The 72,089-nt window shown below is 42.2% G+C and overlaps 2 protein-coding genes and 2 long non-coding RNA genes across 4 annotated transcripts in view; 1 reads left to right on the forward strand and 3 right to left on the reverse strand.

Moving 5' to 3' along the window:
* Window positions 1-11,264: 11,264 nt before the first annotated feature.
* LOC119743545 lies at window positions 11,265-13,676 on the reverse strand. Its single transcript, XR_005273050.1, has 6 exons — window positions 13,583-13,676; window positions 13,143-13,314; window positions 12,490-12,587; window positions 12,244-12,380; window positions 11,869-11,981; window positions 11,265-11,478 (listed from the first exon to the last, which is right to left on the reverse strand). It is a non-coding gene; the product is annotated as an uncharacterized LOC119743545 (long non-coding RNA).
* Window positions 13,677-27,237: 13,561 nt separating this feature from the next.
* On the reverse strand, window positions 27,238-42,124 carry LOC119743238 (alpha-actinin-like). Its single transcript, XM_038219643.1, has 10 exons — window positions 41,954-42,124; window positions 38,458-38,577; window positions 37,777-37,854; window positions 37,112-37,267; window positions 33,511-33,587; window positions 33,249-33,378; window positions 29,854-29,945; window positions 29,171-29,279; window positions 28,454-28,594; window positions 27,238-27,447 (listed from the first exon to the last, which is right to left on the reverse strand). The coding sequence occupies exons 1-10, from the start codon at window positions 42,122-42,124 to the stop codon at window positions 27,238-27,240; spliced, it is 1,284 nt and encodes a 427-aa protein (XP_038075571.1).
* Window positions 42,125-66,584: 24,460 nt separating this feature from the next.
* On the forward strand, window positions 66,585-68,813 carry LOC119743239. Its single transcript, XM_038219644.1, has one exon. The coding sequence runs from the start codon at window positions 66,585-66,587 to the stop codon at window positions 68,811-68,813; it is 2,229 nt and encodes a 742-aa protein (XP_038075572.1).
* Window positions 68,814-70,588: 1,775 nt separating this feature from the next.
* Window positions 70,589-72,089, reverse strand: part of LOC119743618 — a 1,782-nt gene continuing 281 nt past the window's right edge. The window contains exons 1-2 of the long non-coding RNA XR_005273075.1: window positions 71,930-72,089; window positions 70,589-70,697 (exon numbers count right to left, since the gene is read on the reverse strand). The exon at window positions 71,930-72,089 is cut by the window's right edge and continues 281 nt beyond it. This is a non-coding gene — a long non-coding RNA (uncharacterized LOC119743618). The remainder of the gene's footprint in view (window positions 70,698-71,929) is intronic.

Below are 72,089 nucleotides of genomic sequence, written 5' to 3' on the forward strand. Positions count from 1 at the left end.
TTAATCTAAGAGATTGATGTATAGAATTGCCTTTTGTAATCAAGTTTATTTCCATTAAAATTAATATAGTTGATGAAGTAAGATAAATTGTAAGAATTTGTGAGTTTTTTGAATGCAATTTTCATTCCAGAAATTTGGGTTGATATTTAGCATGGGAGCAAATGTAAATTTGATCATAAGTCGGTAGGCACTCTAATTTTCACTGTGAATTATGTTTAACCATTTTCCAAAGGGCTTTTTCCCTGTGGGGAACTTCATGAGGTCAAGGTCAGAGGTCCTTAGTGGACAACTGAGTTCAAGACCCCTGTGTGGATTTGACTCCCGATTGACAAATCGATTCCTTTGTGGGGCGAGTCGGCTAGAGTCGACTAACCGATTCCTGTGTGGACTGTCGGTGCAGTAGATGCTTACCTACCTACCTGCTGACAAGGTGATCTGACCCTGTAGCAGCCGGGCTGACCTGATCCCATCGACTTCCAAGTACATGTGGGATTGGTGAGACACGGAGCCAAGAACAGACCAACGGTTGGAACTGATCTTCTGTGGACAATTACACGCGACCACAGCTAAGTAGTCAATGCATTGACACGTACCTTTTGAACACCTGGTGTGGTACTTCTGAGGTACAGGACACACTACTTCAAAAGCAGTCACCTTACCGGTATTTGGAGGTTTAAAAGATCACTTTCGTGATTTCAAGATTAAGTATAACTTTTTTTTGTAAATATTTTTTTTCATTAAGTAGGTTGTTATTAACTTATTGGGGTAACTGTTGGCTTAGAATAAATCAAATATTAATTATTATTTTGATCATACAAATTCTGCCGTCCTGCGTTTTCTTTTCTGTGCTGCTGTTTTGTCAAGTACATCCACTGTTGTCCTCCTTGAGACTCATGGTGTGACAAATGGGAATCGAATGCATGGTGCTTGTCCGGGAATCGAATGCAAATTTTGACGTAGTGGATGTGTTGACTGAAATTAGTAGACAGTAAAGTTTAACCAGGGAAATACACTAGTTGTCGCCCCTTTGCTTCCTTTACACAGTGTGATTGCGCTAAATTGTTGATCTATTCAACCAAAGGGGACAATTGTTCCTATTGACAGAAGTGATTAGATTGTTTGTGGCTTGTAGACATTCTCACTCGAAATTGTTGATCGGTGCAGAGTTGCGTTGGTGATCATTGCGATAGGGTCGAATCGCGGACGTTGCGCAAATACGGAAAGTGTCACGCAGGCGAAGTATAGAGTGTTCAATGTCCCATATGCATAACTTGTGTAGTTCTGTACTGTTGATCACTCTGTTGCTAATTTACATGGAGTTTGAGAGTTTTATCAAGATAGGACAGGAGATAGGTCTTGAAGGAATGGAGCTGGTCAAGTTTGCTCGTGAGCGAGAGCAATTACAGGAAAAGAAACAGCGGGAACACTACGAGAGGGAAGAACGCAGAATTGAACGGGAGGAGAAGCAACAGGTAAGAGAACATGAACGTGAAATGAAGGCATACGAATTGCGAATAGTGCAGGAACATGCCCCTGTTAGTTCCGACCCTGGAGCTTCAAGTACATTTAGGTACACTCGAAGCTCTGCGAAAACCCCAAACTTCCTTGTTTTAATGATCAAACAGATGACATGGATGCCTACCTCCGACGATTTGAACAGTTTGCGGAACTGAACAGTTGGCCTGAAGAAGAGTGGGGCCTGTCACTTAGTGCCCTTCTCAAAGGTAAAGTTTTGGGGGTGTTTTCAAGGTTACCAGTAGAAAAGGCTAAGGATTTTCTCAGAGATTAAAACTGCTCTTTTGAATCGTTTCAGACTAACAGAGGAAGGATTTAGGCTGAAGTTTAGAACATCAAAGCGGCAAACTGGTGAGCGATATGCTCAGTTTGCTGACCGGTTAAGAGGATGTGTTGAAAGGTGGGTAGAGTTAGGGAAAACAGAGAAATATTACGATAAGGTTGTAGAACTTTTTGTTTCTGAACAGATCCTGGAAGAGGCAGACAAGGACCTCGCACTCTACGTGAAAGAACGGAAGCCAAAGAACCTTGCCGAACTGACGGACATCGCTGACCACTACATGGAGGCTCATGATTGGTTGAAGAAGAAACCAGATGTGGTGAGACCAAAAACACACCCACCTAGGTACCAATCCCAGACCGCAGGTAAGAGTAACAGTCACAAAAGTCCACCCAGTCTAAATGAAAATTCACATGCAAACAGACGATGTTACAAATGTGGTAAAACTGGCCATATTGCTCAGTACTGTAGAACCAATCCAGCTAATGCCCAACCGTCCAGTAAGTCCAAAAAGTTGCAGGTTTGAACGTGGAAACTGAAAGTAAGGAACCATCCCAGCAAGCATAGAGGTCAAGCTATGTCAAGCATAGAGGTCTGTTGTACAGAGAGTTTCAGTCCCCTAAAGTCGACAGAGGTAGAATCATAAAGCAGCTGGTAGTTCCTCAGAAGTATCTGGGTAAGGTGTTGAAGCTTGCTCATGACCCCCCTCTAGCTGGTCATCTAGGTATCAAGAAGATGACTGATAAATTGTGTTTGAGTTTTTTACTGGCCAGGAGTTTCTGGTGATGTGCAGAGGTACTGCAGATCATGCGACATCTGCCAGCGGACAGTGTCAAAAGGACGAGTTGGAAAGGTGTCACTGGGAGAGATGCCACTGATTGATACCCCCTTCAAGCGTATAGCCGTTGATCTGGTGGGACCCATACATCCAATAACCGACCGAGGTAACAGGTATATTTTGGTGGTAGTGGATTATGCAACGCGGTACCCCGAGGCTATAGCTCTTCCTCGAATAGAGTCTGAGAGAGTGGCGGAAGCCTTGCTGGAGGTATATTCAATGTTGGGGATTTCGCAAGAGGTAGGGCCTACTGACAGATATGGGAACCCAGTTTACATCTGAGGTCATGAGGGAAGTGGGAAGACTACTGACGATCAAGCAGCTCACTACGACCCCCTATCATCCCATTTGCAATGGCTTAGTTGAGCGATTTAACGCTACCTTGAAGAAAATGCTGCGACGGATGTGTGCAGAAAGGCCAAAGGATTGGGACAGGTTTCTTCCGGCTTTGTTGTTTGCGTGCCGAGAGGCTCCACAAGAAAGCTTAGGATTTTCTCCCTTTGAGCTGATGTACGGCAGATCGGTGAAGGGACCTCTCTCCATCCTACAGGATATATGGTCAGAGGACACGGTAGATGAAGACATCAAAACTACCTACCAGTATGTTGTTGATCTGCGTGAGAGATTGCAGTCTACCTGTGAGCTGGCAAGAGACGAATTGGCGAAGGCGTCAAAACGGTACCGGAGGTACTACAATGTCAAGGCCCGTGATAGGCGATTTAGAGCAGGAGACAGGGTTCTTATTTTGAGACCAACTGATCACAACAAGCTGTTAATGCAGTGGACAGGTCCATACCCGGTAGTGAGACAAGTTGCGAAGCATGACTACGTGATTCAGGTAAGAGACAAAGAACGGACCTACCATGCCAACCTCTTAAAGCTGTACGTGGAACGAGGTCAGTCTGATGAAGTCACCCAGGTTGAGGTTTTGGCTATGGCAGGAGTTGGGTTTGTTGTGGAGGATCCAGATGAGGAAGATGGGTTGGATGAAGTTGTTCTCCCGCCGGTAGAGGCAAAGGAAGACAGGAGTGATGTTCATCTTGGGGACAACTTGGACGATGCTCAAAGAGCCGATGTTGATGAAATTCTGCAGCGGTACCCACCGGTTCTCACTGATTTGCCAGGTAAGACTCACATTATTGAACATACAGTTCATCTTACCACAGATGTTCCCATAAGGTCAAAACCCTACCCCACACCCCAAGCTACGCGTGAAGTCATCAAGAAAGAGATCGACTCAATGCTGAAATTAGGAGTCATTGAACATTCGGAGTCACCTTACGCTTCTCCCATAGTTTTGGTAAGAAAACCCGATGGCTCTAATCGTTTTTGCATTGATTACAGGAAGATAAACAACATCACTTTTTTTGATCCGGAGCCCATCCCGAATGCAGATGATCTGATGGCAAGGCTTGAGACAGGAAAGTTCTTTTCCAAATTAGATTTATCTAAAGGGTATTGGCAGGTGCCGATTGCAGAAGAGGACAAGAAGAAGACAGCATTTGTGACAGCTGAAGGGTTTTACCAGTTTAGAGTGTGGCCATTTGGCATGGTGAACGCTCCAGCGCTCTTCTCTAGGATGATGAGAAAGCTCTTACAATAATAATAATAAGAATAATCGGCATTTAAGAACGCTCTTATTAGTAAACTAAATCACAGCGCTTACAGTATTATTACCCCTGATCATTGGGCCAATTAAACAGCCCAAATACCATCTCAGCTCCCTGGGGAGTATACAGCTCGATGCTGCCTGTTAGGCGTAAGCAAGCTTATTCAATCACAATAACCATCTCTGCCCTCACAGGTACCCATTTACTCTTGGGTGGAGAGAAGCAATGAGTGACGAAGTGCCTTGCTCAAGGGCACACGCACCATGACCCCGCCAGGACTCGAACCCACAACCTGCAGCTTTACCCACAGACCATGAATCAGTGCCCTTAACCACGAGGTCACAGCACTCCACGGACAAGAACATGTCATTAATTATATTGATGATGTTTTGATTTATACAGATACATGGGTTAGACATCTACAGGTACTGAAGGAAGTTCTGCAAAGATTGCAAACAGCAGGGTTGACGGCACGACCTTCAAAGTGTTACATTGGTTGCAAATCTCTTGAATTTCTAGGTCATATCGTTGGAAATGGAGTGCTGAGACCAAGACCAGGCAAGGTGGAACAGATAGTTCATGCTGTGAGACCGGTGAGTAAGATCATTCATATGACTGCTGAGTTACTACCGGAAATTTGTGCCTAATTTTGCCGCCATTGCTGCCCCGTTGACTGACCTGACCAGAAAAGGTGCACCAAATAGTGTGCAATGGGGAGCATCACAAGAGCAATCATTCAGAACTCTGAAATCCCGTCTAGAATCAGAGCCTATTCTGAGTCTCCCAATTCCTGATTAGCCCTATATTCTTGCGGCAGATGCCTCTGATGTAGGAATAGGCGCAGTTCTGATGCAAGAGCGCGATGGTACAAAGCACCCAGTAAGCTATGCGAGTAGGAAGCTGCTGCCGTGTGAACGCGCGTACTCGACAATTGAACGAGAATGTCTGGCGCTTGTTTGGGCGATCTCCAAATTTCACATATATTTGTATGGCAGAGAGTTTGTATATATTGGAGACAGACCATCACCCATTGTCATACTTAACCAAAGCCAAGGTTAACAACAATCGAGTGATGAGGTCGCACCTCAGCCTGCAACCATATAGGTTCATCATTAGATCGATTAAAGGTTCACAAAATGTAGGACCAGACTTCCTCAGTAGATGTACGATGCAAATACATGTAGACACTAGTATGTGACAAGTTCTGTAAATTACTGATTTCCAGAGATGATGATAAATGGTGTGTATCATCTTAAGTGGGGGGCTGATGTCACAACAAAGTGTGATTTATATTTTTAAATAATGTTTCAATTTTTGTATTCATCATTGTTTTTATTCAAGTAATTATTTATGGGATTTTCACTTATACATTTATTTTAGCACAAGTTAATTTAATTCTCCCCCATCCAGAATTGAGGCTACCCAGAGTGTACAGCAGAGTTCAATCTTTCTTATGCAAATGACAGTATGCAAATTAAGGCTTTGGTTGAGTAATTTTGTTAGGTCTTAGATGCCATGTGCATTCCCCAGGGCACTGCTATTCTAGACTTCACTGTGTGCAGTCCTGTGGAAGATGTATATACAGTGGTACTGTGTGTACCAGGGCGTGGCCCATGATTTAAAAGCCAGTTTATCCTGAAAACTGTAAGTTTTTTTTCATCCTGCTTTATACACTATAATTCAGTAATAGAAGTACATAATACAGAAATTATGAATATTTTGGGAGAATAGTGATAGTCCAGAAATGGTGCATTTTGAAGTTAATCTTAGAGATTGATGTATAGAATTGCCTTTTGTAATCAAGTTTATTTTCATTAAAATTAATACAGTTGATGAATTAAGATAAATTGTAAGAATTTTTGAGATTTTTTAATGCAATTTTCATTCCAGAAATTTGGGTTGAGCTTGAGCATGGAGCGAATGTAAATTTGATCAAAAGTCGGTGGGCACTCTAATTTTCACTGTGAATTATGTTTAACCATTTTCCAAAGGGCTTTTTCCCTGTGGGGAACTTCATGAGGTCAAGGTCAGAGGTCCTTAGTGGACAACTGAGTTCAAGAATCCTGTGTGGATTGGACTCAGGATTGACGAATCGATTCCTTTGTGGGGCGAGTCGGCTAGAGTCGACTAACCGATTCCTGTGTGGACTGTCGGTGCAGTAGATGCTTACCTACCTACCTGCTGACAAGGTGATCTGACCCTGTAGCAGCCGGGCTGACCTGATCCCATCGACTTCCAAGTACATGTGGGATTGGTGAGACACGGACCCAAGAACAGACCAACTGTTGGAACTGATCTTCTGTGGACAATTACACGCGACCACAGCTAAGTAGTCAATGCATTGACACGTACCTTTTGAACACCTGGTGTGGTACTTCTGAGGTACAGGACATACTACTTCAAAAGCAGTCACCTTACCGGTATTTGGAGGTTTAAAAGATCAGTCTCGTGATCTCAAGATTAAGTATAATTTTGTTTTTGTAAATATTTTTTTTCATTAAGTAGGTAGTTATTAACTTATTGGGGTAACTGTTGGCTTAGAATAAATCAAATATTAATTATTATTTTGATCATACAAATTCTGCCGTCCTGCGTTTTCTTTTCTGTGCTGCTGTTTTGTCAAGTACATCCACTGTTGTCCTCCTTGAGAAAAACAGACTCATGGTGTGACACTGACCAGTGTGCATCTGATAATATGTCATGAATGTACATGTACTTATACTGTGTTAATTATGCAAGCAACAGATATTGTTCTAGGATGTAATGTCAATGTTTTGGAAGGTAGTGCGTATTAAAAAATCTTAACTTTAACTCGAGGTGGTGTTCTTTTAATACCAGAAGTTAAAATATATGCATTTTTTCTATTTCGTCAATTCAAGTTGACATTGAACGCCAGACTGACTATGATCTGTTTGAGCTCTGATACAAACGTCTGATACATCCTTGCATGCACATTTTATGTGACCAGCGCGCCAGCAAATTGGAGCCAACGTTTTGAAACTAGGACGCCATCGTAGACCACTGGTTTAATGCAGAATAAGTATTAGTGATCAGCTGCTTGAGCCTGTTAATGTCAAGGATGGTATGTCATGTTTACATCACTTACATCTTCAGTTTACAGAAGGCAAGATAATAGAAGCTCATTGAACAGTCCTAGTCTGCAGGTCATGAGGCAGTTGTATTACGGAATCAATCACTAAATCTGCACAAATGACAGATGTTTCCAGGGCGTGCGTACATTCATAGACTAATCAAGTGCAAGTATGTCGTACATATTTCATGTTTCATTAAAAAAAAACTAGTCTAAATATTTTGTGAACGACTTACATCCCTCTCGATCCTCTGGAGACTTGCAAGATGTTCTTCCAGTGCGCCGCGCTCCATGTGCAGATTGTTCACTTTCACGGTCTGCCCTTCGATCCATGGCCCGACCACGTTGGCCTTCTTGGCAAACTGGTAGCGTAGACGTTCGTTGGCTGTTTTAACAAGTGCTCAGGAAAAGAAGTGCAATGCGGGAACGTTGTTTTAAAATTGGCGGTTCTCACTCTCATGCAAAATAAGACTATGACAATTATCACCGTTTGACGTCATCATCACATTGGTTATTTGTTTTAATCAAATCCGAAGACTCCCTTCAAAAGGGTTGCCTATAGGTCATCAAATTCCAACTCAAAAATGCAAAAACTGACTACAGAAATACCTTCCCAAAGATATACATCTGTGTCAACATCTCCAAAATGCAAGGTTATCCAAGATGCTCCATCCAAAGGTCAGTGGGTCAGAGTGGTCTCCTACCACTATGCTATTCAGTCAATGTGTCTTTAAAGGATACATTCCTGTTTCAGAAGTTCAGACTGCAGGGCCTGGTCTCTCTCTGGAACTAGTTTCAGTACTTCTTGCCATTTGGAGACGATATCCTGAAAAAACAAGTTGCGAAACTTGAAGACGAAAAGAAGAAAACAAAAGAAAAGCATCCTGCTACTTCTATTCAACATCATAATTGTCCTTGTTAGTTGAAATTAAAACTGAAACCACCAAAAATCAAATTAGTATTTAGATTAAGTACAAAGGATTCACATGTACAATCTACTGCAGCCTTCAAACTTGGTGATTTCAGTCACGCTTTTCAGCAATAAAGAAGACAATTTGAAACACAAATATCTCACCCAAGAGGTTGGAATTAATACAGTGTAATGCCAGACATTTTACGACCACTTGCCAGATTTGACAGAGCAAAAACGGATGTTCTCGGTCTAATTTTGCAATGTATGGTGTACTATAAAGGACATCTATCTGTTATCGTCGTGCGTGTGGGGAGCTCCGTTGTGCCTGTGAGCAGGTCCGTCGTGTTCGTGAGCAGAGCGTCGTGCGTGTGGGGAGCTCCGTCGTGCCTGTGAGCAGGTCCGTCGTGTTTGTGAGCAGACCGTCGTGCGTGTGAGTAAAACCGTCGTGCCTGTGAGCAGGTCCGTCGTGTTTGTTATGGTGTTCTATAGACGCCAAATCTGCGTCGCGTCGTGCTCTCGCGTCGTGCCGTCGCGTCGTACCGTCGCGTCGTGCCGTCGTCCGTCGCGTCGTGCCGTCGCCCGTTGCGTCGTGGCGTCGCGTCGTGCCGCCGCCCGTCGCGTCGTGCTGTCGCCTCTTAAATTACCGTTTCTAAGCACGTACACTGCATGAGGAAGCGACGCACCTTCACACGTCGCGTCGTGCCGTCGTACGTCGCGTCGTGCCGTCGCCCGTCGCGTGACTGTATCTTTCTTGGCAATAGGTGGCGCCTTCATTCTTCATGTACTTTTGTTTAATAGGAAGGGGCGTAATCATACATGTCGCCACTACATTTTAAGTTAAATGAAATGGAGTTTGGCCGCCACCATGCATTAAAGTTTTTATCAGACTTGTGTTTTCTTAAAAAGAAGTGGTTTTCTGGCTAGGAAAATAGCAAGGAAGAACCGGTTTTGTGCGAGCAAAATTCAGGGAACAATCTGTTGATACTAATAACTTGTTGGAAAGTTCCAAAGTCATTCCAAGAAAGTTGCCGCCGTGAATAAGGGTTTAAAACAAGGGAGGAGGATGGGATTTGCTATCAGCATCAGCAGGGCCGTTCCTCATTCTTTTCTTTTTATGGGATGTATGATTAAATTGGGGTACGAGGGGCACTGCGAGCTGATGAATTTTTTTGAAAACATTGTATTTGTAAAGAATTCTTGACACAGCATATAACTGGATAAGTGCACAGATAAAAGTTTTATCTCATATTATTGGCCTTTATTTCTTTTGTTTCCATGACTGAATATGTTATCCTTTTTATACATTTTCTGAAAAGTAGTTTAGAAGGACCATTTTGTAAATCAAAAAACGACATTTTTAAACATGCTTTTCTTGCCACACAAATTTAAATTAGAAGGTAACTGTTCAATACAGGGGATGCTTTGAGGAAATTCAGCTTTGGAACGATGCAAAACAAAATCAACAACACTTGGTGGGATCTGAAAAATTACAAGTTACTTACTCATGCAAAAGTAATTGCAAAATTTTGAAAACCAGTCTGTATTCATAATTTCAATTACAAACATTGCAGGGCATTCAGGAGATTGACTACATTAATGGCTATAACATAAAAAATGACAGAGGATGCATGAAAAATCAACGGTTTCATGACTTTGCCAAGATGTAACTTTAACTTTTACATTTTTTACAACCGTCATGAGAACACACGTTCAGGAACACGTTTGGGACATAATGATGATTTATTGAATAAAAGCATTGGCACAAAATTGCTTGTTGCATTTATTTAAAAAGTGTCTTGTTGTGGGGAATAAATGTAAGGTGCGGGAAGATTTTCCACTGTTGGCACAGAACAAAAAGATAGGAAAATTTAGAGAACTTGGCACTAACAGATTTACAATGTGGTTGGCATTGAGAAGACTTTGCCCATCACACATGTATAATGGGCCCTGTGCAGCTGTGGGGTCACGTGACCAGACTGGAGAGTAAACATGTCTTCTAACAGTCCATTAGAGGTCGAGCATCAAGGAACTTGACCTCTACTTGAATGTTTGCTAGCCAGCGTGGTCAACTTGAAGTAACCCCAAGCTAGCTGCAAAAGGCCTATATATTGTTACTGGTCAAACTTTCAAGAATAACTGTAACACCTAGGAGCCACCGCTGTAATCCAATAAATTCTGAGGCAGGCAATATAATCACAGGAGTTGCCCCAACAACCACTGAAATAGGTCAACTCCCTCTTGGAGAGAAGATGGCAGTACTCTGTTGTGGATTCTCAGGAGCTCCTGGCACGATTCTCCAAATTCAATGGAGCATCCACTTGGTCGAGGTGTTACAGTGAATGCATGTTTTATAGTGACAATTTCTTCAGATGGAACATAGATCTGGAAGTCGTATGCGCCTGTAAAAAAATATACAAGATTGGAAAAAGTAGTTAATACCTAATATAAGCTTTAAGTATAAAATGTGTAGAATATCTTGGAAACAATGCCACAAAGGATTCAGATGAAAGTGATCATCAATGGGTAGGACCTTCAATCTGCTTTACTTACATTTTGACAGAGTTATGCCAGCTAATTGGATATGGGCTTATATTTCCAAAGATGTGTTTGCGTCGGGGAAATGTTAAATTTTAGGTTTTTGCCCTTCCCGACGTATATAATAAACACTGAAAGCTCCGTGTGTTCACCCGAAAGCTCGTGAAAAAAAGAACAAGCTTGACTCGGATGGGACTCAAACCCATGACCTCCTGCTTTCTAGTGCAGACGTCTTAACCACTCGACCACCGAACTTGCCGGGGTTGGCTGGATGGTTCGAGTTTCAGTGTTTATAATATACGTCGGAAAGGGCAAAAACCTAAAATTCAACATTTCCCCGACGCAAACACATCTTTGGAAATAATTGTTCGCGGTACCCGCTGATACTCAAACCAGCCAGCCCACCCCGGCAAGTTCGGTGGTCAAGTGGTTAAGACGTCTGCACTAGAAAGCAGGAGGTCGTGGGTTCGAGTCCCACCCGAGTCAAGCTTGGATATGGGCTTATGAAGCTTTTAAATATAAAACATAAAGGTTCTTGCATACCAAACAAATACGGCACATAATACATGAGATCAGGCTTCCAGTGGAAGAGCAACTGCATTGGAAATGAACCGTGTTTTGTGTTGATTATACTCCACTCTGATTTCATCAAGTTCGGACTGCAGCAATCTCATGAAGCAAAATCTAATGCATTCCCTAAAAATGTTCCAAAAAGGGAGAAAGACAAGTGCAAAGAAAGAGTGCATCTGCCTTGTTAATTTTTTTCGGACTTGATGTCACTAATGGAAATACTGCTTCCATTCTTAAAGGACAATGAATGGATTACACATAAATGAAAAATAAAAGTGTCAATGAAAGTACCCCATCACTAAATCCGACTGACAAGTAATAGCAGAGTAGGATCTATGTAATAAGCTTAACATATAGACAATTTATTCATACACAATATCAAACATGTATGTATGATGATTCAGATCATTTAACAGAAGGCAGTCATTGATGTTTATGGCATTCATAAATTTGTTAGTACATTTGTTATATTGAACAACTAATGAATAAGTGTGTCTCATCAACACAAATTCTTACCGGTGTAGCACGGACGTGCAATCCAAAGTACCAGTCTGTACCATGTCCTTAAAATTATCGACCCAAAATCCAACCATCATTTCAAACAGGGTTCGCAAGAAACGTTCTATTCTCTGTCGTAAGAAAAGTAACACTCTATTACATATGTAGGGCCTACTAAAGTTAAGGTTATGGTTACCACTGATGAGGAAACTTAAATTAAATACACAAGGAAACAAGGTGTTACTTAAAAATAAAAAATAAAAAGTGGCCACTTACTGATTAGTGCTTTACTCACAAAATCTATTTCAGTTCAGAAAATTCTATCGAAGTGAGAATTACAAAAGAAAATAGGAAGAAGTATCGTTGTAAAAATTTGCAACATAACAACCTTACCTGGTTGTGGGGAGAAGCTGAATGTATGATACAAGGACTATGCTGCTGTTCTGAGTAAATGTCATGCAAGGCGATTTGGATATTTTCAGTCATCACATTTTCTGTTCCCCTGTCCATTTGAATGCAACGTGGGGTGCCTGCAAAAAGGCCAAGAAAGTATTTGTAAAGGGAGGGCGTCATTCAGTGTGACATTTTGCCTTGACCAATGGAGCAAATTCAAATGTGACTAGTAGCGACAATTTTTACCTTGAATTTCTTCGAGAAAATCCATGAAATATGATGCCACAACTGCTGGGTCTCGATTAGTGTTTGCTACCCTTAGCCACAATAACCGTCGAGAAAAGCTGGAAAAAAATTGGGAAACTCACTCACACACGTACAACAACATTAAAAATTCTGGAGTCTCGACCACAGATATGGAACAATTTACCATGATTTATTTCAGGTTTATGCTCATAAAATTGTTGTAAAAGCTGAAAGACAACCTATATGTGATTCCAGGTTTTTATGTAATTTCATCTTGCATGGTGCTTTTGTGTCATTAAAACTTCAAGCATTAATTTCTGGTTTTGAATATTTTCTGACAAACGTTTCATTCTTGTAAAACAGTCTCTGTCGTTTGTTACCATCACCTAATGGAAAAGTTTTTGAAATTAAATAAAAGCTTGTTCCCGAAAAAAACAAACATCAAGAAATCGACAAAAGAACGTCACTATATACAGTTAGGATCATGTACGAAGATTCAAAAGTAATTTTTTTTTTAAAAATTCAGGAGAGCTGAATTGTGTTCAAGTTGTACCCCAACAATTTTCAGGAAGAGTCAGTACAAATTAGGAATGACTTTTGTAAACAGTGCAATCAAATTCAGCAATTATGATGAAATGTTTTAATAATCCTACCCGTCAATGGCGCCATGAATGCAGAATCCATACTGTCGCAGGTTATCATACTGGTCAATGTGGAATGCGTAATTTGGACCGGGATTGTTGTACAGACGTCGCACAAGTCGTTGTCTTCTTCGACTATTCTAGCCATCCGGATCAAGTAATCTCTGTCCCTCAAGGACCACGTCTGTAAATGAATTACATATACACCCATGTATCAAAGAAAGAATTTGGGGACTAAACCTCAAACTAACGGCAGAAATTTGAAGTAAAACCCCACAGATTGGACAACAGTCATTAGGCAATCCAAAATAATACACTGAAATATTGATTCAGTGAGTTGCAGAGCCCGTATTTGGGTTTTAGTGATGGCTCGCTACAAAAAGCCAGTATGTCTACACAGCATTAATGTCCATGCTACACAAAATTCATTCATTCATTCATTCTTTCAATACCTGGGAAGGTTAAGTCCATAGCGTGTCAACATTCTTCTACACATTGGCCGACACCCTAGATTACTGCCACTACCAGCAAGTTCAAGCTGCATCCAAGAAAAAATAACTTTGGATTAAAAAAAAACATGAAATTATTTTAAAAAAAAAACAGCTTGGAGGATATCAAGCTCGTAGATCACACACGTGAGAGAAGGAGGGGTGGTGGTACTGCTCTCCTTCTACGGGACTCGTTGGAGGTTAAAAAGATTGCCGCCGCAGAACAGACGTCCTTTGAATTTTCGGAATGGCTTGTGGGATCTGGATCTCAGCAGCTACGCGTTGTTGTCATTTACAGACCACCCTATTCAACTAACCATCCAGTTACAATGACTACATTTCTACAGGAATTTTCCGATTACCTGGAATCAGTTCTGCTGACTAGCGCACCACTGATAATTACTGGGGACTTTAACATTCATGTGGATGATGCTGACAACTATGAAGCAATACGGTTTTCTGAGCTACTGGAATCATTGAACCTTACACAGCATATTGAACAATCAACTCATGTTCTAGGACATACATTGGATTTGATCATTACCCGTAAATCAGAGACAATAATTGAACGTATGCCTGTTGTTGATTATATATTCTCAGATCATTATTCCATTTTGTGTAAACTTATTTTAAACAAACCTGATTTATCTGTAAAAGAGGTATCTTATAGGAAGATTAGCTCTGTAGATATGGATATGTTTAAGAATGAAATCTCTGAATCTGATTTGTGTAATAAGGACTCAAGCCAAGGTAAATCTGATGATCTTGACCATTTGGCCATTTCATATAATACCATCCTTAGTGACATTGTTGATCATCATGCTCCTGTTGTTAAAAAAAAACGATTATTGCTCAGCCCAGTGTACCATGGTTTAATGAGGAAATCAGAATTGCTAAGAAAATGCGTAGAAAAGCTGAAAGGAGATGGAGAACAACTGGGCTTCAGCGTGATTTTGATTTGTTTAAGTTGAACAGAAATAAGGTCATTTTCTTGATGAACAATGCTCGTCAGGATTACTATTCCAACTTGATTAATGAAAATAGTAGTGATCAACGGAAATTGTTTCAGGTTAGCAGGTCTCTGCTCAATCTTAACAAAAGCTCTCTTGTGCCACCGCACACTGATGATTCGATTCTTGCGAATGAGATGGGTAATTTCTTTGTTCAAAAGATTTCCAATATCAGGTTGAGATTGAGTAATGAGACCAGCTCACCTCAGTTATCTTCCTCCACACCCTCATCACCTAGGTCTGGGGGAACATTGACCGATTTTGTGCAACTTTCTGAAGATGGTGTTCGTAAGCTCATTTTAGGTTCTAGTAAGAAGTGTTGTATCCTTGACCCTATTCCAATGAAGTTACTTATGAGTTCTTTAGATCTGTTATTGCCTGTTATAACCAGAATGATCAATTCCTCTTTATGTACTGGTCATTTCCCAGCAGCCTGGAAATCAGCAGTGGTTTTACCATTGCTTAAAAAGCCTAGTCTAGACTTAAAGATGGAACATTTTAGGCCTGTTAGTAATCTTCAATTCATATCTAAGTTGGTGGAAAAGGCAGTTGCATTCCAACTACAATCTCATTTAACATTGAACGGTTTATATCCAATTACTCAGTCGGCCTACCGTAGTCACCATAGTACTGAGACGGCTTTATTGAAAGCTAAAAACGATTTACTAATGGCTATGGACAAACAACATGTTTCTTTATTAGTCTTACTTGATTTAAGTTCTGCTTTCGATACTTTAGATCATACGATTTTGTTGAACAGGCTCCAGTCCAAGTTTGGTATTGATGGGACTGTTCTCCTCTGGTTTAAATCTTATTTGTCTGACAGATCTCAACGGGTCTCTGTTCATGGTAAACTTTCTCAGAAATTTGACCTTGAGTGGGGTGTACCCCAAGGATCCTGTTTAAGTCCTTTGTTGTTTATTTTATATACTAGTAGTTTGTTCGAAATTATTGAGACTCAACTTCCAGATGTGCATTGTTATGCTGACGATACGCAACTTTATCTTTCCTTTTGCCCAGATGATGCATCGAGCCAGGCTTCTGCTCTTTCTGCAATGGAGGGTTGTATACATGTTGTGCGTAAATGGATGCTCAGTAATGGGTTGATGTTAAATGATGATAAAACTGAATTTATTATCATGGGTACTCGCCAACAATTGGCTAAGGTTAACATTGACAGCATCAATGTTGGGGAGTCCAGACTTTCCCCTGTCTCCGTTGTGAAGAGTCTGGGTGCCTGGTTCGATGCAAACTTGACAATGTCTACTCATATCACAAAAACGTGTGGTACGGCTTTTTATTATTTACATAATATTAGACGTATCAGAAAGTATCTGACCAGGGAATGTACTGAAACATTAATTCACTCTTTTATTTCCAGTCGGTTGGATTATTGCAATAGCCTCCTCTATGGATTGCCTGACGTTCAAATATCACAGCTTCAACGTGTGCAAAATTTCTGCGCCAGACTAGTCTGTAACGCTTACAAGTACTGTCATATCACCCCACTGTTTTTTGATTTACATTGGCTTCCGGTGAGATTCAGGATTGAGTTTAAAATTCTGTTAATAACTTATGAAATTCTTTATGGTCTAGCTCCCTTATATTTATGCCATATAATCCAAAAACGATCTTCATCCAATTACAATCTCAGATCTTCCAATGACAAAACACTCCTCAGTTACTCAGCAAGTCGAACCAAGGTCATCCTTGGTGATCGTGCATTTGAGTGTGCTGCACCTAAGTTATGGAATGCACTGCCATTAAATATCCGAGAAGCAAGTAGCCTGGATGTTTTTAAACAATTACTTAAAACTCATCTTTTTATGAGAGCTTTTTATTGATTTTTTGTACCCTGTATCAGTGTTCATTGTATTGTGGAATTTTGCGTATACGTCGGTTTATTTTTATTTTTTATGACTGTAATGCGCATTTGAACATATTTTAAATGGAATTTGCGCACTATAAATTAATAAATTATTATTATTATTATTATATCCAAACATGAAATATACACTTAAACCGGTTTGTTAGAGGTCCTTTTAGCTTTCTTATCACCAAAAAAAAATAATAATAATAATAAATAAAACACAAAATAAGTACATAAAGTACATATAGATGCCTGAACAATACCAAGGATTGAAAAAGCTCAAAAAGAAAAAAAAACATAAATGTTAGCACACTTGCCTCTAAACAGGTTAGAAACATCCCGAGAGTAGCATCGTTGGGACCGTTACGGCGAAAATTTAACCGGTGAAGAATTCTTTGCAGGTTTCTTGAGCTGCAGTAAAATAAATTTGTAATTTACGTAGAGATATAGAAAAAAAAATAACAATGATCTCTCAGATCAACATTGCACCAATTTGTACATACCAAAAAAACTGAACATACTTTATTGCTACAGGATAAAAACAATTATTCTCCACAGACACGCAAAATTTGGGCAATGAAAGCTTGGACATTTAATCTGCTGATTGTGCCGATATAGGGTTTTAAATAGAAAACACTGTGTAAGTTACACCTAGCCACACCCACCCTCTAATTATGTTCCATCCCCTAGTACGTACTGTGGGTCAGTTACCACAGGGGGCTGTATGCAATGTAACAAAACATTGGTATGTGTGACCATGGACATGGTTGCTGCAAAAACAGCAACTTTTGAAATTTGGTTAAAAGACATCCAATCATTATGGACTAATACAAACATGCTGTTTGCTTTCATGCAAAACTTTTACAATCTTAATGAGGCTTAATCTAGGCCAACAAGGTTAACATTATTGGAATTTTGTTTATCACCAATAATGGTTGTCAAAAAAGAATATTGTTCGTTTTAATAAACGGGAAGTAAGACGTTTTACAGAACAAAATACCTGCAGGTGATGCCATGACGAACTGCTAGAATACCACATATTTCAGCATAGGTGTATCCTGCCTGAAAGTAATGTTGAATGAGGTCATCTCTTTCTTTGACATGTTAAGTTTCATAAATCAATATGCCTACATCATGTCAACACATTACTAACACTGGCATGACTGGCATCGGTCACCACACACCTTACTACACAACACTGTCACTTTCAGAAAACATTATTGATAAAAAATACAAGTAATCGATTCAGTAGAAGGATATTTTGCAGATAACACGGCAATAACGGATTCATCAAACTATGCGACATAGCAATTTGCAACAGTTTCACCGCACGGCATTCATGTCATAAATACAGTACAGGTACATGAAGAATGAAGGCGCCACCTTTTGCCAAGAAAGATACAGTCACGCGACGGGCGACGGCACGACGCGACGGGCGATGGTACGACGCGACGGCACGACGCGACGGGCGACGGCACGACGCGACGGGCAATGTGTGCGTTGCCTCAACTTAGAAGCGCCGAGGTAACAGGCGACGGCACGACGCGACGGGCGACGGCACGACGCGACGGACGACGCGACGTACGACGGCACGACGCGACGTGTGAAAGTGCGTCGCTTCCTCATGCAGTGTACGTGCTTAGAAAGGGTAATTTAAGAGGCGACGGCATGACGCGACGGGCGACGGCACGACGCGACGCCACGACGCAACGGGCGACGGCACGACGCGACGGACGACGGCACGACGCGACGGTACGACGCAACGGCACGACGTGAAAGCACGACGCGACGCAGATTTGGCGTCTATAGAAAACCATAGTTTGTGAGCAGAGCGTCGTGCGTGTGAGTAAAACCGTCGTGCCTGTGAGCAGGTCCGTCGTGTTTGTGAGCAGAGCGTCGTGCGTGTGAGTAAAACCGTCGTGCCTGTGAGCAGGTCCGTCGTGTTTGTGAGCAGACCGTCGTGCGTGTGAGTAAAACCGTCGTGCCTGTGAGCAGGTCCGTCGTGTTTGTGAGCAGACCGTCGTGCGTGTGAGTAAAACCGTCGTGCCTGTGAGCAGGTCCGTCGTGTTTGTGAGCAGACCGTCGTGCGTGTGAGTAAAACCGTCGTGCCTGTGACGGGCGACGGCACGACGCGACGCCACGACGCAACGGGCGACGGCACGACGCGACGGACGACGGCACGACGCGACGGTACGACGCAACGGCACGACGTGAAAGCACGACGCGACGCAGATTTGGCGTCTATAGAAAACCATAGTTTGTGAGCAGAGCGTCGTGCGTGTGAGTAAAACCGTCGTGCCTGTGAGCAGGTCCGTCGTGTTTGTGAGCAGAGCGTCGTGCGTGTGAGTAAAACCGTCGTGCCTGTGAGCAGGTCCGTCGTGTTTGTGAGCAGACCGTCGTGCGTGTGAGTAAAACCGTCGTGCCTGTGAGCAGGTCCGTCGTGTTTGTGAGCAGACCGTCGTGCGTGTGAGTAAAACCGTCGTGCCTGTGAGCAGGTCCGTCGTGTTTGTGAGCAGACCGTCGTGCGTGTGAGTAAAACCGTCGTGCCTGTGAGCAGGTCCGTCGTGCCTGTGAGTAAAGCCGTCGTGTTTGTGAGTAAAACCGTCGTGCGTGTGAGTAAAACCGTCGTGTTTGTGAGTAAAACCGTCGTGCCTGAGAGTAAAACTGTCGTGCGTGTGAGTAAAACCGTCATGTTTGTGAGTAAAACCGTCGTGCGTTTGAGTAAAGCCGTCGTGCCTATGAGGCGCCATGTGTATATAAATTATTTAGCAAAATTATTTATATATAATTCATTATTTATTATATAATTCAGTTTTCCGGACAATTATATGTAAATAATTGTTTGGCAGTTTGCATTATATGTAAATAAATTTATTTGCCACTGCAATATTTATATATATAATTTTGTTTGCAACCTAATTATTTACATATAATTTCTGGCAAACTAGAATTATTTATATATAATTTATTTGCAAACTTATTATTTATATAACATTTGTGCACACTTTTTTTATTTATTTATAATTTATTTGCAACCTTTTTATTTATATATAATTTTTGTTTATTTAGTTATATATAATAATAGCCCCACCAGTACTAGAGGGTGCTAGGCGTAGTGTTTTTAAAGATTAAAACGAACTTGTGAAAATTGGTCAAAATTCAAAATCTTACTTAAGAACTATTTATTTCTTTTGAATTGAGGCACTGCCCGTCGTACCCAGTAACTTCTCGCCCTTAATTAGTTTCTTAATGTTGGAGGCGAAGGGGAGGTGGTGGGTTTATTTTCCATGTAAAGCGGCTTCGAAAAGCTAAGCCGAAGTGAACTTTCTGGGCCTAATTAATGAACTTGACTTAATTCACTGTATCAATATTGCTTCTTTTACCCCATTGGGCGCGCGATCCATATCATTTTAGCGATATGAACAATTTCTCTGGCCTCAATATGTCACGTCCGCAAATGAGTGGAGCGGCTAGGTGTTCCCCGGCCGCGCCCACCGAGTAGGCTACCGTTTACCGCGCACACGTACCCCATGGCAACAACCAGCAGCTGATTGAAGAAAATTACGTGACTGATCAACAGTGTGTGTCTGTGCCGAATGATGCATTTTATCTTGTAGTGATAAAATAAAATAATGCATTATATAATAAATAATGCATTATATAATAAATAATGAATTATATCATAAATAATGAATTATATCATAAATAATGCATTATATATAAATAAATAAAGGGTGAAAAAAAATATTTAATAAAATATTTATAGAAATAAATTTGTTAAGTAATTTATTTACACATGGCGCCTCATAGGCACGACGGCTTTACTCACACGCACGACGGTTTTACTCACAAACACGACGGTTTTACTCACAGGCACGACGGTTTTACTCACAGGCACGACGGTTTTACTCACAAACACGACGGTTTTACTCACACGCACTATAGGCCGTCAGCTGGACTGGAAAATTTGTTGTTTCGCTCCAGCAATCGCGGGTCTAAATTTTTTTAACAGTTGTACCGAAATACACTACCAAAGAATGATACTACAAAAGTTCTCCACATTTCGTCCAGCAGTTTTTTGATAATTTGACTCGGAAAAAGCAAACTATTTGTCCAATGTGAACGTTCAAAATTGTACCGCGTCTACGTTAAAAAATCCGCCGCGTATGACGCATCGTACCACGTGACGTGAACTGTCCAATTAGACACCAGATATGAGGTCGCAGGTCATGATATTTAAGAAACATGGCGGCGTCCATTGGCAAAAGTGCGTCAACGTAAACATCGACCGGTGCAAAAAAAAGTGTTTGCACACATAATCTGCCACGTTTGAGGGGGGAAATGCGAAGGAGCTGATGTCCGGTGATAGTAAGTTCATTTCCTGTGCCAAAGAGTGGCTGAATTTCACAATGGCATCGCCGAATATACCCACGGTGTGTGGGCAGTGGATCTGCTATGTCTGTACAGTCAGTACTACATCATTCATTACCTGCGCATGTAAACAAGGCAGTCCGGCAGGCCGATCTCACCCGTGGCGGTTTTTATAGATAGTAAACGTCTCGGTGCTGCAAGAAAACGCAAACTAGACACTTTAGCTAAAACCCAGATTTCTTCACCGAAAAAGCTCCGGGCAAAGTTCAAGTTTCTTTTAATTGCCTATCTACATAACTGTGTCATGCTGCACACAAACTCAACCAGGATTTTGATTTCGATGAAAACCTCAATTCAACGACAAGCTGCAACAGTACAACAAGCAGAACTTCCGTTGGAGGTAGGCCTACATGTCATTAAAATGAAGGCGATTGTGTATTTATGTGCCCAAAAAAGAACCAACAAATCCATGTTTGGGTTTAATTGTCAAGGGTAAGGTTAGGTTTTAATTTCTAAATTGAGGGAAACTGGGGTGACACAACAATAAAAACGCGTTGCGAAAACAAAGCTGGTGGTCACCACGATGCACCGTGAATGCACAGAACCGCATCGATTTGGATGGCGTCAACTGAAAATGCAAAGGAAAATTTTATTTTCTTGCAAAAGATTCCATTCAAAATGATAACAGATTCCTCGTTATAAAAAACACCTTTTCTGTCTCTACGGCATTGGACTGTTGGGGACGTCACTTGTTTACCGAATGGTTCTTGGACTTTACTTTCCTTTTAGAAAAATTCTCTTAAGTCAATGAAGAAAAATGTCTTCAATGACAAATATATCTTATTTGAAAAAACCAGTAAAAAAGGGTGTTTTTTTTTTTTAGTTCCATGATTCAAACCGAGTACCTCTGGCACTGAAAATAAATGTCTAACATTAAGATGCTAAAGTACAACGGGTACTGCACAAAATCCCATAATAAAATGTTGTGCAGTCTCTTTCTCCATTGTTGAAGGATACTTTTATGGAGGTGTGAGGGTAGTCTTTCCCTTTGTATAAAATAGCAAAATAGCTTTTTATAGAATTTACTATTTGATTCTATATATATAAAGGAAAAGGGAGATGTTCTGTGACTGACTGTTCAACCCCGATGAACAACTTAGATTCAAGAGAATGTCCCAGCTTGCTGAACTGTTGGAATCATGAAATGATTTAGAAGCAGAAGGAACTGGCCTTGGATCTTTATATCGGTAAGATGTTTTGATTGTTATTCAGAGTGCAAACAGAAATAAACTTTAATAGAATATTCAAAATGAAAACTTCTTGATATTGCTTTGGAAGCTGAAAAGGTTGGTTCTCAATAGCTACCAATGTTTACATATTTACAGTGGAAGGCAAAACGATCGGGCACATGATCTTTCAAGTAATTTAACTCTACATTGAACAAGTTGTTTTCTTTCTTCTAAAGCACATCCACAGTAATCATTGTTTTTGATCATCAGATACTAAACCTGTCTATATTTTACTATTTTTTTTTTTACAGAACTGATAGGTTGACATATCGGCTTAGAAGAGAATATCCACAGGTCTCTTTCCTTGATATATGCGACATCATCTACACCGCTACTTTATCTGCTGGAGGTGTGGTTGAATCTCTGGCGACTTCAGAGGAGGATTCAAAACTGAAACTTTGGCTTAGAAAGCAAGACATACGTTCCATCCTGTTGTTATGCCGTTACTGCACAAGATTTGATGAGAACTTTGATGTAGTGATAACATTTACTTGAAGTTGTATCAGCATGACTAGTTAGCATTTGACATTATAATGAAAATTATGAGTAACTCTAGATTTCAAAACTACCTAACTGTATCCTTCTGTTCATTAGTGTTGGTTTTATTCATTTTAATTTTTTTCAATTAATAAAAAATAGTTCCAGTAGAAAGGAAATTCTGTGAATTTTAACAGTGAGACTAGCCACATATGACAAGCCAAATCACTTTCTTTAATGTGTAAGCATGCAAAATAGCATGAGTTATGGTTTTGTTTTCTTTTTATTGATATACCTGCAAACATTTTTCGGTGCTAATCAATGTATCAATAAATAAAAAGCTGAAATTTTCTTTGACAAAAGACTGATCTTAAGGCTTTTCTCTAAACCAAGATGGTTGTTTTGATTAGATAGCAAATAAATGTACAATGGTTGATGTTTGAAATTATTAAACCTGACTCTGACTTCTGATGGTCCTTTGATTTATAATTGTATTTAAAGCCTGTTAGATTTCCCAAAAAAGTAGAAGGTTCTTTAAGTGACGTACCTGGTTCACCACAGCAGATTCAGAGGGTTTGGGGGGCATAGCACCCATTTTTTTATTTTTTTTGTTATATGCGTTAGTTTGCTTTGTTTAAAGGGACATGTCTTGTCTGCTTTCCTGTTTCTTCTGCTGGTTACATGTCCAGGTATTTATTTACTCCAAAGACACCCCCATTTTGGGCACCCCCTCACTTTCATTAATGATGAGCTGGTTCCACCACTGCATTATAAACCTTCAAAATTATTGCATTGTTGTATGCTGCCAAATAAGTTAGATTACAGTGAACTATTTTTGGAAGAGGGACTGTGGTGATGTCTACCAGATGACCAGATGAGAAAACAAAGGGTCATGTTCTGTGTGACCCAATTGCCAATGTACATAAAAGATATTTTTTTAACTCTAAAATCTCCTGGGTCAGATTAACCCAGAATCTGAATCCAAATTTGCTTAGTCCTTTTCTGGGTAAAAAAAAGACACATTTCAGTCAAAATGACCGAGAAACATGTCTTTTTTTCTACTCCAACATGTCCAAAGGGGTCATTTATGACTCCAAAAGGGGTAAATTTTTGACCCGGAAAAGGACTGAGCAGACTGAGTCTGACCCAGGAGTTTCTAGAGTGTAGGATGTGACAAGCTATAGTGCTGTACGTGCGTAGTTTTGACTTTGGAAGTGCCAACGCAAGGCCTCAAACCGGAAAATGTGGGTTTTTAGCATACATACATGTACATAACATTGGCAAACTTTGATGAAGTGTAAAAAAAAACTGCTGCATATTTGCTGGAGAACTTTTGACATAGTGTTTGTGATGTACTGAACCCCACATATGTGCATTAAAAAAGTAGACCCAGTGTTGCTGGAACGAAACTCATTTTACAGCCGGTTTTGAGTTTCAGCTGACGGCCTACTACGGTTTTACTCACAGGCATGACGATTTTACTCACAGGCACGACGGATTTACTCACACGCACGACGGACCTGCTCACAGGCACGACGGTTTTACTCACACGTACGACGATAACAGAGGTGTCCTTTATAGTACACCATAGCAATGTGATTTCATTTAAGTTCGTGAAAGAAATGTGCACTGTGTAAGACAAGTTGAGGAAAAAGTTCCGTACTCAATCGCCACTTTTTTTCAATTAATTTTCTAGCGCCAAAAGTTACATCCTTTATGGTTATTCCTCCACTTTCCCTCCTCTACTCTCACCCTCTCCTTTCCTTAATTTCTATTTATTAATCAGTCAGTTACTTCATCGAGATTCGAACCTCTGACGCTTGCTTGATACACAAGACTCTTAACCGCTAGGCCGCGCACGATCGCTGTTGCAGTAATCAATCTTTGGACGTATTTGAAGTATCCATTGAAATAAACTAAATATTCATGAGAAAATAAATATTCATAATGACGTATTGCATTATCATTGGCAGGCTTATGCGACGTCATGGTTGTTGATGTCATGCGTATACCGCTGTCTTTCAGCGCTCAGCCACTACAATCAGTTTTGACCGGCTGCTTCAAGTTAGTTCTGCACGACGTATGCATCCAAAATGTGCTCTAAAACACATTTTGAGTAATTTTTTTTCACCTTTACACAGCTTCCTGGATTTCTCTTGGTTCATATGACAAGGTGAGGTGACGATTAATATGTTTGGCAGCAGATAAATTGACGATCGAGTACGGAACTTTTCCCAGTTGGAACATCCCAAAAACACATTCAATATTTACCGATTTCTAAGTTAACCCTCCGGGATCCAGGACAGTATAGTTTTTCAGTACCTCACCAGAGCGCAGGTATTCACTAAGGGCACATGCACGTAATACACTGTGTATGGAAAGCCCAGTGTGATCAGCCGAGCCGAGCGTAGCCAGGAACAATGCGCCCACGTACCGGTACATGTACGGTTAACAAAAGCCTGTGAACTGTGCTTGGAAAAACCTATTCAACCAAGAACAATAAGTGGTTTGGCTGAATATGTTTTGCCTTTAATGACTAAGAAAGGTTCACTGAACTTTCCCTTCTAGAAAAACGCACCATTCCATGCAAATTTTGTAGCAAACGCAAGTGTATGATGAATGAAATGTGTACGTGCAGGAATGCGGCTCTAGCTGCTTCCCAGCACACAGCCTTTCCTATTCTAGGGGCTAGACGTTGTTCTTGTTTGCTACACCGATAACCGGCCACCGCTATAACCGGCCACCGCGAGAGGGCGCTATCACGACCAACCAATATCACCCACGAACCTGTCAGATCAGAACAACGTCTAGGGTACTTGCTATTGGTTGCATAATGCGCGCGCATCTGTTTTGCCTAATGTATGTAGCGCGCATTATATTTGTTGCATAATTACCCCAAATACATGCTTATTATAGTCTAGTTCCCTGACGTACCATACCGCGCCGTATCCCGCGGATTGAATCATGATGTACAATATGTGCGTATACATGTTACGGTGCATGTACCAAGGTGACCGTTTTAGCCCATTTTCGGCTAACTTTGTCGGCTAACTTTGTCAGAGTTTGACAGAAAATTTGACAGAATCGATTTTTTTTGGGAAGATTTCTGGCAGAATTCTGCAAAAATGGTTGTAAATTTAATTTGCTGAGAACAGCAAATTTGAACAAAAAATGAACAAATCTGAACAACAAATTTCAACAAAAAATGATACATATTTGTTTAAAAATCTTCAATCCTTTAAAACAAACCCTGGCATAATGGGACAAGTTGGCTGGTTTAGGCAGAGTTGTAATGACTCGAGTCAATTACTCGACTCGAGTCCAACTCAAGTCACAATTTTAGGTGACTCGACTCGACTCGAGTCCCTAAGCTTTTGGATTTGAACGCTCGCTAAAGTTATGGCCTCCTTTTATAAATTTTGGTATACATAGTGTTCAAATAATCGTGACTCGAATTGACTCGAGCTAAATATTTGTCTCGAATCGAACTTTTGACCTAATGACTCGACTCGATTCGGGTCACTTCTTTAAAATGACTCGACTAGACTCGAGTCACAAAAATCAGTGACTCGTTACAACTCTGGGTCTAGGTGCTGAAGTTCACTGGGAAACGTCGTCGTGGCCGAATCTGCGTTTTGCCCGAAATTTACGGGATAATTTCATAACATCTTTATGTGACTATAGAATGCTTATAATGTAAGTTGAACCTTAATTATGGGTAATACTACCAATCTACATGTGATTTTAAGTGTTTATAGTGTATTTAGAGTTATTCTGGGGAATTTGGCAGATTTTTGATAAATCTGACAGATTTTGTATGTGCATTAAGCAGAATTTAGCTATGACCTTAAGGTCACACTGATGTGTTCGTGTGCTCTTGTATTGTATTATGCTCGTAGACAGACAACAAAAGGAGCACAAAGGAGCCTTTGACCCTCGGACGACGGTGCCTATTTGTTAAAACCGGTCCTCGATCGTACGGTTATGTGCTTAGTCTATGGGAAAGTGTTATATTAGAGGGACAAAGGAAAACACAAAAGTTGACCTCAGGCGTATAGTAAAAAAAGACTGGGTGTGGGTGTACGTGTACGCCGCTATACTTTGGTGTAACATACTGCGCTAAGTTGGAAATGGCAACTTCTCCGCCATTTCTCCGTCGTATTTTACGAACCAAACAGCGTGAGCGTACTGCAATGCTACCCCGTGCGGGCCCGGCGCCTTACACGGCCGGATGGCAACCCGCAGCTCGGCCGACAGCAGACAATTATCCACTGTATGTCTGAAACGTCCAGCATAGTATAGCGAGCTACCAGACTATTGTGCAGTTTTGTGGCAGATCTGTTTCGTGAGTGCGCGTGCGTGAAGAGGAAATTACATACAAAATTGGCGCACGCGCAATAATTTCCCCCTTTTTTTGGGGGGGGGGGAATTTAAGCAAGTACCCTAGACGTTGTTCTGACAGGTTCGTGGGTGATATTGGTTGGTCGTGATAGCGCCCTCTCGCGGTGGCCGGTTATCGGCGTAGCAAACAAGAACAACGTCTAGCCATAGACTTAGCCTTTCCTCAAGCTGTCGCTATAGCCGTCAGCCAGCGAGGAGGGGTTAACCAAAACAAACTCCCACAAAACCAAATTCCTTGGCAGCTACACTAACCTGTACAGTGAGTGTAGTGTAAGGGTTAGACTTGTCAATATCCAGGTTGTGTTCAGCAAACAGATTCTTAATCTTGTTGCCAATCTCCACAAGCTCATCAAAGGCACTCTGGGCATCGTTCAGGGTGGCCTTGAATTCTTCATGCGGTTGGATCAGACGCTGAGAAATTAAACAAACAAATCAAATAAATGGGCTTCACAGCTTCTAAGTTCATCAAGATATTGGCTCATACATGTATCAGTTTACCTAATGGATTTCTTGTGACCAAAATTTAGAATAAACTTGAGTATGACAAAACAAGTCAGAGTAATCTATTACTTTATATCACAATGTAGATCTCTTCCACTAGAGGGATTAACCTTACTTTGAATGTACCAATGTATACTGATGTGTCTGACATGCAATAGAATGCAGCAATCTGAATTTCTTATCTACATGTGAATTCTCTAAGATCGCAACGACACGATATCTCTACAAGGCATGAAGACTTTGCGCATGAAGTACTTCTCCCTACATCGTTCAAAAGCCACCAAATGCGAGAGAATTTGCAAGATTGAGGAAGGCACAGGCTTGCCACTTCTGGTTTGCAAAGGACCAGTTTTTTTTTTTCAACCATTACAGAACTCAATTTTTCTGCATAGTGGCAGATTCTGAAGGAGTAAGGAAAATTCCTTGGAAAAATGTCTAGAAATAGGAGAACGAGTTAAGCACCATACATGTTTTATTCTTTGAAGGGAGAAAACCAAAGGTTTAAAGTTTTCCGTGCTATAATTTGGGTTTCACGTGAAAAAAAAATATTTTTTTCAGTTGCTTTATCCTAGCAGTATGAAGTTATTCACTTTTTAATGAGACATCTAACCCCAAAAAACCATGTTTAATTACTGAGTTATTGCTTCCCGAAAAATCAAATTATTGGTTGCCTGACAGTATTTCAGCCTTTGTCGGGGGGTTCTTTAGTGCAAAAATAAAAGCTATTTTTAAAGGGTTGCAAGATGCTCAAAATCAGATAAAAGTAGTTTTTTTTTTATTAAAACAAACATACGCATTGAAAATTTGTTAGGGGGAAAACAACAAAATTCCATTTTCTGAAGAGCGCGGGGCATGCAATTTTTAAAGCCCATTCGTTGAAAGTTAAGCCAACTCTGATGTTACAATATTAACTCACTCTGATCTCATCCACAGTATGCACACTGAAGACATCCACCAAGTCTTCGCTGGCTCCTTCCATCCAGTTGTTGAACGGCGCAGCTTTCTTGGCAAAATCTAGGAACAGGCTGTCTACTCTCTGCAAAAGATCTTGTATAGTCTGGAGAAATAAAAGACAAAAAAAAATGTTTGCATTTTCACTGACGTCCATCGGTAATGATGGGCCATTGACAAAAAGAAGAAAATTATGCATCAAATTGTTCAAAGTATTACCAAAGTATTAATCTGTATGAAATAATCAGAAGAAAATTACAGTCAAAATTTAGACAATTTTGTTTGACACAGAACAGATTACAATTTTGAAAACAAAATAAAACCGAATCCCCTCCAAAAGACCCCCCCAAAAAAAAAAAAACCAACATCTTTTATCGGTCGATCCTCACTTTCAATCTCTGCCAGGAACCATACATGTAGCAAGATATGTGACAGAGGGTAACACCCCCCCCCCCCTTTTGTGTTGGTCAATGTGTTACCAGAATCTCAGGAATTCTTGCGATATATCTAGGGGGATGTGTATTAGGTAACAATAGTCCAGGGCGTGTACAGGGTATAGGGAGCTGTGGGGGGGGGGGGGGTAACCCTCTGTCACATAGCGTGCTGGTATACCCAGTTTTAACAGATCACATAAACTGCACATCATATACGCACAAAAGGTAAGACGCAAGCAACAGCTTACTTCCAATGTCTGTCGGCAGGCTGAGGTGAGATTACCGAGTCGGACCCAATGATCACAGATAGACTGGCATCGTGAGTTGATGGGTCCTATGTCATGGTACTCCAGGAGACTGAGGATAAGCAATGATGAAAGTCAACTCAACTATGTACTTTATAAATACAGGCCTGTAAGTACCGCAGTTATTATACAAATATACCAAGGCTTGTGGGTTGACAGTCGATACTAGCTCCACGAGGTCCACGAGGTATTGGAAATTGACAAACTAGTTCCCGAGGCAAAGCCTTGAAAAAAAACCCCGATGTTATCGTATCTAACCGAAATATTTACACCATATTATGTTTCTTTGTTTCCACCTTATACATATTCACCATAATTTTGAGTTATGCATCAGTTATCCCGACTAAATGTTGCTGTACGCGTGCCATCATTTTTTTTCATGCAGCAAGGGAGATGTTTGCACATGTGCACTACCACCCGTGAAATAGTTCCAGGATTGCTTGAAAAAAAAAACCCAAAACACATGTGTAGTATTAAAGACTATTGCCGGGGCAATCCATGCGATAGTCAATTCACATGCGTATTTAACCTTTGCGTGATTCCTTGCATGTACGATAACAAAACTAGCAGTTGACACTGTATTTGATTTGATCAATTTTGCTATGTTCACAAGTGACGAGGCTTACTTCATTTCTTGAGCAATAGCTGCGATCTGTTCCACACGATCTTGATGGGCTGCCAGGCCACTCTCAAATGCCTTATGTTTCTTCTTCAGGGCCTGTATGATTCATGCAAAGAGACAAGATAAGCAAATTGGCAAAGCTACAGATGGGTCATTCCATGTCAGACCAACGCACTTTTTTACCTCATGTCTTCCGATTTTGATAAAAATTGCTGTGCTTGTAGGTCCTGATGAGCAATGAATGCACACCAATTTTTAGCCCAATCCGACCTACCATATGGTCAGGGCAGAAACCACAAAAAAACGGACTTTTAAGGAGGTCACGTGACCTTTAATATGCTATCGTGACTTTTGACCCAATTTATGTACTAATGTATCATTCCGAAAATCAACGAAATGAAAATGACTTGATGGAGCATGTCTTCCTCTATCAAAATCCACTAAAAATCAATTGGGGTCTTTCAAATTTTTAACTTTATGACTATGTTTGTACAGTTGGTAGGTTACAAATGAGTCAATTTATAGACTTTACATTGGAAATCCACCCACACAACTTACTATTCTGTTTCTAAAGGTACTTAAATTAATCTTGGTTTGGGAATTTCTCATGTTTAGGGCTGATGAGGTATAACTAGACTCATAATATAAATTATCAGCAGTGGCGCACCCAGGATTTTGCCTTTTTGTGTGGGGGAGGGGGGGGGGCTCATAATTCGTTTGTTTTCAAATTTCTGTAAAAGATTGAAAAAAAATACCCCAAAATCAAAAAAACAAATTGACAACCTTGGAGGGGGGTGGGTGGGTTCCAGACCCTTGAGCTCCCCCCCCCCCCCCCCCCCCCAGTTACTGTTAGGGTACGCAACAGCTCTATGCTTTCTACCCGGACCCAGTACAGTGGACACAGATCCAGGTGAAATTTATCTCGAAGGCAAAAAATGCCAAGTCTGTGAGACTCATTAAAGTTTATAGAAGCGTAGTGATGAATGAGTAACGTAACTTTGAATGCGATATTGATTATTAGGCCAAAAAAAAATAAGTTGGTCTGTGGTCAGCGCGCGAGTCGATTTTAATCATGAGCGTCAATCTTTTTTTTTTTCCAAAATGTTCCGCGGTAGCTCCAACAGCGTCCTCTATTGCCGCACCTCCTCAATTTTTTTTTTTACCAAAGAGCACCAAGGAATGGGAAATTGCACCAAGGCAAATAATCGAGAGCACCAAGGCAAATTATGGAGGACACCATGTACATGAGGACACCAAAAAAGCAAAAAATACCACACCTTGTCTGTACAATCCAAGCTTGAAGAAAAAAAAAAGCCAAAAAAAAAAAAAGCTACGTCCTCGTGTCAATTCCGGAACTTTGGTCTGACCAGAGACCGATTTTGTTTTGGCCTTATCTTCAAGTCACCTTGAATCCTAGACCCTGATTAGTCCATCTATAGCAAGAACATTGTGATTTGATATAATACTGCACAGCTATATTGCGCCCAAGATATCGAATGTACATGTATGTGTATAATGTATGTAATGTGTGCTTTTTATTTGCTGTTGAATGGTTTGATACACTATGCACCTACATCCCTCGCCACGTACAATGTAAGCATTCGACGTCAAGTTTGCTTGGATGTCAATGTGTTTTTTGTAGTGCATCGGGTGGCATATGGGTCACAGCAGCATTGCATTGTTTCATATTCCAATAGCGCTCGTGGGGTAACTAAATATCAGTGGCACCGGGGGGGGGGATCGAGGGGTTTGATTTTTTTTTCAAATTTCTGTAGAAGTTTGAAAAAAAAACTATGACCCCCCCCCATTAAAAAGCAAAATCCTGGGTGCACCACTGCTGATAATTTATATTATGAGTCTGGTTATACCTCATCAGCCCCAAGGGCGGATCCAGAACTCAATTTTTTTTCGGGAGCCAAACAAAAATTTGTCCCCCCAAAAAGTGGGTCAAAACAATTACGGCGTGAGGTTCGGGGCCCGCTTAAGGGCCCCGAACATGTTTTGGATTCTAGATGCTCTGTGGTGCGATCTGAGGCAATTTCTGATCACTTTAACCAATGTTTTTTAAGAAAAAGATGGTGGTGTACTCATTGCCTGCCTTTATTGCGATGTCACATAAAAAAAAAGTTGGTTTCGTTGGGTGGTTTTTTTTTTTTTTGGGGGGGGGCATGGCCCCCTTTTGACCCCCCCCCGGATCCGCCCTTGATCAGCCCTAAACATGAGAAATTCCCAAGCTAAGATTAATTTAAGTACCTTTAGAAACATAATAGTAAGTTGTGTGAGTGGATTTCTAATGTAAAGTCTATAAATTGACTCATTTGTAACCCACCAACTGTACAAAAATAGTCATAAAGTTGTAAATTTTGAAGACCCAATTGATTTTTAGTGGATTCTGATAGAAGACATGTTCTATCAAGTCATTTTCATTTCGTTGATTTTCGGAATGACACATTATTACATAAATTGGTTCAAAGGTCACGATAACATATTAAAGGTCACGTGACCTCCTTTTCACAAAATTTAATTTTGAGAAAAGAGTTGATTTGAGCATGCAATTCTTATTATTTTGATACCGAATTCGCATATATTCATCATAACCTACAAGCACAGCAATTTTTTATCAAAATCGGAAAACATGAGGTAAAAAAGTGCGTTGGTCTGACATGGAATGACCCAGATACAAAACGTTTTCAGCAGATTCAGTGTCAGTTGCAACAATCAATTCTCTCTCCACTTACAATACAAATGCACCTCTGTGTAATAAAATTGTCAATCTCTGCTGAACGCCACAGGGATTTTTGAGACAATATGCAGAGTCCGTATCACTGCTCTGAATATACTGAGCAAGCTGGCAATAGTTTGCAATTACCCGGTTACCAAGAAAAGTGAATGCCACTGCTTTCCCTCAAGTTAAAATCTTAAAAAGTTCAGTAGGACATTGTAAAATATTAAGATGCCCTTATTATTTTCTTCATTTTGTGACTGTGTTTGGTATTTAAATCGGTCCTTTATGAAAAAAAATCCCAACAAAAACCTGTTCTCAACTGACAGCAACTGAGTTCACCTGAACTCTGCTGAATTCCAAGTATTTTGAACAGACTGTATTTTCTGTTAGATGTCACAATTCTCAGGCGTGAAAAGAAACACCTCTCTAGATGATTTTTTTTTATTCAGTAGACTTTCCAACATTAGTGTTTTTAAGACTGCTTGACTATGCAAGATATCAAGAATGAAGCGAGTCCCTCCTCAACTCATTAGATTTCTCTCCTAGCAAGCTGAAGGTTGTGTGGATTGGTCGCACCCAAGCAAGCCTTAACTCTTAAAACACAAAGACTTTTGAACAATAACATGTTCATGAAGTGCAAATTGTTTATTCTAATGAGCCAACCCGCAACTTACAAAGATTTCGCTGAGCTTGATTCCAGAGTAGTCATTGTTCTCCAGATCAGGGTCCTTGCCTTCAGCCCATCCCTCGTGGATTTCACACTTATGACGGAACTTCCTGGCCAAGTGATCCAGACGCTCAAGTCTGAATTGAATCAAAATAAAATAAACACATTCAAAATAAGTTAACTACTTTTGTAATAACTGGGCTCAATTCCCTGACGAGTGAATATTGCTTTGCAAATTTATTGACCAAGTAACAGTAGCAGGGTTTCACCTTCTCATTTCTGCTAGCAACCAGTCTTCAAAGCCACGCTCAGACTGCTCCAGAACCTTCCAAGCTTTGGCAATGTCCTGTTAAAAACATAAGACACACAATATCAAGTTAGGACATACACGAGGATGACATCTACAAGGAGATATTTGACAACAAATGAGCATCATACAATAAACAATACTATCCTACATGTTTTCATAGTCAGGTTGCATACGGTTGGAATCGTGACCGATTGGTCCAAAGCACTAAACTTGGCAGATATATTCTTATGGCCCCAGAGAAGATATTTAGAAGGGATGACACCAGAAATTCGTTTGGGAAGGGTGCCTAATTTGCATAAAGCGTTAATCCCTGCCGTGTAATATATTTATTCCCATATTTGGTTAGATGTTATTTTTTTTTATTTTTTGAAAAGTATATTTTGGGGATTTTACTTACATATCCTTACTTAAATAACATTTTCTAAAGCATATCAGAGACTTGAAGATTTTGAGGACATAATAAAGATCCAAAATGGCTGCCATTATACCCTAAAGTTGCGCGCATTTCCTTTTCCCTCTTATATCACCAAGTAGTCTTGCCAAACCTCAGTATTGATGAGCTTCAAATTCACAAAGATACTTACTGGCACAGTTACCCCAACAAAAATAAATGGGAAATCATGTGAAAAATTATATCATCTTGATATTTAGCCCACAAAAACAAAGAGAGGGGAAATGAGGTGTCCGTAAATAGGGCTAAACATTAGGCGAAGCCTGCCTAACGTGAGGGACTTGATCGTTTTTGTTTTCTGGGTTAAATATTACAATTTTATCATTGTTCACATGATTTTCCATGAAGTTTTAATCGAGTTACTGTGCCAGTAAGCAACTTGGTGAATTTGAAGCTCATCAATACTAAGGTTTGGTAAGACAACTTGATGATATCTGGAGACAAGATAAATGCGGGCAACTTTATGGTATAATAGTAGCCATTTTGGATAGTTACTTTGTCCTCATAATTATTCAGTCAGTCTTAAATGCTTTAGAAAATGTAAGTGAAGTAAGGATGTGTAAGTGGAATCACCAAAATATACTTTTCAAAAAATAAAAAAATTAAAAATATACTCAAATATGGGAGTAAATATATTACACGGAAGGGATAAATGATTTATGCAAATTAGGCACCCTTCCCGAAAGAATTTCAGGTGTCACCCCTTCTAAATATCTTCTCTAAGGCTATAACAATATATCTGCCAAGTTTGGTGCTTTGGACCAGTCGGTCACGATCTTGTCAAAAATTGGGCCTAAGCCACCTGACTATCATGGATGAGTAGACTTGTAAAGTTGGAGAAAAAACTGAATATTGAAGTTCCGAAGACCCTTATGTGGCTGCTATGGCCCATATCGTATGTTGAATAATGAAGATTCTAAAAGCTATCCAATCTTGGTGCCTGTCATGGAATGAATGTTACCAGCTATTAAGTTTTCGTATGAGCATACATCTCTGAACTGATTCATGAACTTGCTCAAACGTTATGTGATTCTGTTTACAAGTATTTGATTTCAGTAGTTTAAATTCATCACTGGGTTGCAGCTAATTCTAATGACCGTTTTGCAAAATGCAAATGGACTGTTTTTAATACTTCCATCACGTTTGTCAATATTCATAGCTTATGAAGCTTGTAAGGGTCTCTGGTACACATGGAGGCAAATATTGGCACATTTTGTAAATGTAGATTTTCCTTTCTTTTCTCAATTTCATGACTCAATGATTCTTTTCAGAGATATAACAAGCTTACTTTGTCACTGCCTGATCTATTATATCTTAATATTCACTTAACCTTATTTACTGTTTTATTTTACTGTGAATATATTGCGCCTAGTATATGCCATCACTTTTGGAGAGAGAAAAAAGAACTACCGATACCTCGCGATGGTTAGGACCCAACATCACCAGAAAAAAAAGGGGATTTTGTTTCAAATACTACGGAAACCTTGCTTTGTATCGAGAAAAATGAAGATGCGTCTTCATAGTTTTCTCAAAAAGTATATCTACTGAGCTGACATTTTGACAGGTTAGTTTATTAATACCCTAATTCAGATTTATTGCATTGATGCTTGAATCAGCAAAAAACACACTACTTTTTTGCGAATGTGTCTATTACCTTTTAATGGGAATTTCTAACAATTTTCAAACTAGCGTTTTTATCCTTTTTTTGTTTTCCAGTTTTGGCAAGACTGGCTGGCAACAATTTGTGGCAGATTATCCAGGTCATCCAGGGAGGGGGTTATTCTCCAGGGTTCAGCTTTACATGTGCAATAAAACTTAAGTTCTGCTAAATGGACAACATCTGGCAATCAATCAGGAACTGAACTTCTCTTTATCAATTCAACATTTCACTTCCTCATTAGAAACAATAAACATTACAAATGTAAACCAGGATATATTTAATGTTTTATGGGTGGAGTAAGCATCTTGCCGGAGTGATGTACAGACTAACCCTGTGTAGTTTATAAACAGCTTTACAAATAAAGCCCTTCAAAAATGTTTGCTAAATATTTTGTCGATATACAAATAAACCTTAACTCTCTAATCATTTCAGCTAAGATATTTCCTGAAAAAACAATGTGGAGGAATTAACCTAATGGAACTTTCTAGGGACATCAAGTCTGAAGTAAACAGTGCCCGTGCTCTGCCTGTCTAAATCCAGAGAAATTCCACAAAAACCTCCTGGTGGCTGATGGAGGCTCTTAGATGATTGGGGTTAATTCTTTCACTTGACGTGATTTACATTTTCATAACATCTGCATTATCAGAGAATGCCATAGTTTTGCCAAATTGACCATATGCCTCCATTAGGCTGATCCAGGGAGGGGGGGGGCAATCAGGACCATACCCCTCAAAAAACTTTTTTATTTTATTTCCAGGCTCCCTTGCAAACCATCAGCAACACATACCTTTTAGTACGTGTAGTAATATTACAATGTGGAAATAACGCACAATATTATACATCTAATCCCCTTCCCTGTATCGATTCTTTTTTTATATACAATGTATATATTTGAGCCCTTGTGCCTCCCCCAACCCCAAAATTTTGTTCTAGATCGCCGTTGCATGCCTTAAGTCTAAGAATGTGTGCAGCCTAAGTGAGTGTGGCAGTGTTGTAGTCGAAGTCCATCACACACCCAAAACATGTCCATGCCAAGCATGCCCAGTCATCCAGTCTCGAGCCACGTTACACCAGCTACACATATTATAGTGAACTTTGACACAAGCAGTCTGTTGTAACTCTTCATTCACTGTTGCTTATCACACTTGCTTAAGGACTTTCGATTGTAAGTTTGTGACTGATGGCCAAGTGATCCAATGAACTACAATATTGGAGTGTGGTTCATGTGCCACCTGTCTTCTGACTCTGTTTAGCAGATCAGTTTATGAAGAGCATTCCACAGAACCAAAATACCAGGTATAAAGTGATGTGTATTAACATACGAAGACAAAACATGCATGTCCTCCTGTGGGGGTAGACATGTCTGTTGTTCAAAAGCAGCTTGGTTTTGTAGTATCATTTCGCATGGTATAGTTTCTACTTTTTACCAGAGCAAAGCATAACACCTACCGATACCATTTTGCCTTCCTGTGGGATGTAGGCAGGTCTGTTGCTCAGACGCAGCTTGGTTTGCAGGGTGTTGTAGTTAGTCTCCAGTTGTCCTTTCTCCTCAGTTTTAGGAGGCTTCTCTTTGCCGCGATAATTACGGAACTCATCCAGTTTATCCTACATGAAGCAACATCAGAGTGGAAAATAAGAAAAAAAATTGACCTTTGAATGTTTGGGATACAAGTAGCATTTTCTCAGTAACTTTATTAAGTCAATACACAATTCTTCCTTTGTTTTCATCTGAATAAATAAAAAGAAAAGAAAGGAATGTCAGCAATGGAATGAAAAGTCGGGAATGAAACTTGGCTTTATATAAAGTGTTGGGTAATTCCCAAAAATAAAATTCTTATTTCCCCCCCCCTCCTCACTTTCTTTTTAGCAATATCTGAAAGCCCATCTTGTGAATGTATTATGTTATTCTGTTGTAATGCAAACATACTGCAAGAAGCTTGCTCTAGTGTCTGCACAAAAGCGTTGCATCTTTCCAGTATGCAGACTTCAAGTACAGCAGACATTGCATACAGTGAACATATCTGAACATAGTTTTTAGAGTCTACACGTAGATGTCATACACCTCTTCATCAAAAAAGGACAGAAATTAGAAGTGGACATGAAGTTGAGTATACCTGTACATCAGGCAGACTGTTTTCTGACAGAGTTCTATCCTCAAGCCATGGACGCCTACGCATGATCCACTCCAACAACTGAAGGACATTATTGAAAAGGTACATGATTGTCAAATGAAAAACAATGAACCATTTGGATGTCAACTGCCAAATACACAATGATTTCAAAAGTTAAGGGAATTAACCTTCATCATTTTGATTGGATAACTAGATTATCATAAAACATTTTTTTTATAAAACACAAAAAAAAAAATTTAAAACCGGAACTCCGGTTAAAACCGGAAAAGTGGCATCTTTGATTTATAGGGGTAATACATGTATGTCAACAAATAAAGAAAAAAATCAGTTACACCTTACGGTGTGAAATCAATTCTACCTTTAAAATCAGAAAAAAAATTGTTGCAAGTTCTTTGTCTTTGAACTTTCACATAGCATCAAGTCCCACGTAAAGTAAAAAAAAAAAATTCTCCAATCCTGTCAAATCCTCCCAATTCTCGTGAGTTTTGAAGGATCTGGCAGGGCTAGTGTGGACGGTTATTTTAGGCTTCATGAGGAAAACGTCTAATTTAATTCCTTGAAAGCAATTTGAGGCCCTTATTGTAAAATACCAATTTACAGAAAACACTACTGGTTTTCTTAATCAGTAAAGACAGAATTGCGGTCCTCAAGTCTGCTACTCACATCACTGGCCAGTCGATCATACTCATCCATTAGTCGTTCATTGTCTTGGTTCATTCTCAGTACTTTGCACAGACGGTTGGCTGCATTCTCTGCCTGTAAAATTGAAAGAAAATCATCAAGGCATCAAAACGCATAAGGGTTTGCATGGCATCGCACCTTTAAACAAGTGAGGGAATATTTCTAACAGCTAGGGCCAGAGGTAACAGAGCATACTATCTGAAATGTTGAGTTCCCTCCGGTTCTTTTCAGAACCACACATACTCACACAAGAGATTTACCACATGGTGCTACCGCAAACAACTTATCTTATTACCTTTTTACTTTGCAATGTTTTGTTGTTTGAGTGAACCTGAAGTCCACTACAGTCCCTAACGTACCTCACGATACGCCAGACGTTCGCCGTGGAAGAAAGTGGGTTTTAAAACCGTTCAGGAATGTGCTCGTTGGTGGACTTGACGACCGGTTAAAGATCCAGTAATGTCAAACCCGGCACGAGGGGATAGGTAGTTCAAAGACACAGAGAGCACACAGAGAGGAAACAATAAGAACTCAAAATGCACGCGATAAACTCACAGTTCTGTGGTTATAATTTGTTACATTTCGATACTATTTTAAAATTATTCAGCTAAGGGAATTCCGGTTGTCTTGAAGAAACAAAGGTACTAAATTGAGTTTTAAGTAATATTATAATTTATACTTGAAGGAACAAAAGTACTAAATGGAATTTTTAGAAATATTATAATCTATACAATATTTTACAAATAACCAAACAAGGTTAGGAATGTTAAAAATTGTATTCACTTTGGAGGTTAGCAGATATGGTTTGAGTATATCATGAGCCTATAATTTTTACAGTTTTTACAGATAAAACTTGAAGGCTGAGTTTCAAAGAAACTTATACAAGACTGTTTACAATTATAATGTCTAATGAGGTTATCGACTGTTTTTAATCGATACGAATCAATCGTTTATAACTATTTATAATAAAATTCGGTGTAATGTTTAATTTAATACAAAAGAAGGTTGGGTAGAGGTAACACCGCACCATGTCTCACGTAGTGAGCTGCTACCCGTAATTTAGTTGAAAGTTGTTATTTTAATGAGTGAACGCGATCTTTTTCATAGTGAATTACATTCCGGTATAGGAATGGCTGTCGGAGGATATTTTTTTGCTTTTATAGAAGGAATGACGGCGCCCACACACCAGTGGCTGCTGTAAGACATTTTTTAGAAGGAATTACGCGCCCACAAACCTGTGGCTCTTGAAGGATATTTTTTAGAAGGAATTACGCGTCCACAAACCTGTGGCTCTTGAAGGATATTTTTAAGAAGGAATTACGCGTCCACAAACCTGTGGCTCTTGAAGGATATTTTTTAGAAGGAATTACGCGTCCACAACCTGTGGCTCTTGAAGGTAATTTTTTAGAAGGAATTACGCGCCCACAAACCTGTGGCTATTGAAGGATATTTTTTAGAAGGAATTACGCGCCCACAAACCTGTGGCTATTGAAGGATATTTTTAAGAAGGAATTACGCGTCCACAACCTGTCGTTCTTGAGGGATATTTTTAAGAAGGAATTACGCGCCCATAAACCTGTGGCTCTTGAAGGGAGTTCTTCATAAGGATGTATACACCCCAAATATATTAAAAATTTAAAATGGGTAGAGGTAATATCACGTCTCACAATCATAGTTAGCGGCTGTCCGTAATTATTATTATACTTTGAAGTTAGCAATCTTCCTTTGCAGTTTGCGGCTTGTACAAAACAACTGTTTTAGCTTAGGGTTGTTGGTGATGGAGATGTTAACGCCATATTTTGGGCCCAGTAAGCCGGTGTACTTTTTAGGGATTCTTTTAGCTTGTATGACGTTATCGCTGGCTTTGTTGAACGGGATTTTGCAAAGAATTGCATATTTCGGCGTTTTAAAAGTGTGTAATCTAGTGCAGGATTCCTCTCTGTAATCTAGGGAATTTTCTTTATTTAATCTATTAGGGTAACCGCACCTTTTAAGTCGGAGTCTGAAGAGTTGGAGTATGTGATTATATTCATTATTATCTGCTCTATGTGTCTTGTACCGATGACATTCTCCTTTGATGATGCCTCGAAAAACACAGGAGTTGTGATTAGATTTGTAATTAACATATGTGAACTTATGAAAGGATTTTTGGAAGACACGGTAGTGGATTCTATTATTCATTAGAGTGAAGTGGTTAATAGACAGGGTAAGATCAAGAAAATTCATAGTTTTGTTGTTCACAGAGAAGTTGACAGGAATTGATTTCGGGTAGAGGCCCGCTAGCGTTTTGATTATGTCTTGATATGAGGAAGTGGGGTCGTTGCGGAAAACAATTAAACCGTCATGATCGATGTATCTAACGAAGAGCAGTACATTGGGGGATCTGTGTGCAGACCAGAACAGAAATTCTATATAAGCTAATACAAGGTTGGTGAGTTGTGCAGAATGGTAGCTCCCCATTTGAACTCCTTTAGTTTGCTTGGAGAGGTTGATTACCAATAGAAAAATGGCTACAATCGCTGGTAAAGTTATGTAGTTTGGAAAAATAGGAATAGTATTCGTAAGGGTATTCACAGGCAGCGCTTGTCTTGAAAAGTGTTTCCTGGATATCGTGAGGTGTGATGTTTGTGTACAGGCTCTCAAAATCAAAAGAAATAAATGAGATATCATCGTGGTAAGAGACTTCCAAAGAACTAAGTGAATCTATTAATTGAAGGGAGTTGGTGATGATTGGCCAAGGAATATCCTTTTCGAAAAATTTGTCTTCAAATCTGGACAGTAAAATGTTGAGGTAGAAGCCTAATGTTTTGGATACAGGGGAGTTAATCCAGCTGTGCGCAGTTATTATTGGCCTGCCTTTAAGTAATTTCTCATTGTCGGGAGAAGGAGGTTCTTTTAACTTGTGAACTTTTGGCAGCAGATCCATTGATGGTATATTAGGTTGACCTGAAGAGATGAATTTGTTTATTTTCTGAAGATCTGCTTTTGCACACGGAGGGGCTTGGTTCTTGAAGATTAAATTTAATCTATTTTGTGCGGTTTGGATGAGGGCTGAGATTGACGTTTGATTGATCTTGCCTACATAATTATACGTGTCTGATTTTATTTGGCGTTTATACTCTTGGATGTACCAGTGTACACTGTTGAAGCAAAGACCCATATTCTTGTCGGATATCCTGATGATAATATTTTTGTCATTAGCTAATTTCTTAATTTCATTTATTTCATTGGTCGTTGTGTTGTGGAGTGAACCAGCGTTGTCTTTTCTGAGAACATTCTCAGGAGTGGCGTGGATTTCTTCAAGAACGGAAAGGGAGTAATCAAATGTGTTTCTATATACATCGGGATTGCTGATTACTTGATTGAATTTGGGGGGATTAAATTTCCGTTTAAGCTTAAACATGTCGTTATGCGAAGAAGGCAGGTGATAATTCCGATTTATCTCCAGTAGCATAAGTTTCTTTACGGAAAGCATTACTGATTTATGCAACTCTTTCTTCAGGTCAATCTCGTCTTCATTTGGATCAGTGGGTATGAATGAGGGACCATAGTTGATCAAGGTTTGTAGATTGTCGTTGACTTTCTTCCCGGTGAAATTATGAAAGCGGGGGGTATCATCTTTAGCTTCTGAGTGGGCTAGTTTATCCATTGTTCTCTGTCGTTGGGTCTTGAGTTTTTTTCATTACAAATTCTTTGTGCAATGAAAGTCGTTTATCAATCAGAGCCTTGGCGATATTATAATCACGGGAAAGGGATTTCATTTTATATTTGTAATTAGGGGGCATGGAGTTACGTAATTGATTAATTTCACGGTGGAAGTGTGCATTTACATCTTCTGAGATGGATTTGATCTCAGACTGGGTGGCATCGACAAGTGACTTAAGATTTCTAATTTCTGCAGACGTTTGTCGTTCAAGGTCTTCCTTAACTTTGCAGTTATTAACTACGCTAATTCCATGCTTGAAGGAAGATTCCAGGGTGTACAATTTAGGTACGTATTTATCTAGGAGGAGGCAGTGCTTATTAATTAAGTTAATATGTTTCTTGAATATAAGTGACGGTTTATGGCTGAACCGCTGCCAGGTGGAAAACTTCGTGCAGGATTTGACAAGTTCGACCGTCTTCGCGGTATTGAAGTGAGGCATCTGTGAGGATTAAAGTTTAAAGGATACAAGGGATTTAGTATTCATTGTAAAGGAATCAAAAACGCTGCGCTTGAGAAGGACGTAAACCCTTGAGAATTATTATATTATTAGATGATGTTAAAGGCTTATGGAGAATGCTAAAAGTTATATGGAAGCCGGCTGATAAAAGTTCTTAACGGTCTTATTTCATATTTCCATTGCAAAAAAGAAAAAAGAAACATGTTTTCCAAAAATGGCAAGAACTCGTCAGGTGCAGTATGCCAGACCATGGGTAGTTTTCGTCTCAAGAGACTGAAGGAGTCAAAAAGACCTGTGCAACAACAGAGTTCCAATTAAGGAGAAAGTTCCCTTTGTTGTCACTTTACACCCCTCACTTCCCCCATTCGTACAATAACCAGTTCTAACCATCATATTCTTCACACATCAGATCGACTTCAACGTGCTGTACAAGAAAAAACCCATAGTTGCCTACAGACGGCCACCCAGTCTCAGGAATCTCATTGTCCGGGCAGAAGTCCCCCCCCCCCCCTTAATGATAATGTTGACCCCCCTTTGCCACAGGGAACTTTCAGGTGTCCCAACACCTCCAAATGCATCGTCTGTAGACAACACATCAGAGAATCGGACTCACCCCCCCCCCCCCCATACCGGTGGTACCACCCATAGGACATGGGGTCATGTCACCTGCACCACCACTAATCTAATCTATTTAATATCTTGCAAAGTTTGTGGTGTTCAATTTATAGGTGAAACTAGAACTACACTCAAGAGACTTTTCTACGGCCACAGATCCACAGTCAACACCAATAAGCTGGATACACCCGTAGGACATCATTTCAATCTTCCTAATCACTCCATTTCTGACATGATTTTACAGGGCATTGAGGCACTAGGAAACCACAGAGAGATTGTTCGTCCGAGTAGAGAGAAATTATGGATAAGACGTCTCCAGACCATTCAACCCCATGGTCTGAACATCCAAGAAGGAAATGACTAATAACTTTTTGTCTTTGCCTTCTCCTTTTCACCACAGATAAGACCCCCCCCCCCTCCAGTCTGCCTCATTCACCATTTAACTACCTTTCTCTCCCTCTCCCCATCATTGACTTTGTCCTTTGTGTTCCCCACCTCTTGTGGTCAACCATCCCCTTCCCCCAATCCCCCTCCCTTTTGTTACCCTCCTTTCTGTTCAGCTGCCTGCTTTCTCTGTGTATTTTCCTCTGCATCATCTATTTCCACTTGACTGCTTTTGTTACATCAGTAATGTATACATGTACCTGTTTATGTTTATAGTCTTGTCATTTAGCCTTCGAGAAAGACTCTGCTAGGGTCGAAACGTCAGGCCACTCACTATTTGTTTGCATTTATACCATAGGTCCTTTTGGTTGGTAAGCAGTTTGCAACAGCTAATTCTGCTTTTAATTCAATTTTTAATTGAGCTTTTAACCTGCAATTTGGTTACACCTCTATGTTCCGACACCCCTATGTTCCGACTGCACATATTCCTATTCCTAACCCTAGCCCTAACCCTAACCGGGAGTAACACAATCTAGGTTGTCGGAACATAGGGGTGTCGGAACATAGAGCAGTCACCATCAAATTCGCTCTGTAAACTGGGACTGCTGGACATATCTCAGTCTGTAAGATATATTCTGGGTTTTGATCTGTTGATCTCCTTGGAGGATATTTCCTAAGAAATGAATAAGAGCTATCTTTACCTTATGAATAATCGATGATTTTCTTCGGTCGTTACGTAGCAGAATAGATGAATGCTGCTTTTGTCACCATCACAAATACTGAATACCTGACTGATACAAAATTATATACAACGGCCATCAAAGAGGAAAATTCCCTTACCTAAAACGAAAGCCGAACACATAAACAGGACTGATCACAAAATGGACATCTTATCCGTCACAAGGGACTTTCCAAGTTTCTTGGAATATGGTCGATGCATAATAATAATAATAATGAATAATAATCCATCTATTAAGGCGCTCAAGGCGCTATAAACACAAAACAATCTAATTTACTCAGAAAATAAACATAATACCAATAGAGAGAGAAAACAAATTACAAATTTTAAAATAAGAAACAACATCTACACTCTGTTGGTGTCTAGGTGCATTCTTCCCACGTGAACAACATGAACGTCGGCCTTCATCGTCAGGCATCTCCAATTCAGATGTAAACATAAAGATGTGACGAATGCACACCGACGCCCACGCCGCTCACGTGATCAGAATGCACCTTTCTCAGAAACAATAAACGGAATGAAATTTTTAAAGCCAGATTCATTAAGCAAAAGCCAGAGTCATCAGATGTGTTTTGAGGGATGCTTTGAAGGAGAGAATGGAATCAGATGTCCTAATGTGTAGGGGCAGCTGGTTCCACAGTCGAGGTGCTGCTGCTGAAAAGGATCTATCCCCCCATGAGCGGTGTGATATGGGTTCATGGAGTAAACATTTATTGCTTGATCGGAGCGTGCGTGGTGGATTGTATTGTAAGAGGAGTTCAGTGATGTAAAAGGGGGCTTCGCCATTGAGAGCTTTGTAGACGATTAACATGAGCTTGTAGATTATTCTATAAGAGACTGGCAGCCAGTTAAGATTTTGGAGCACAGGTGTAATGTGAGCGGACTTTTTGGTCAATGTAACGAGACGAGCAGCTGTATTTTGAATGCGTTGGAGTCGATTTAGCTGCTCTTGAGGGGAGGCCGTACAAAAGTGAATTTCCCGTGTCCAGCCGAGATGTGACAAAAGAGTGAATAATTTGTTCAGTAGAGTTGCGCGTAAGGTATTTCCTAATTTTGCCAATGTTGCGGGTATGAAATGGGGCAGAGCGGACGGTTTGAGAGATATGACTTTTCAATGACATGGAAGAGTCAAAAAAGATGCCTAGATTACGAGCTTGAGGAACTGGACAGATTTGAGAATCTCCGATTGTGATGAAAGGAATGGTAACTTTTGACAGTTGTTGCATGCACGACAGTTGTTGCATGCATATTGCATACTTTTTTTTTAATCCCGAGTCAATTCCACTTTCTGAGAATTTGTGACAAATTAAAATAATCTATTCCGAAGAATTCAATATTATTACATAGAAATATGTAAGGTCATTCAATTTGGGATATTCCTAATGTATATATCAAATGCTTTTTTCGGTTTGCCTTTTTGGATCCATTTTGCTTTCAGTTTTCAAGCACGATCCTAAACACATACAGTATTTTCATTCCAACCGTGACCTTTGGATCTGAATATTGTATTTCGACTTCTATAGGACGTTTCAGCGCACGGCAGCGCACGGTAAAAAGTGGGGGGAGGGGGGGGGGGCAAGTGTGAAGGGGGTGGGGGAATAGGGGGCTGGTTCAGAAAATTTAAAAGACCAGTGTGGGAAAGGGCAAAAAAGTGGGGGGGGGGGAGGCTCTATGGCCCCCTCAGCCCACCCCCTCCTTCGCCTATGCGTTTGCGTCATTTGACCTCTACTACCATGCAGTATGCTTGGCGAATTTTCTTTCATATTCTCTCACGAGAATAGCAAGACAATGGGTGCTAATGGACTGAACAAAGAGAGTATGCAAGGGTTTCTGGAATTAGAGGTTCATGACATAATAATGCAAGTGTCCTATTGTTAGTAGTACAGCTGCTCAGGTTGTTGGTTCCTTTGGGTGGTGGTGGGGTGTGTGTGGGTGTGTGTGTTTGGGGGTGTTCTTTCCTTAGCGCTGTTGAAATAACTGCTAGCTCTTTTTAAAGTAAACAGTTTCGAAAAGCCAAAGGTGCAGGGTTATTGTGAAGTTATTTCTGATCTGAAATCCAGCATTTACAAGGGGGGGGGGGGGGGTAACATAAGTAACCGCGAGGTAGGGTCCAAAGAAAACTAGGCTTTACAAGGGAAAAGCTCTTGCACCCGGGCTAAGTATACAAATAGGAAGTTACATCGAGACGATAAAAATGGTAACCTGCATGTCGAAACAGATGTAAATTAGCCAATTGCTGGGATTCAATCAGCTGATTAAGTCTTTCAATATCATTATCTGCTCAAAATGGTGGTCAAACACTTTCATGTGATGTCAACCGGGGGGGGGCGCCTAATGGGTCGGCCGGCAGTGCCTTCGTCACGGTGGACGAGTTGGAATCCTTTTTGCGGGATAGTCCGGCATGTCCGGGGAATTTTGGTGTGAGGAAAGGGGAAAAAAGGGGATTTCTAGGGACGGATTTTCTCATAAGGGGGTAATCCTTACGTTTAGGACACCTCTATTTTGTACGAGTTCTGTTCAAAACTGACTTTTGCAGATGACTGTCCAGTACCAAAGGGACTTTTGCAGGCTAAAGCAGTCTTCTTTCTTCAGATACACTCATGTTAGTTGTAATTTTAAAGGAACTTTCAAAGAAAATGTGACTTTCCTACCTTTTTTTTGCAGTTCGCATCTTGCATTTTTAATATATTTTCTGTTTGTCATCGTCGTCTTTTTACCCCTCATAAATCAAAGCCCAGCCCTCTTTTTACAAAATTAAACCTGCTGATATTCAAGAGGTGTCATTGCCAAATGTTCAAATGTGCCAAGAAATATCAGAATGTCATTTTTGAGGGTCATTTAGTCAGCTGTTTTGGTGAGTCTTTATATCCTTATATAGGAAAGGGGTCCTAAACGTAAGGATTACCCATAAGGGCGGCACGGCAGTTTCACGCATAAAAAATTTGCCCTCTGTTGGCGAGATGGAGTTAGTGGTAATACCACGTGACAACCTAGCGCGATGTAAATAAACATAACGCACAGCGATCACTTTATTTCGTTGGTGGATTTTAATACCCTGCGAAAGATATAAAGATTGATTGGTTTATTAAAATGAATATGCAACAGAAATAAGGCACTACAAACCATCAATGAAGTTATGTACGGTCGACAGTTGCCATCTAGCGTCCATAAATTCTGATAATGTGTGTTTTTTATGCAGCGTGTGACTTGCGACCTGGTACGATTTAACGTTTTCGAGCCGTCATTTCCACTTCGAGAAAACATCATTTTTTAAGTAAAATGCAGTTTTGTGACGCATACTTGGTCAATCTATCAATAAATGGGTTATCTAGGTTCACGTTGATATGGACGCTTTCGTGAGTTTTTGCCAATATTATTGAGGGTGAATAAAACAGGAATTCGTCTAGCCCCATAAATGTGGCCTATTTACTGGACTGCCTCCGTAAACATAGGCCACACATCCACATGTACAAAAACGTGTCGCACTTTGCCAAATTTTGATTTTCACATTTAGGCTTAGTTTGTGGGGTTTTTTTTGCTTTAGAAGCATACTCACCCTCTTTATAGGCTAATCAGAAAGTGCTGCCTTTTTCAGATGTCCACTTTTTCGTGAAATTTCCAGATACATTTGCACACATTTGCGTATCAAAATTTCAACATGAAATTTCACAAAAATTATACATCTGAAAAAGGCAGCACTTTCTGATTAGCCTATAAAGAGGGTGAGAATGCTTCTAAAGCAAAAAAAAACCTACAAAGTAAGCCTAAATGTGAAAATCTAAATTTGGCAACGTGCGACACGTTTTTGTACATGTGGATGTGTGGCCTATGTTTACGGAGGCAGTCCAGTAAATAGGCCACATTTACGGCGCTAGAATTCGTCAAGTCGCGACGTACGAAGTGTACATGCAGTGTCATGGCGTGACGAGTGGGGACCTCATGATCGTGGCCATGTTTTGGCATGATTTCGGAGATTCAGGGGGAAATCTCAAAGGTAAGCCTACAGATTATGTAATTACTCTGCTCAGAAGATGTAGTTTTGTAGTTTCTCCTTGTTTTTAGACTGCGACAAGGGTTTTGTGTACGTACGCCGCGCCATGACAGGAAGTCATTACAGTAATGTCGTACATGAAACAGTCGTAGCGTAGGCACCTTGAGCTATCCCACAGCACGCACTTTTGGACGACGCAACGACTCGTGTATGTAGAAGACTTTCATCTAAGAAATATTTCTGCCCAGTGTGCCTTGCTAGTTGCAATTACCCAGAAAATCGTATTCGTAATAAATAATCACAATGCATTCCTTAATCCTAACAGTCCTGAATCCTCCAATTTCAATATGATTTTTACATTTCATGTAAATTATACGTGGTCAGGATTTGCTGGCATGTATCATGCAGGAACATGATGATGGAGGAATGGAGGTCATTCTTTGCAGGCAGGAGCCTGACATTGCTCATTTAATTAATGTTCTTGAAAACTTCTCAAGGAAACTGTGTACTGAATGTTCTAAATGCGTCAACAAAGGATTGACATGTAGGCCCTACATGTAGGTTACATTGCCAAAGGGCGTCATTAGGCTATTTCTTTTTCGCCCTCCGTCATTAATTGTAGAGTATTTTTTACATTAATTTCAAATTTGTCCTGGGACTAAAATGACTTGAGACTCACTTAGTTGACATTGGACCGACTTTATACATTTGTACCTGGGACCAAGTTGACCTGGAACTGAGTTGGCCATGCTGTCTCAGATGGTCAGACCCCGTTAGTTAGGGACCGAGTCGGTAACAGTCTTGTGGTTGTTGGGTACGGAGTTTACTTGAAACCCATGTAATGCATGCTCTTGTTCTTGTTGTGTACAAACACAAAAGTCACGTAACTGTACATGAACTTGAATGTGTACTTTAATTTGCAATCTAGACCTATTGGTTGTCTCTCGGACGCTGTGGAGGAGGTTGGCCTACATTTCTTCTTATGCGGAGTGTACGGCATTCCACCATGGCACGCAAATGACGTAACCTGCCCTGACGAAGGATACCTTCAGAAAATTTGACACCTTTCATCGGTGAGCATCTTAATATTATTTTACTCAGAAATTTATCATTGCATGTGTACATGTACATGTACATGTATGTACAAGTACATGTTTACATGTACATGCGTGTCTGTGCCTATAGAAAAAGATAAAATATGAAACTTTCTTATCTTCTAGCCTATAGTTTTTAACACTCATATTCAATGCAAGAAAAATCCCAGCAAAGTTGTTTAAGATAAGGCACAGACAACAATCTTGAAAATAACCTGGCAATAATTTTCAACAGAGACTTTTGAGACGCTTCCTTTTACCTGTCCTTTTCATTTATTTTACGTCACATTTAACCTAATGTGCACATGTTCAAATTGACGTCAACACCAAAAAAGGACTGGTGTATTTGCTGCCACCATGCATCTCAAAGTATCCCATTAACTTTGTTCCATTTGTTATATTCTTGTTGTGCTTTTAGGTTTTGAAGAGTTTCTTCCTATTACTGGATTGAAGATGGCAACGACATGCATGGCCGCGTATAATGGACGAGCTTTGGATTCCTCCGCATCTGATCTGTACTACCCACCCATTGCGATTGAACTCCGTATCAGTTCCTGACCATGCCATGACATGGCCATGTTCATTCAAACAGCCAAACCTCCACTCTGAACGCGTGCGTATTTACAGATTCGGGATATTTTGGGTTTCACAAACTGACATCCCCCACAGTGCGACACTTTTAGAGCGCGCCCATGCATTTTTGGTTTCACGAACTGACACTGATCTTAATTTTACCAATTAAATCGCTTTTTAATGAAAAATGTGTACATGTATAATCACACAAGTACACGGATAGATGTATTGCCGCATCATGCTTGGGTGTCAGTTCGTGAAAACAAAACAGTATGGGGTGCGCTCTAAAAGTGCCGCACTGTGGCGGATGTCAGTTCGTGAAACCCACAATATCCCGGTTCTGTAAACACACGCTCGTACAGCGCACACACAGGTGCGAGAGTGTCGTTCGTAGTGACGATGACAATCTGTACCTGAGTTCACGACACTTATTGTAACCTACGATGCATCTTTGTATCCCTAGGATGATGCATCCTGTGATTCATTTCACAAAATATGCTGTAAGTGCGACACGTCGTAGTATATTCAAAGGACAAAAGGTGACTACATGTACATGTTCATGTATTTTCACGTTATGTATTTATTCAAAGAACAGTAAATAGTCGTCGAAAAGTCAACAAAGGGTGGTCGATTGTACTTGTGAAAACTTTTCTAAAATATTTAACAAAATTGACGATGTATGATGCATTCACACTGGAAAAGAACTTCACAGTGGACTGTGTTTGTATCAAATTGTGAAGTGATGTAGTGCTTTGTAAATCTGGTGCAGGTCATCCAGGTACGTGTACACGTACGAATGTGAAATTTTAATGAAGCAAAAATTTGAAACCTGAAATTGCCATCACCACCACTCATGAAATAGTGCAGTTGAACTGCAAGCTCCTTTCTCCAACAAAATATTAATAATAAATAAATATAAAAGAAAACCTTTACTGTCTTCAGGTGTGAGGGTATGCTTAAATCCATTTGCCCTTTCATAAGTTGAATTTTTGAATCACTTTCTTGAATCAACTGCAACTACCCTATTTAATTTTTCAAACTTTTTATAGTTTTATCACTTGCCAAACCTGATTTCACTAGTTGAGTTCATGCCTGCATTACATGTGCACTTTATTTACTTGTAAAATATGGCTGTTGTGAAGTTTCACTTCTGTAAATGAAACTTTTTTTTTTAAATGATATGGATTGGTTGTGAAATAAAGAATGCGTTTATTGCCAAACAAAGACCTATTTGTTATTGTTTTGTTTAAGCTATAGATCCAATTAATTGTCAGCAACTTCCCCCAGAATATTAAGAGGATTGAGTGTCCCATCATGGATGGCAAATTCATGCTTGGTTTTGGATTGTGCTGCTTTAATATGCTGTACAACACTCACTCACTCACTCACTGTACAACACTAAACGTTTGTGAATTTCGGATTGTGTGTTTATTTTGTCCACAGTGAGTGTTTTCATCTAAAGACAGATGGTTCTTTAGTTCTATGTAATCTGTTTTGCATTTTATGTATTTTTAAATTTTATTCAATGTCTTGCGATTGTCCGTAAAATGCAATGGTTTTACGTACACATATGTACATGTGTACACGTTGTACGGCGCTTTTGTGTACACAACACACGCGGCGCTAGGCCAGTTGGTACCCGCGCGCCAGTTTGCATGTATTAGTGAGATACTAGATCGTGGTCCAGCGATGCAGCAGCCCGAATTCTCAGCGAAGCTTTGGAATTGTAGTCCGACTTTCAACGTCAATCTTTTATTTTAAAATGTCGACCCGACCAAGAAAAAGTATGATTTGGCTATTTTCATAACTGAATAATGGTATCAACATAAATATTTCTTCTGAAAAAACTGCGTTTCGCTTTTCTTGAAGGGCTTTTAAAAGTCTTCGATACGCGAATGAATTAATCCTGCATTCCAAAAATGTTGGCAAAAATTCCCCTAAAACACACCTTGGCATATAAATTATACCCTTTTCTCATTTATTTCCTGAAGAAAACATCATATCCCGTCATTGCCTGTCATTTATGATAATAAAACGTATTTCTAAAGTGTCTAATTTTGACATTATTTGGGACGAAACATCAATGTTTTTTCTGTATGTGGGCAGCGCCATGTTGTGTGACTTCACCGGCATCATTGGAGTTCACAAATACAGAACTAACGCATTACAGAACCTTTGTGTGTGTGCGCGCTATGCATGTGGAACTGCCGTGGAGGATGTGGGGGATGGTAAAGTGGAATTTCGGGACTTGGGCGGGGGGTTAAGTCATTGCAGTACGTCTACCCCTGGGGGGAGGGGGGGGCGGGCGTGCTCATTACAATAAATCTTCAATGACTGGTACCCTGTCCCACGAGGGGCCGACCCGTACTGTAGACGGCGGTGCAGCAGACGGTTCGTTTCAATTGGAACGATCCTGAGTTGTGCTGGTCGATGAAGCGGGGGTGGAGCTTCGTCGGGATATACCCCAGGTATTCTGTAACAACACTGTATATGACAGGTCCCACGAGGGGCCGCCCCGTGCTGTAGACGATTGCGCAACAGACGTTTCGTTCCATTTGGAACGATCCCGATTTGTGCTGTCCGATGCAGCGGGGGCGGGGCTTCGTCGGGACATGCCCCAGTTTGTTGGTAATAAAGCCGCATATGCCGGGTCCCGCGAGGGGCCACCCCGTGCTGTGGACGCTGGCGCAGCAGACGTTTTGTTCCATTCGGAACGATCCCGAGCTGTGCTGGTTGATGCAGCGGGGGCGGGGTTTCGTCCTGCGGCAACCCGCAATCCCTACGCTCATGAAAATAGTGCTAGGCCCTACATGGAAGCGCCACTCGGTGCTTACATGTATACGACTGGTGTGGGCTCTCATTCGGGGCGCCCCCAGGCTGGATTTGCCCATACACCGGGGGCGGGAAGCCGTCCGAGCACGCATCAGGCGGCACAACCAGGTGTGGATCTCCCCCAGCAGTACTTTCGTCCCCACTATCGCAGTACGGCGAGTCCTGACCTCCACTCGGTGCAGGCCCGCACTGCACGACTCTATGGGACGGAGCCTGTGGACTTGCTCCGCACACGAGCCAATGGGGCGGAACCGACAGAGTTGCTCCGCACGGGAATCTATGGGGCGGAGCCAACAGAGTTGCTCCGCACGGGAGTTTATGGGGCGGAGCCGACAGAGTTGCTCCGTACACGAGTCAATGGAGTGGAACCGTGGAGTTGCTCCGCACGGGAGTTTATGGGGCGGAGCCGACAGAGTTGCTCCGCACACGAGTCAATGGAGTGGAACCCGTGGAGTTGCTCCGCACACGAATCAATGGACGGGAGTCCGTAGAGTTGCCCCGCACACGAGTCAATGGGGCGGAGCCGACAGAGTTGCTCCGCATGGGAGTTTATGGGGCAGAGCCGACAGAGTTGCTCCACGCACAAGTCAATGGAGTGGAGCCTGTTGAGTTGCTCCGCCCACGAGTCAATGGACGGGAGCCCGTAGAGTTGCTCCGCACATGAGTCAATGCGGTGGAGCCAACAGAGTTGCTCCGCACAGAAGTCTATGGCGCGGAGCCGGTGGGGTTGCTCGCACACGAGTCAATGGGGCGGAGCCGGCAGGGTTGCTCCGCACAGAAGTCTATGGTGCGGAGCCGACAGAGCTGCTCCGCACAGGAGTCTATGGTGAGGAGCCGACAGGTTTGCTCCGCACGGGAGTCTATGGCGCGGAGCCAGTGGAGTTGCTCCGCACACGAGTCAATGGGGCGGAGCCGGCAGGGTTGCTCCGCACGGACGTCTATGGCGCGGAGCCCGCAGGGTTGTTCCGCACGGACGTCTAAGGCGCGTCTATGGCGCGGAGCCCGCAGGGTTGTTCCGCACGGACGTCTAAGGCGCGGAGCCGGCAAGGTTGCTCCGCACGGGAGTCAATGGGGCAGAGCTGCTCCGCACACAAGTCAATAGTGCGGAGCCGACGAGGTTGCTCCGCACGGGAGTCAATGGGGCAGAGCTGCTCCGCACAAAAGCGAATGGTGCGGAGCTGGCACGGTTGCTCCGCACACAAGCCAACGGGACGTCACCACCCGGTGCTCTCAGGCGGTACTGCCCTCATCAGAAACGGCAGTCTGCTTCCAACCACGACCACAGAAAGAGGAATTACCAAAACTTCCTGTTCGGGCCAGGCCGGCCTCGGGTGGGACGTCTCAGGCGAATTACGTGGCGGGGAGGATCGCAGGGAATCGCTTTGCCTCCTAGACTAAGGAGCAACAGTGAGTCTGATCTCGGAGCGAATCTACAACGCCTGGCCCAGTGCCGAGAGACCAAACCTCCTTCTGTCATCTCTAGCTCTGAGGATGGCGGACGGCGGCCCAATGCCGCGCCGACAAGAGGAGGGGGCAACATGGTAGAACATGGTAGTACCAGCTGGTCACGAGGCGATCCTCACTGGAGAGATAAAGACCAAAGCCCGGATGGGAGTCGGAATGGTTTACCCCGGCTTACCGTTCCGGTTCGGTTTTCAACCCGACGACCGACCCTGTAACGGTCTACAAAGGCAGCCACTTGGCACTCTTCTCACCGATGGAGGGTCTGGACGTGATTGAGCTGGAGGACGGGCAACAAAGATCTGCTGTCAACAACCTCCCTTTGGGTGACACCGGACAGAGGACGGATGCCCAGAGAGAGGTACCGCCCCATTTGCAAGACCTCCTGGAGCAAGGAGCCACGAACCTTGACCGTGTCGAACGTTCCCGGCTGGCTGAATTGCTGACGGAGTTCGCTGGAGCATTCACCGGCCCGGACGGCAAACTTGGTCAGACAGAACTGACCCGACACATAATAAATACCAGGACAGCAACGCCTATACGTCAACCACCGAGGAGATTGCCGATACATTAGCGGCAAGAGGCCGACTGACAGGTAACACAGATGCTGCAGGACGGCGTGGTCGAGCCCTCCCACAGCCCTTGGTCATCCCCGGTGGTACTGGTCCGGAAGAAGGATGGGTCTGTCCGGTTCTGCGTCGTCTACCGGAAAGTCAACGAGGTGATGATGAAAGACGCGTACCCCATCCCCAGAATCGAGGACAACCTTGACGCTTTGAGTGGGGCGAGGTGGTTCAGCACCCTTGATCTGGCCAGTGGCTACTGGCAAGTCGGCATGGACAAGAATGACTGGGAGAAGACGGCTTTTGGGATGCAGAACGGCCTGTACCAGTTCACCGTGATGCCCTTTGGCCTTTGCAACGCTCCTGCACAATTTGAGCGTCTGATGGAACAAGTGTTGAGGGGGTTGCAGTGGCAGGTGGCGGTAGTCTACCTGGATGACATGATCGTGTGGGGGGCAGACTTCGAGGAACACCACAAGCGGCTGACCACGGTCCTGGAGCGATTCCGAGCTCAAGCCGAAGAAATGTGATCACTTCAGGACGGAGGTGTCCTTCTTGGGTCACCTCGTGTCGGCCGAGGGAGTAAGGACGGATCCGGAAAAGGTCGCGGCCATCAGGAACTGGCCGCAACCAGTAAACCTGACCCAAGTGCGGAGTTTTCTGGGCCTCGCGTCCAACTGCAGGTGCTTCATTGCAAACTTCGCCGAGATTGCTCGCCCCCTCCATGCCCTTACCACCAAGAACCAGTCAGCGCTGGAGCACCTCAAGGACGCATTGACCACAACACCCGTGTTGTGTTATCCAAATACGACACATCGTACGTCCTGGACACAGAAGCCAGCTACTGCACCATCAGAGCAGTGCTGTCGCAGGAGGGAGACGATGGTGAACGAGTGGTTGCCTATGGCAGCTGCACCCTGTGTAAGGCCGAACGCAACTACTGTACCACTCGGAGAGAGTTGCTGGCTGTGGTCCATTTCGTTCACTATTTCAAACATTACCTTCTTGGTAAACGGTTCCTGCTTAGAACGGATCACGGGTCGCTGCGATGGCTGTTCAACTTCCGCAAACCCGAGGGGCAGACGGCCAGGTGGATTCAGAGGCTGCGGAGCTACGAGTTCGATGTGGAACATCGGGCGGGTAGGAAGCACACGAACGCCGACGCCGTCTCTAGAATCCTGTGTGGCCAGTGTGGGCGATCCAAGGAAGCAAGTCAAGAATGATTTACTAAAGAAGGCCCCCCAAGTCAGCGGGGCGCTGACTTGCAGTCGAGCCAGTCGCACGATGCCGGGAAGGCACAACCAAGGGAGGTGCTGGTGGAAGCCGTTGCGGGGGGCTGGGCTGGATGAAGCCACCACCACAGAGGCACTCCTGGAAGCCTGGGACCAAGAGGAACTCAAACGGGAACAACGTAGTGACCCTAAGCTGGACAGGATCGTGCAGTGGCTGGGGGACGGGGTCCCCAAACCCAGCTGGCGGGACGTCTCGGCGCTGGATGAAGGCCCGAAGTACTGGTGGGCTAAGTGGGAGACACTGCGGCTGTCCAAAGGTGTATTGCAGGTGAAGTGAGAGCAGCCCAATGGCGAACCACCGGTATAGAAGGTCGTAGTACCACAAGTGACTTCAGACAATTTGACGATCACCCGGACTTTCGCACGGCTGAGACAGGCTCCGGTTTTCTGGAGGGGGATGCGACGCCAGGCAGAAGAGTGGTGTCAAAAGTGCCACAATACAGTGTAGGTCCAAGAAGTCACCTCCTCGACCTCTCAAGGCCCCACTTCAACAGTACCTGGTAGGGGCTCCGATGGAGCGCCTCGCCATCGACCTCACGGGTTGACTCCCGAGGACGAGGAAGGGGAATTCTAACATCATGGTGGTGGCCGACTACTTTACGAAGTGGGTGGAGGCGTTTCCGATCCCAGACCAGACTGCTCAGACGGCCGCCAGAGTCCTCGTCGAACAGGTCATCACCCGGTTTGGAGCTCCCCTCGAGATCCACACGGATCAAGGGAGGGAGTTCGAAGCCGAGCTCTTCCAGGGCACCTGTAAGCTGCTCGGCGTCCAAAAGATCCGCACCACGCCGTTCCAACCCCAGTCCGACGGGATGGTGGAGCGGTTTAACCGCACAGTCAAGACGATGTTGAGCCTGTTGATTCATGAGAACCAGGACGATTGGGACGAACACCTACCGTACGTGATGATGGCGTATCGCTCCTCCCAGCACGACAGCACAAAATTCACGCCCAACATGCTGATGTTCGGCCGAGAAGTGCGACTTCTCTTGGACCTGGTGGTGGGCCAGCCGGAGAAACCAAAGGCAGGCGCAGCAGAGCACGAATATGTGGAGGGGTTGAGGACAAAGATAGAGCGCGCCCACAAGTTTGCCCATCATCATCTGCGGAAGAGCCAGACATATCGAAAGCGACATTACGATCGTCGAGCAGAAAGTGCCAGCTATAAGCCTGGCAAACCTGTGTGGTTGTATACCCCCTCCAAGAAGGTGGGTCGCACGCCTAAGTTGCAGTGCTGGTGGGACGGGCCCTTTGTGGTGACGCAATGGATTGACGACGTCACGTTTCGTATCCAGAAATACCCTCTAGCCAAAGCATAGGTAGTCCATTCCAACCGGCTCAAGCCATAACTGGGCGACGCCCAAGTGGACTGATGGAGGCACACAGCGCAGCACCCACCAGGGGGGGGGGGGGGCATCGAGCCGCAAGGGGGGGGGGGGGGGGTCGACCGCCACCAACCAAAGAGAGGCAAGTGATGCTACAACTGAGTCCGTCAACTGGCACTACCAGGGAGGACCCGCCAGTCGAGGTGGGTGGTCTGTTAACCGAGGAGGAGCTACCACCAGTTCAGACGGGGAAGGGGACACTGCCGTCGGAGGCGACGACGGCTGCTGCCCCTGAGGGGCTGGGCAGCTAGGACGCGAAATCCAGTGCAGAATTAGCCGAGCCCGAAGGGGGACAGCCATCTCCCCCACAATCGGCGCTGGTCCCTGGGAGAGTCACCCGGAGTGGCCGGAAGATTGTCCGACCGGGCCGTTACTGCCGACAATTAACCAAATGTCTTTCTGTTTCTTCTCCCTGCAGGATGGACCCGGCCCCGATCCATTGCCCGCACTGCGCCAAGCCGTTTGGCAGGAAGGGGAACTTGCGGAGGCATGTAAACACCGCGTGTGTGGCGCTCCACGTGGAGCGTCCATACCCCTGCGAGAGAGGGTGCGGAGTCTTGTTCTTCAGGTCCGACGTCCGTGCCAGACACCACCGTTACTGCCAGGGGGACATTGTGGCCGTGGTGATGGCGGAGGCCGATGTATTAGAGGTGCACGCCAGTGACGACCACATGGACCAGGCCCCGTTCCCGCCTCATCTCTCTTGACATCTCTCAGTGTCGTCAGGGTGGCCGGGGGTCGCGACCACCCGGAGTGGTCCTCCCGGCCTTCCCGCCCTGAGCAGGGCAGGTCGCCCGGTCGGCGGAGCCGGGACCGAGCCGAGCGACCCCGCAAGCCACCACCCCAGCAGAATCCCGACCAGCGATTCCCCCGAGATTCCGGCCCTGCCGTGGCATGGACAGCGGAGGGTTCTGCCGGCCGGGTCTCGGGTGAGTCTTCCAGACGGGACCTGGTTTCGACTGGAGACGGCCGGCGCCCTCCAACTGGACAACACCACTAGGGAGGCTGCCACGCACATGGTGGAACCCCTCTGCGAGCACGCACGAGACGAATGGCGACTGGAAAGGACATTCCATGGAGTGGACGAGAACGGTCACCTGCTGATGCGGACACGGTTGGTCCACTCCTCCGAAGTGCCTGGGCGTCTCCTCCAGACATACCAGGGACAGCAGTACGGTTAGCACTTCGTGGACCCCTCCGTGTCCGCCCAACCTTCACTGGGAGGAATGCTGCCCCCTGGCACCTCCGCCCCCGCGCTACCCTGCTGGCGTCCCTCAGGGGTTCTGGGAGCAACTGTTCCGGCAAACAGAAGTTCAGCGCGGGCCGCCACCCACCAACTAGACCTTTGACTTTTTGATTTCTTGTTCTTCGCTTGTATTTTCTCTTTGTTGTTGTCTTGATTGCGGTAGCATTTTGTTGTTGTTGTGTCATGCGCCTGCGGGCCGGGTCTTCCTGGTTGTCCGGTTACGGATGCCGGCGCTCTGTTTGGGGACAAACAAGGTCCTCGAGGGGGATGGTGTGGCGTCCGTGTAGGTCGGCCGCGAGAGGGCACCAGCGCGGTCCCACGGTGGAGCCGCGCAGTGGAGCCCCTGGTGGCAAGCCGGGGAGACCCGTTCTTCCGGGCGGCGCATGCGCAGTTGTGTTGTTGGGGCCTCGTTGTTGAGGATAATAGTTGTGTTTGGCAGTGTAATTTCCGTACGGAATAAACAGCCTAGAGCCAGCAGAAACGTGAATACCTGTGTGATAGCTCTCCTTTTGTGTGTGTGACTAATCCCAGAATCGTTCTACGTTACAATAAGCTCATACATCCCATTCAAACTGGTAAACAAACAACAGTAATGCTTGGAGGAAGAAGGTTTTTTAAAGCCACTAACTTGATTTACCTGTAAAAAAAGTATCTTTAAAAGAGTGGCCTTACTACATAATTTAACAGTAAAAGAGTAAAATTCCACCTTTTGGCCAACTGGGTGTGGGTTAAATCGTTTGCCATTAGCTAAAATGTACCGTGTGGCGTTATGTTGTCATGGTATAATTGACGTAAATGCGCAAGTCTGGGTGTCCTTGTTTACCCCGCAGGGCCTATACGCCCTGCTATTATCGTGTTATCGTGCTGATTTCATAGTGTTAAGAAAATGCTCACTTAAACTCAATAAAAAACATTTATTATTGCAGATGGCAACGGTTTAGAACCTTTTTAAAACAGATATTGATCACATTAACTGTCATCCTCTACAGCCAATCTAATAATATGAATCAGGCAAGAATAACTTATCGTTGGAAATTCGCTGGGAACTTTGGTTAAAAGCGTCTCTAATTTATCCGTTGGGAATTTTGACATGGGTCTGGTCTGGTGCACTTTAAAAATATCAAAAAGTAATAACAATGAAAGCACAAACAAACAAACAAAATCCAACAAAAAATATGAGTATATAGTCACCTAAACTTGTTGGGTTCACGCTAAAGGAAAAAAAAACACACACACACGTGCCGACAAAAATAGTCATAAAGTTGTAAATTTTGAAGACCCCAATTGATTTTTAGTAGATTCTGTCACGTGACCTCCTTTGCACAAAATTTAATTTTGACAAAAGAGTTGATTTAAGCAGGCAATTCTTATTATTTTAATACCAAATTCGCATATATTTGATGAAAATTGACATGGTTTTGACATTTCTATCAAAAGGGTAGCATTTTACTCTAAAAATGTCCGGTTTTTGGGGGTGTTTTTTTGCCCTGACCACATGGTAGGTGGGATCGGGCTAAAAATTGGTGTACATTCATTGCTCATCAGGACCTACAAGCACAGCATTTTTTATCAAAATCGGAAGACATAAGGTAAACAAGTGCGTTGGTCTGACATGGAATGACCCACATAGGCATAGAAGTGGGGGTACTTCCTTTGCTCTCGTGTACTAGAATTTTGCAACGTCGCAGACTTATGTCAAAATGCTCTTATTTTAACCATAGTTAATTTCCTGGGCTGAAATTCGGACTTAATATCCCTTTTCTAGAACTCTTTCATTTGCGACAAATCAACCCACCTTGGGAATCCTAGTTTTTGAGTAAAATCCATATATCTATTTCGTGAAAAACTTGTGGGGTACCAAAACGGTACCCCGCAGGTCGGTGGGCATTCCTTGTGGGGTACCTCCCATTGTTCCGGTACCCCACAAGGCAGTGTTTGTACACGCACACACACCCACACACCCACACACAGACTTGTTTCACATACCTTGTGTGGACTTTCCTTTCTTTTCGTGTAGTTAAGGAACACCAGTGGAAAAACTCATTTTTCTCAAACTGTGAAAACTCTTACAACCCAATTTTTTTTCAATGATTCCCTTTAGTGTTTCTCTTCATTCTGCTACAGATAAACCTAACCCAAAAATGCCTCTAAACCTGTTTTCCAGAAATGGGGAAACACTGTGTGGACGTGGGCAAGTCCACACTTCGTCGCTGCTACCTACATTATGTGGACGTCTTTTGTTCGGAAGTCCACACTGCGTATGTAAGACAAGCTCACACAAATGAACCGACTGGGTTCAGGAGGCAGTGGACGGTTTAAATCAGAAACAGAAGCGGGCGCTGACTTTACTCCATGACGTTACTTTTTCATCACAACGGTTCAAATTACACCATGCATTTAACCAAAAACTGCGTTAGTGCTCATAGTCAACGGACATTTAATGGTTATTTTGCTTTTTAACACATTTTATCTTCGATGTTATTTGAAAATAGATTTCAGGTTAAGACAACAAATAGTTCCAATTCTTGATTTCCTAGTTTGGCGATTCTCATTCGAGCGTTAAATGCTGATTTTTGAGGCATTATAAACGAAAAGCCCAGCTTTCCGTTTTATTTTTCTGTATTATTTTTATTCTTTTTTTGTTTGTTTTTGTTTGTTTCTTTACTTTATCTAGTGATTGATTTTTTTTGGTTGTGCCGCTTTTAAAGCTTGTTCCTATGCTTACTTAATCGGTTTTGTTTATAGTATTCATAATTCATTGGTACGATTTAAAATGATATAATCTAGCTACTTTGTTCTAATCTTTATGTAAATTTAAGGTATTTTTTTTTACTTTACTTAACTTTTTCTTTTTGTCATCAATACTTCATTTGAAGTTTATTTCTGTTTGTGTTCACGTATGCCATTTAGCTTAGAGAACCCCTCGACAGGAACAATCTTTCTTTTGGGTAATCCTTCGGGAGCTAAATGGTATTTTGTCTTTTTTTTGTATATATCGAAAACTTTCTTTTTATGTATTTTTTGTAAGTTGGGTCATATGTGAACATGTATATGTTGATGTTTCCCGAGAAATAAAAAAGTATGATAGTATAGTATAGCTAATTTGTAGTAAAATTTAAAACAAGTACAAAAGGGAACAACTGATATTATGAGAACTATTCAAAACGTTAATATTTAGCTTTGTCATGTCAATGACTCATGTGTAATATCTTGGTTTTACAGTTTCTTACCTGTTGAAGATGAAAGCTTGAGCTGGAAGACGATTGGTTCTTGGAAAACCTAAACTAGTCAAAAACATGAATAATGCACTCACATCACTATAAGACTAAACAAAACATATATCACAAAATTCGCTTTGCGAGAAATGACAAAATCCCCACCGGGCGATAGCGTTGTTGCGGGGAGACGTGAACACGATCTTCTGAGTTTTGCTTAAAACAATTTATCTCAGATGAAATTTCCTATTTCAAAACACATTCTAAATTACGATACTAGCAGTTTCCAAATTATCTACCAAAATATTTTCCATTGGATAAAAATAATAACTCTCAAATTAATTTAACAAAAGACGAAACCTACATAAAGCAGACGATAAGATTGTTTTCTTTCAGTATGATCACTCGTCAGAAAGAAGGCTCTCTTAGCCGAGTGCTACGGTTCACGCTGATCCCTCTGACAGAACTGCGTTGTTTGTAAACCACCACGCATAGCTGAATGGTCTAAATGGAAACTTATAGAGAACCTACTTGGCGCACTCTTTTACAATCAAAGGGAGATGAGATCTACGAGCGGAAAAATCCGGAAAATTACAGGATTGCTCAAAATGGGTGCGGTTATCAAAACTGCAAAGTCAATAATGACCTCTGCACTTTTGTGTTGCCGCTCGTTATGTAAAGAAAATCGGGAATTTCCAGATTGGAGACACCAGAACCCATGCCGTCACACAATGTTTACCGCTGTGCGTTGTGGGAGAAAAGTGGGAATCAAATAAAATATGGCGGACACTGTCGTGAAACACACTGTGGATTCGGTGGAGGGTGCAAAGTTACCCTGCACTGTTGTAAACGACAACGGCGTAGAAGACTTAAAACGGTGGCTAAAATGTCGGGGGTTCACGTCGACGGCCTTGGAAGCTAAAAGAAGTCTCAGCGAAAGGTAGGCCTGGGGCTGCAGACAATTTGACTTTGATATTGAAATTTTCCTCGGATACGTACTGACTACTGTACTGACTATACTGACTGTACTATACGTACTGACTACGCGTGTAACCTGTTTACGGCGACTTCAGCACTAAGTAAAAGCTCATGGCATGATCACCGGACGATTATTTATTATAACTTACAAGCTGTGGATGGAAGGAAAGGAAGGATTGATGCCTCATTGTTCATATTTTACAACTTTGCTGCAAATGACTAGGCATTTTTTAAATCTAATCTTGACCATGTTGACTTGTCTAGTCTTCAGCTCTACTTAGTGGAGCGTTGAACTACGGTACCCTCCGTTCTAACGCTCCACCGATGGCATGCTTTGGTGACGGCTACACGGTAGCATTTTGTACATACCCAGGCGAGGACAAAAGACCCCCCCCAAAAAAAAAAAAAAAAAAAAAAAAAAACACACACACGGTTAAGAATGATTTTGGGTTAGACAAATTAAGAGAGGCGTGGCCGCCACCCTCTCCAAGTGCATTTCCGTCTACAACGTCACATTGTGTTTGTTTTTAATCGTACCAAGTTTCTCTGACATGTTTACTGATGTATTTCAGTTGCTTTGAAACCAATTTTATGAAAATAGAGCACACCTTCATCGCCAAATGTCCATTTTCCAAACAGGGAGGCCTAATGTTAACTTTTCCATGATCCTGTTTAATGTCCATGACAGTGCGCTTGAAAGTGCCGACTTTAGATGACCATGGCAACTAAACACATTGAGAGGTTAAATTATGAGTTCACATATGTACTAAAGATGTCCGGTGGTCTTTAAATAAGTACAGGACTAGCAGGAGATGCCTGGTCATAGAACAGTAACATCTTTGGGATTGGGCTGAAGATGGAGTTGAATCTTAATGGGCAGCAGTGCAGGACGGTTAAGGTCAAATATTCTGTACAATATTGAGCACAATTGTGACACACTTTCAATGGAGTATAGCAAAATTCACTATTACACCCAGTTGCATCCAGATCGACTTGGGTAAACCACGTTTTTACTCTTTACCAATTCCACTGGTCATCGTCAGAGTGCGACGTTTGTCCGATGTGCCTATTATAAATATTCTTTTGCACCTGCTACAGCATGAAAAAGGGGGGGGGGTGGAGATCAGAGGTTGTGAGAAAATTGTCTTTAGGGTCTTACTTCATGACAAGAAAAGGTCGCATTTTGAAGTAAAAGTGGGTATACAAAGTTCACTGACCTCTGGAAGGTCACCAGAGGTCAAACATGAACTGTCCATATATGTGTCAATTCGTATCATGGCAAGAAGACTAGAAGTTTAGATGTAGGTCCTGAAAAAGTAGGGTTTACATAGTTAATACATAGCTCCATGGTTAATATCACCATTGATGTATTTCTACCCTCATGATATCACTAAATACCTGGGGCATTACAGTTTATTGACCTCTTGAAGCACACCAGAGGTCAGAGATGAAATGCCCTGCGTACGAAAATTCTTTTCATAGCATAAACACCTGCAATTAGAATTTGGTTTTGAAAAAAAAATGCCCAAGTTAAATACTAGTAGTAGTCGAATAAATAGCTATCAATGTATATACAAGCCATGACCTCTGTCAATTATGAATTTTTCCTTTTCGCCACCGATTCATCCAAAGTTGTTCTGAAGAAATTGTTCAACATTAAAGTAACATGCTGCTTTTAAAGTGTTATGAGATTGCTCACTTTAACCCAAAAAACATGGGATTTCAGTTTGATGTTGCAGATGACAACGGTTTAGAACTTGTTTAAAACTGACTTGGCCTAATTTGACTGTCATCCTACAAAGCCAATCTAATAATGTGAGTCAGGCAAGAGTTACTCTTCGTTGGAATTCGCAGGGAAGTTTGGGTTAAACTTTTCTCTACTAAATTTCCGTTTTTATAGGGAACTTAAAAATGTGGTGCACTTACAAATATTGAAGAAAAAAAGTAATAACAGTACAAAAACACCAACAAACAAACAAAATGTAAATTACAGAAGCATATGGATAGGGGAATATTGTCACAAAAAAAACAACATACACAGCAAACAATTCGGACCGACGGGGTTCTTGAGGCGGTAGGCCGGTTTGAATCAGACACAGAAGCGGGTTCGGCAATCAATAACAATAGTACAACATTACACCACAGATGAGTCCAGAATCTGCGTCAGTGTTTCGTAATTCACTACCTTACCGAGACAGGTGTACAATAAGGAACAGAGGTTTGTAAACGTCTCAACATGGCAATTTATATGGTGAATACGTCTCAACAAAAACAACAAGGTATCACGAAAGAGATATATGGATTTTATTCAAAAACTAGGAATTTCCAAGGTGTGTTGATTTGTCATGCTATATGCAAAGTCAGTAATGACACCTGCATTTTTCAGGGCAAGTTTTATGTTCCCGCCTCTCATGTAAGCTGGGTATTTCCAGATTCGAGACACCTGAACCTATGAACTTGTGTTGGGTTGTTTTTGCATGCAGCCACCGAAGGACGCCGGGGAATTCTCCAGATGGACACAGTGTGATTATGTCAAGTACACCTTTAAGGGTTTTTATGAATCATTGATGGGTTTTTTCCTCTGCATTGTCAATGAAAGTTATAACTTTTTACTCCATGATGCGTGTACGTTGGAGAAACTGATAATTGCCTTGGCGCACATTTCCCTGGCAGAGAATAGGCGAATCAGCCTTTGCAAAAAAAATACATGGGAGGAAAAAATCCCCCCCCCCAAAAAAAAAATATATATATATTGCATTTTGATGATGAAACGGTGAGACAGATTTGAGGGTAACCTTTTAAAAGTTTTGGCCGAAGTAAGATCATCTTCAGAAATCGCTGCCACTAAACAATTTTGAGTTTTACATACAGTACTGGCACTCATAACAAACATTTGACTTAAAAATCAGGGTTTTCATTACAAAGTAAACTTATGTACAAAGCTCTGTGTATGAAAAGTAAAACAAATTACAAAGGAAGCCATCGCTGTTTCCCAATAATAGTGCTTGCTAATGCCTGCCTTGCTGACGCAACATCCAACAAAGATGCATGACATGTGACTTTATATTGCTATGACAATTATTGCGCCTGTACATAATTCGTGCTCTTCGAGTTAGCCCCATGTCATGTACTTCGCAGATACATCAAACAGGGTGTGGCGGAAACCATTTTCCATTGGTTAAAACATGTCATGTGACTTTTCATCGATCATGATATGGCTAACGTCTATGTATCATTCGGGGTTTCCCAAATAACTGTTGTGTTCACAGTCTATTTGCATAGCGCCCTCTGGAGTAGAAAAGTGTGGGCTGCGCCATGTTGGAATTGTACGAATAAAGTGTTACCTCGAATCTGAATTGCTCGCTCTCAGTACTGGATTTATAACCCATTTACACACCCTGGACATAACATTAATTGACGACGAGGGAGGATAGATCATACTGAGATTTCTTACAAGCCATGGCATCGATTCCACCGCCTCCATTCTATTGCATCGGCTGCAAATACATATCCTGCCTTACGTAAACGTGCTTTGTTACTGCACTGCCTTGGCGCTGAAGGTCAGTGTATTTTTCCATATGCTTCCACAAGAGAATTCAGGGGAAAATGAAGATGAATTTGATTCTGCTCTCCGGGTGCTTGACAGACATTTCCAACCCAAACTGAACGTGGTTGCTGAGAGATACAAATTTTGCAGACGTTCACAGTTGCCAGGGGAATCCGTCGATGATTACATCCGAGAGCTACGTGCCTTAGCATCATCCTGTAACTCTGGTAAAATGACGGATGAGCTGATCAGGGATCATTTCATTGAGCGCACATACTCTGCTCAGATTCGAGAGCGCCTACTGCTCGAACAAGATTTGACACTTACTGATGCAATTACAATTTCGCGTCAAGTCGAGTCGGCATTGCGTGAATCCCAGATCTTCGGGGAGAATTCATGCCATACCCCACAGGCAGATGTACATGCAGTTACACACCAAAAACCCCGACAGCAAAATCGCAAACCACGTATGCATCGCAACACTGCAGAGCACCCTCCGCAACAATCAAGACCAGCACCGCTGCAGTCACAGATTTGCTACCGCTGTGGTGAACAATCGCACAAAGCAAATGATCCAAACTGCAAAGCCAAGTACGCTACATGTTCTAAATGTGGAAAAATAGGGCATTACGCACGTGTTTGCCGGCCTGGACAGAGATTTCAATCTACACACAATCAGGTTCAGGGAGTTTTCACCAGTGATAATCCCGTTGCACCTCATCCAGACTATCAAGACTCCAACGTCTTGACCATTCAGCACATTGCACATGCTGATAGTGTCAAATGCTCCGTGCTCCTTGGTCAATCCGTGCAACTCGCGATGACTGTTGATACTGGCGCCGCTGTGTCAGTAATTCCTGCATCCACATTCGGAAAGTTCTTCGCACGTGAGGCATTGCAACCTACAACAGCTAAACTCACTACTTACCTGCACGAACCGATTACAGTACTTGGTACATTCCACACCACTGTTCGTCTTGCAAGTAATCCTGAGCGTTGTGTCCCTGCGCACATTTTCGTCGTACAGTCTGGCATCGCTATCATGGGACTAGACTTGATCCGACGCCTGGATATTACAATCACAGGTGGTAAGGTCTTGCTCGTGAATGGCAACGACTCGAAACCTCCATCGTCAACTCCTACAGCTCCGACTGCAACTACTCCATCCGACCAAACTTCAATGGACATGCGCAAACAATACCCCGAGCTCTTCAATGAGAAAGTTGGACTTGCTAAAAACTACATACACAAAGTCAAAGTACGCCCATCCGTCCCTCCAATGCAGCAAAAACTCCGAAATTTGCCATTTTCGGTACGCGGCGAAGTGGCAAATGAACTGAAACGTCTCGAAGATAAGTATCCACTTCCAAACATTCAAGAACTACTAGGGGAACTCCATGGAGCCAGTGTTTTTAGCTCCCTTGACATGAATTCCGCGTACCATCAACTACGACTACATGAAGATTCGTGTGATCTCACAGCCTTCATTACACATGTTGGTTTGTTCCGCTTCAAGCGCGTCTGTTTTGGATTGGCATCTGCACCGTCGGCTTTCCAAAAATTCATGTCGTGTGCTCTAAGTGGTCTTGCTGGAGTACAATGTTACCTTGACGACATTGTCATCTTCGGTTGCGATCAAAAGGACCATGATGCCAATCTCTCCGCAGTGCTGAACCGCCTTACAGAACTAGGTCTCACGCTGAACTGCGGCCACTTCAGTTTGTCAAACCTCCGCTTCCTGGGCCATACCGTTTCGTCCGAAGACCTTACTCCAGATCCAACACACGTAGAGGCTCTACTAAATGCTCAAAAACCTACCAATCCATCTACACTTCGATTCTTCATGGGACTTGCGTCATACTACGCCAGATCTGTGCCAAATTACGCAACCATGGTTGAACCACTCCGCGCACTCCTTCGCAAGGACACTCAGTTCATTTGGTCTGAGGATGCTCAATCGTGCCTCGAGTTACTCAAAAAGCACATTTCCAATGATACTGCACTTGCGCTGTTTGACCCCGAACTTCCTTCCATCGTATCTACTGATGCTTCAGCTTACGGCATCGGTGCTGTACTCGCACAGATTAAGAACAATCACGAAGTTCCTATCGCGTTTGCTTCTCGCTCTCTTACAACTACGGAACGCAAATACTCAGTCAGCGAACGGGAAGCACTTGCATGCGTGTGGGCATGTGAGAAATGGTACAAGTACTTATGGGGCCGTCAGTTTATACTCTTCGAACTGATCATCAAGCTCTAACTACATTGCTGTCCACACGTGGCGCTGGCCACAAACCAATGCGGATCGCCAGGTGGGCTGCTCGTCTGCTGAATTTCAACTACACTGTCGAATTTCGTGCTGGTGCGCACAATAGAGTGGCCGACGCTCTATCTAGACTGCCACTGCCTACTACAGTGCACGCAACCGAACATACTGATGATGAAATCATCGTCCAGTGGATTTCAGCACTACTTGTTGATGCTTCCGCTATCACCAAAGCTGAACTCCAAAATGCTACAAGGACAGATACAGTCCTTAACCCTAAAGGGGCCGGGAGGGGGGCGGAATCCGGCCCCCCCCCTCAACATTTTCCGCTATAGCCTCTAAAAAAAAAATTTCGTGACCCGAGCTATTATGACTTTTTAGCCTCGAGCTTTGCGCATCTTTTGATACCAAAAACATAAAAATCGGACCACGGGTTGCCACGTAGCGAAAAATTTTCCGGCGCTACGCGCCGTGAAAACTGAATTTTCGCATATACGTCGTGTACACCGAGCAGAATTGCCATTCATACATATGAATAATTAAATCTAAAAATTAATGTGGCCTGACGTTGCGAACTTAGCAAGTTCTTCTTCGGAGGCTAAAACAGAAATGCCAGTTTTGCAGTGCCTAGGGTGACAGCTGGAGGAGTGGAGGTACTGGTGGGTGTCTGTGGGTTTGGAATACAGGTCAGTGGTTAGTGAGTTGCCTTGCTTGCGGACGGTGACATCCAGAAAGTGGGTTTGGTGAGCCGAGAACTCCGATGTGAATTTGATGGTTCTGTGAAAGGAATTCACTAACCACTGACCTGTATTCCAAAACCACAGACACCCACCAGTACCTCCACTCCTCCAGCTGTCACCCTAGGCACTGCAAAACTGGCATAGCGTTTAGCCAGGCACTCAGACTCAGAAGAATTTGTTCTAATGATTCCGATTTCTCCCGCCATACACAGATACTGAAAAACAACTTGGTGGCCAGGGGTCACAGCTCTCGCCAAGTTCATCGTGCCATTGCCAGAGCTAAAGCTATCCCCAGAAATCTAGCTCTCACGGGAAAGGCCCCTGATGCCATGGCTAAACCTATGATTCCCTTGGTTACCACGTTTCACCCCAATCTCCCTCCCCTTCGCAAAATCACTAATGACAATCATCATATCCTCCATACTTCAGATCGCCTTGCCCGCGCCATCCCCAACGGCCCCACATTGGCTTACAGGCGTCCTCGAAATCTACGGGACTTGATTGTTCGAGCTGAAGTCCCATCCTTAGAAGCATCCCCTCCCACCCAGCATGGTACTTTCAAGTGCAGTTCCAGATGTGTTGTCTGCCAGATTCATATCCAGGAGTCCGACTCCTTTTCTGGCCACTCTTCTGCTACTACCCACAGAACCATTGGTAACATCAGTTGTAACACCTCTAATGTCATATATCTCATTTCTTGCAGGGTCTGTGGAGTGCAGTATGTAGGTGAGACTAAGAATACGCTCAAGAAGCGTTTCTATGCCCACCGGTCAACGGTCAACACCAAGAAACTAGACACCCCTGTTGGTCATCACTTCAACCTGCCTAACCACTCCATTTCTGATATGATTTTGCAGGGAATTGAATCTCTTGGCCATCGCAAGGACTCAGTTCGCCTCAGCAGAGAGAAAGTGTGTGTAGCCAAGGGAAGAGTTATTGGTTTGGTCTAGCAGGGAACTCTTCATGTGGCCGAAGGCTACTTATAGTTAATAAATATTGATGTGAAGCGAGTGGACACGGAGAGATGACTAGATTTGATTAATTTATTCGGATGAATCTATACAAAATATACAGTTGTGGCTCTCTCGAATATATATACAAAAAAAAACGACAGTCAAATGGGTATACAGTTGTACGTCTGTGGAATTAAAGAGAACAAAATGGACATCTCATTAGTTTGTTATCATTTTAAAATACATGTACATAGCAATTCAATTCAGCATTTACAGCTTAGCTCCGCAATGTAAATACGTTAATTTATCTGTAACAATTGTACCATATAATCCTGAAAGAGGTTCAATATATTTTCTTCTCAGAGTTCCAAGGATATGCAATAAATGCATTATAAAATCCTAAATCCATCCATTAATAATAGGCCAGCGAATAATTATTATTGTCAGAGTCCGTGTCCTTTAGGACACACCGTAGTGTTTATGCAAAACCGTGATTCCATCATGTCTATTTATATCACATGAGACTTGCCATCTTATAATGCGCTGTGCGAAACGGTCCTTTTCGGGTCCGCCACCAAACGTGTAGGTAGTTAGATTAAATCGTGTCCCAAACTCTAACTATTAAGGATAAATTTGCTAGATATATTACATAATTACTATGCCATATTCTCTCATTATCATCCCTGTTTCCATTGTGCAAATCTGAAGTCCATGTGCTGAATCGAAAAAGGGTAATTTGGGATTTATTTATCGTATCAATCTGGTGAAAACGTTTGCGGGTAAAGCACATGGTTGTATACAACGACTGTTTCATGTCGGGTACATAAAGTTACTGTTGCATGTTTTAATCTTAGCTTTTGCTGATAAAATTGGAAAAACTTCAACATCCAGGAATTTAATTATTTAACTAAAGCTATTTGGAATGTGTACATATATTTGTAAAACTTGCCATCGTGTAAACTGGTTGTCATCCATTTAATTTTTCCTTACTTAGCAAAATCCAATCAGTTACAAAACTAATAAGATAATTCTAACATTTAAACTAATATTTGGCGGAGCCTCATGGTGCATAATACTGCCCATGGTCTCTGAAACAGTGCTTTAGTTTACTTAAGCATCAGGTAATAAGAGAAACTTGAAGAAGCACGTTCTACTTTAGTTATTGCTTTACATTTCTTGCTAATTCACCTTACAATTATGGCCAATTATGCCTAAAGCTGGTGGGAAAAGGTGATATTTTATAGCATGTATTCCCTTTAATATCGAGAACACTTCTCTTTCAAGCATAATTACAATTGAAGAGAATCAAACCCTTTGTATTATGTGAAAATCTATCCATAGTATCTTTACACAAGGCTTCTACAAAATTTACAATAAAAATTGAAAAGAAAGATATAAAAATTAGGTGTGTACTCACCGCCTAGGCTGAACAACGGTCGTGCCACCACCAAACGAAGGGGAAATTGTCCCCAACTAGCTGTAGTTGAGCTATAATCAGAGCACTTCTAAATTGTAGGTGTGGTCTGATCGCAAGCAAGTGGATGAGTGTCTCTAGCAATGCCTTGTCATTACACGAA

This window comes from Patiria miniata, unplaced genomic scaffold (genome assembly GCF_015706575.1).
Source record: "Patiria miniata isolate m_02_andy unplaced genomic scaffold, ASM1570657v1 HiC_scaffold_6, whole genome shotgun sequence".
NCBI lineage: Eukaryota > Metazoa > Echinodermata > Asteroidea > Valvatida > Asterinidae > Patiria > Patiria miniata.

Bases quoted from the DNA above. Each gene is read 5' to 3' on its own strand.
- LOC119743239 (XM_038219644.1), top strand. From the start codon at position 66,585: ATGCTTCCACAAGAGAATTCAGGGGAAAATGAAGATGAATTTGATTCT.
- LOC119743238 (XM_038219643.1), bottom strand. From the start codon at position 42,124: ATGGATAAACTAGCCCACTCAGAAGCTAAAGATGATACCCCCCGCTTT. The intron at 33,588-37,111 runs GTAGGTGTTATG...TGTTTTTAACAG, and splicing joins AGGAAGGCAAAATGGTATCG to GACATTGCCAAAGCTTGGAA. The intron at 29,280-29,853 runs GTAAGCCTCGTC...GCTTATCCTCAG, and splicing joins GCTATTGCTCAAGAAATGAA to TCTCCTGGAGTACCATGACA.